The following is a 72,089-nucleotide window of genomic DNA, read 5'->3' as shown; positions in this document are numbered from 1 at the left end:
ACATGAGTTTGAGTAGGCTCCGGGAGTTGGTGATGGACAGGGAGGCTTGGCATGCTGCAGTCCATGGGGTCACAAAGAGTCAGACATGACTGAGTGACTGAACTGATATGGAACAGCTTAATCTGTCCTAGACTTTAGTTCCTCTTGCCCTTGAAAAAATAAATAAATTGGAAGCAATATTCTTGGTTCCTACCTTGTATAGTCTTAGGTACACTAGAGGGAAAAACCAGGCTTTGGGGGTTGCTGCCAAAAGAAGAGCAGAGGTGAGGAGAGGGTCCAAGTGAATGAAATAATGGTGAGATGAGAAAAGGAAAACTGTTCTGGCTCACACTTCTTTTCCGCTGTTGTTCAGTTGCTCAGTCGTGTCCGACTCTTTGCAGCCCTATGGACTGAACCCCGCCAGACTCCTCTGTCCATAGGATTCTCCCTCCAGGGAATCTTCCCGACTCATGGCTCAAACCTGCCTCTCCTGTGTCTCCTGCATTGCAGGCACATTCTTTACCCCTGAGTCACCATTATCTTTTTGGATAAAAGGCTAAATTTTGATGCTTTTTGCTACTTAGTTTGTAAAGCATGTATAAGGGAATTTTATGCCACTCATTTCCATAGTAATGGTAAGTAAATTCTATGGGTCCAGTTTGGGCTATCCCAGCACATACATCACTTTATGTGAGGAGATGTGAGAAATACTCTTTTTTCTCTATGTAAGCCTTCTCCCCTGTTTTCACAGATCCCTTTAGAGAAGAATGACTCCAGGGAATGACTTTCATGACTCAGTCCATTTTAGTGGGATTAACAGACCAATCAGTTCTTCAACTCCCCTGTTTTTCCTGTTTCTAGTAATGTATATGGTCACTGTGATGGGAAATTTGAACTTGATCATCCTAATTGGGCTGAGTTCACACCTGCACATCCCTATGTTCTTTTTCCTCTTTAATTTGTCCTTCATAGATCTCTGCTATTCTTCTGTTTTTACACCTAAATTGCTGATCAACATCATATCAAAAAAGATTATCTCCTACATGGTATACATGACCCAGCTTTGTTTCTTCATTTTTTGGTATTTCTGAATACTATGTGTTGACATCAATGGCCTGTGATGACTATGTGGCCATCTGTAACCCACTGTTGTGTAACATTGCCATGCCCCCTAAAGTGTGTTCCAGGCTTATGCTTGATTCTTACTTGATGGCATTTTCTGGTGCCCTGGTTCACACTGGATACGTGCTGAATCTGATCTTCTGTGATGCAAACACTATCAACCATTATTTGTGTGACACCTGCCCTCTGCTCCAGCTCTCCTACACAAGTACCTGCATCCTCGAGCTGGAAATTATCATCGTGTCAGGAATCAACATCACTGTGTGCAGTCTCACCATCCTGTCTCTTATGGCCTCATTCTCTCCAATATCCTTCACATCAAGTCTGCAGAGGGCAGGTCTAAAGCCTTTAGCACCTGCAGTTCCCACATCTTTGCTGTTTCTTTGTCCTTTGAATCAAGTGCATTTGTGTACCTCAAGCCATCTTCTATGCCCATGAATAAGGGAAAAGTCTCTTCTGTCTTTTACACCAGTGTGGTTCCCATGATGAACCCCTTAATTTATTGTCCCCTTAAGGAACAAAGATGTTAAACTTGCTCTGAGAAAAACCCTGAGGATGGTGAAGTTTTTATCAGAAACATTATCTGTCTGTGCATGTAGTTAGAAGACAAGGAGATTCTGTGTGTTTATTTAAATATTTATAGTTAGAATCTTATTTCTCTCCTTTTTAAAAAAAATGAATTAAGGAATATTTGAGCCTTCCCTCAATAATTTATTTCTGGTTTTTATGTCTGGTGCTTCTTTTCCCCTAATCATTTGCATGAGATCTGCTGCAGATTTCCTTCTTACTAGTAATTTTAAATAAAAAAATGTCGTATCTCTGTTATTTTTATTGTCATTTCACACTTTCAGCTTTTACTGAAAAGGAAAATGGTCCCCAAGTGATCAAATTTGAGAGGTGTCATATAATGACAGACCAATGATGAAAATCAGCTAGACAAGACTAAAGTATCATTGTTTCACTGGAGTTGTGCTTATCTGCCACCTGCTGTTAGGAGCATGCATCAGATATTCTGTTTCTACACCCATCTTTCCATTCTCTGACCTGGAAGACTGTCTCCTTTAAATGTCAGAGATTTAAGTTTCCATAAAGGCTGTGACTGTATTTTATTTTGTATCTGGTAAGTATTTTACATCAAACTTTGAGCCAGAGTGTTCTCTTTATGTTTGTACAATGAACTCAGCAAATGACAGATCATCTAAATATATTTTTTCATCGAAAGTAAAGTGAAACTCAGAGTGGTTGATGATTACATGTCACAGGTTCATAAAGAAAAAAATCTAGACTAAACAGTTAGCCTTCTAATTTCAAGTCTGCTACTTCTGTAGTCTACTTACATCTTCTTTGTTCTATTCTATTTGTTTCGTTATGATTATTAATGAGAAAATATTTTTAATCTGAAGCTTCAGTTCAGTTCAGTTCAGTCTCTCAGTTGTGTCCGACTCTTTGCGACCCTATGAATCACAGCACGCCAGGCCTCCCTGTCCATCACCAACTCCCGGAATATCTGAAGCTTAACTGTTGTTTATTCCAGGGGATGTAAGAATTTCTCTCATGGTGCATGCTGCTTTTTTGTTGTTTGTTTGCTTATTTAGGGAAAGTGTTTCATGGTTTTCTTTGGGTGGAAAACGAAGGTTTTTGAAAGAGTATTTTGGTGAGATGGGTTTTCCCAGGTGGCCCTATGATGAGGAAACTGCCTGCCAATGCAGGAGACATAAGAGATGTGGGTTTGATCTCTGGGTCTGGAAGATCCCCTGGGGGAGAGCAAGACAACCCACTCCAGTATTCTTACCTGGAGAATCCCATGGACAGAGGAGCCTGGAAGTCTACAGTCCATAGGGTCGCAAAGTCAGACGCAACTAAACGACTTAGCACTCACATTGATGAAATGATTGACTCAAATAGGAGGGCGTTTTGTGTGGGTCTAAAATTAAGAAAATTGAATTGCAGGTGTTTGAATTTTTTTTTTTTTAAGAGAACAGGATGTGGTAAAGAAAGGAGTCCAGAATCACATCATGAAGACGGACTTCTACAAGACACATGGCCAGGAAATGAGGTCGCTGTGTGGGAAGTGGTCATAAGGCTTAGGAAACAGATTTTATTCTGATATTGTATTCTTCGATGCTGGACTGTATATGTATTTCACAGTGTATAAACCTTTGATAAAGTTATAATGTACATGACTGTAAAGTAGTAGGGAACTGGGAAATGATGGTGAAAAAGCTGTGGCCACATTTGGAACCAGGGAGAAAGAGGGCAGCTACAGGTGATAAAATAGTTAAGAGCATTTGAAATTCACATTAGGAAGAAGGAATTTAGAGAGTAAATTGATGGATTTCAAGGCCCCTACCTACGACTCTGCTCTCCTTTCAATAAGGCCCTAGAAATATTATTGAGCTCACAGTGTTTCTCTGAATAGGCTATCAGCTTAAGTTATTTGATTTTTGACAGTTTTTTTTTTGTGGCACTTCATATGCTACTTCCATACAGATTTTAAATTACTCAACCTCAAAATGCAACTGGCAGTTTAATGACATCTTGAAAGAAATACTTGGTGGATACACATAATTTTGCACTGTGTATACTGGAAAAGATGTTGCATTTTTAATTTTTTAAAGGCAAAAATGCAACCTATAAAAGCCTCAATATGATGTGTCAAGGGTTAATGTAAATATTTTCCATGGATGTCAGGCATGCACATGTCCGGGAGAGGCTTCTACAAAGCTTATGGAACTGAAGGTCAGATAGTAGGACATTTCCCCTTCAATATCCAGTGTCTATACTCTGATTACTGATTGTTGCTTCTAAACCAGACCTGTAGACACAGGGGGAGCAGCCACTGTTGGTGCATCTCCCCACCTTGGCTATAATCCCCTCCTGATCCAGTTGAAGTGACTTCCAGGGAATTTAAAGGCCTGTACCCTTTTTCCCTCCCATCCTGTTTTTCTTTTTGGAGCCAGACATTAAAGACTAGGACTTTTGTAAAGTAAGAAGCATATACAGAGATAATGAGAAGATCTTCATATATGTATCTGGAATGACACAGGCTCAAAAAGACCAGAGAATTTAATTTTTTTACCTAAACCTGATCCTCTGCACAGAGATGGCCTATAACAATCTAAACTACAAAAATGAGAAGGGCGTTCTAGATAGCAGGTTGGTAGAATGCTAAGCTCACCCCTCCTCAGGAACTCATCACAATATGGAGAAACTCTTGCTGAAATCCATGTGGGCAAGAGCAGAACAGCTGTTCTACAACCAAGGTTGTAAAGAATGATCCTATGGAGTCTGCCAGGAAGGGGAGAGAAATGATATGGTTGGGACCTATACTTCTCACCTGGGATAGAGAAGAGGAAGGGATATCACAGGCTGGGGAATCCTCCTGCAGGAGTAAGGATTTGGGGCTAGATTATAGGCACACCAGCCCTGGGGTTTAACAACAGGAAATAAGCACCCTTTCTGGCTTGAAAACCAGTGGAGATTTACTTGAATGCTGCAAGTAACTGAGATCCTGCTTTTGAAGAGCATGTGCCAGACCTGCTCACTCCCAGTCACAGCAGGGAGGCAGCAGATTGAAAACTGCCTGGGACTCCATCCAGCTGGCCAGGACCACCGCAGCATCCCCTCTACCCAGCCCTAATGAGCTCCTGCCCCAGCCTCTCATGCTCCTGTGGGTGCTTCCCACTAAAGGGGAGGATGGATACCATTGCTAATAAAAGTGTACACACTTGGAGGAATGGGAGGTGACTTGGGCACTGAGCCTGCAACTGAACCACTGTCAACTCATATGTCTCTGCAGGCACTCCAGGAGGAGTGAAGTTGGGTCCAGGGAAGAGAACACTATCACCAGAGTGCACATCCTTGTCAATTTTGGCGGGGGGCAGGGTCAGCTCTGTGCTGTGGCACCCTCACCACTATCCAAACACTAACTGAGGTGAGGTTGTTGATATTAGTTGTTAAGTTGTGTCCGACTCTTTTGTGACCCCATGGACTGTAGCCCACAAGGCTCCTCTATTCATGGGACTTCCCAGGCAAGAGTACTGGAGCAGGTTGCCATTTCCTGCTTCAGAGAACCTTCCTGACCCAGGAGCCAAACCTGGGTCTCCTGCCCCTGGTACATTTTTTTTTTTTTTTTTTTTTTTTACCACTGAGCCACCAAGAAAGCCGTTAGCACACAAAACCAGCTGAGAAGTGCAACCCCAAGCTCTGATACCTTGATCATGGCTTAGAATAATTCAGAAATTGCCATCACATACAGGAGAAATCCACTTTGTCAAGGCTCTTATTCCAGCTCCTCAGGCCACACACCTACCCCTGGTAAGGTGGTGAAAGCCACTGGGAACAGGGAAGCCCTTGCTCACACCTGGCTCTGGCTCTGGTCCCATCAACTCCAGCCCTACATCCCACCAATGCAGTGGCTGCCATCACATCCCAGGAGAAGACACGGTCCATGCTCACTTCAGATCCAGTTCTCCCACCAAAGCCATTGGACATACATAGACTTCATAGGGACACTCCCATACAAGAAACCACTTTCAAGACTGGAATATGTAATTGCTTTACCTAATGTCAGACAGACAGAAAACGTTAAGAAAAATCAGAAGTTATAAGAATTTGTTTCAGACCAAAGAATGAGAACAAGTAAAATCTTGATTAAAACCCTAATGAAAAGTAGATAACTAATTTACCTGATAAAGAATTCAAAGCAATACTGTATTGTAAAGTAAAATAAAGTAAAAAAAAAAAAGAATTCAAAGCAATAGTAGTAAGAATGCTAATGAAACCAGGGGAAATAATAGATGAACACCATGAGTATTTTAACAAGGAACTGGAAAAAAAGTTATAGCTCAAGTATACAATAACTGTAGTGAAAAATACACTAGCAGGAATTAGCAGCATTTTAGTGATAAAGAAGAATGCTTAAGTGATACAGATGACAGAGTCATGGAAATCATGCAATGAGAATAGCAAAAAAGAAAAACAAATTTTAAAAATATGAGTAGTTTAATGGACTTCTGTGACAACATCAAGCTTATTAACATTCATGTTTTAGTGGAAACAGCAGGAAAAAAGAGAAAATGTAAAAGATGTATTTAATGAAATTTTGGCTAAACACTTGAAGGAAACAGCTATCCAGGTTTGGGAATTATGGAGGGTCTCAAACAAGATGAACCCAAAGTGAAATACACTATGGTATATCATAATTAAAGTGGCAAAAGTTAAAGATCAAAATAGAATTTTAAAGGCAGCAATAGGAAAACAAATAATCTCATTTGAGGTAACCCACATAAATTTATTATAAGTTGATTTTTCCGAAGGGCTTCTGCAGGGCAGAAGGGAGTAGCACAATATATAAAGTGCTGAAGGGAAAAACAAAACAAAAAGAAACCAAAAAATCCTGCAGCCTAGAATACTCTTCCAAGCCAAGACTATCATTTAGAATTGAAGTAAAAATAAAAAGCATCTCCAATAGCAAACACTAAAAGGGTTCACCAATACTAAGCCAACTATAGAAGAAATACTGGAGAGTATATAACTTCATTGCTAACACTAACAAGCGGGTACTCTTTCTACCCCCTTCTGATGCCTATGTCAGAAGCTTTCTCTATCTCCTTTATACTTTAATAAAACTTTATTGCACAAAAAAAGTCTTCATTGTTGAAAAAGACTACAAGAAGAATAAGAAATTAGAGGAAGGGAAAATTCTAAGGGTAAAGGCAAGTATATAGTAAAGACTGTGGACCAACCACTTTAAGCTAATATAGTGGTTAAAAATGAAAATTGTAAAATCATCCAAGATATGGAAGAAACCTAATGTCCATGAAGGGCCAAATAAATAAAGATGTGGTTAATACACACAATAGAATACTGCTCAGCTGTTTGTTAAAAAGAATGAAGTTTTGCCATTAGCAATAAATGAATGGACTTGGAGGATATTATACTAAATGAAATAAGTCACTGAGAAAGACAGACACTACATAATATCATTTATATTTGAATCTAAAAAATACAATAAACTAGTAAATATAAAAATGAATTAGACTCACAGACATAGCAAACAAACTAATGGTTATCAATGAGGAATTAAGAGAGAGGGGCAAGAAAAGGGTAGGAACTAAGAGATATAGTTCAGTTCAGTCGTTCAGTCATATCTGACTCTTTGCAACCCCATCAGTCTCAGCATGTCGGGCCTCTCTGTCCATCACCAACTCCAGGAGTTTACCCAAACTTATGTCCATTGATCCATGATGCCATCCAGCCATCTCATCCTCTGTCATCCTCTCCTTCTCCTGCCCCCAATCCCTCCCAGCATCAGGGTCTTTTCCAATGAGTCAGCTCTCCGCATGAGGTGGCCAAAATATTGGAGTTTCAGCTTCGGCATCAGTCCTTCCAATGAACACCCAGGACTGATCTCCTTTAGGGTGGACTAGTTGGATCTCCTTGCAGTCCAAGGGACTCTCAAGAGTCTTCTCCAACATCACAGTTCAAAAGCATCAATTCTTCAGCGCTCAGCTTTCTTCACAGTCCAACTCTCACATCCATACATGACCACTGGAACAACCATAGCCTTGACTAGACGGACCTTTGTTGGCAAAGTAATGTCTCTGGTTTGTAATATGCTATCTAGGTTGGTCATAACTTTTCCTCCAAGGAGTAAGCATCTTTTAATTTCATGGCTGCAATCACCATCTGCAGCGATTTTGGAGGCCCCCCCACCCAAATAAGTCTGACACTGTTTCCACTGTTTCCCCATCTATTTCCCATGAAGTGATGGGACCAGATGCAATGATCTTCATTTTCTGAACGTTGAGCTTGAAGCCAACTTTTTCACTCTCCTCTTTCACTTTCATCAAGAGGCTTTTTAGTTCCTCTTCACTTTCTGCCATAAGGGTGGTGTCATCTGCATATCTGAGGTTATTGATATTTCTCCTGGCAATCTTGATTCTAGCTTGTGCTTCTTCCAGCCCAGCATTTCTCATGATGTACTCTGCATATAAGTTAAATAAGCAGGGTGACAATATACAGCCTAGACGTACTCCTTTTCCTATTTGGAACCAGTCTGTTGTTCCATGTCCAGTTCTAACTGTTGCTTCCTGACCTGCATATAGGTTTCTCAAGAGGCAAGTCAGGTGGTCTGGTATTCCCATCTCTCTCAGAATTTTCCACAGTTTATTGTGATCCACACAGTCAAAGGCTTTGGCATAGTCAATAAAGCAGAAATAGATGTTTTTTCTGGAACTCTCTTGTTTTTTGATGACCCAGCGGATGTTGGCAATTTGATCTCTGGTTGCTCTGCCTTTTCTAAAACCAGCTTGAAACATCTGGAAGTTCATGGTTCACATATTGTTGAAGCCTGGGCTTGGAGAATTTTGAGCATTACTTTACTAGCATGTGAGATGAGTGCAATTGTGTGGTAGTTTGAGCATTCTTTGGCATTGCCTTTCTTTGGGATTGGAATGAAAATTGACCTTTTCCAGTCCTGTGACCACTGCTGATTTTTCCAAATTTGCTGGCATATTGAGTGCAGCACTTTCACAGCATCAACTCTTAGGATTTGAAATAGCTCAACTGGAATTCCATCATCTCCACTAGTTTTGTTCATAGTGATACTTTCTGAGGCCCACTTGACTTCACATTCTGGGATGTCTGGCTCTAGGTAATTGATCACACCATCATGATTATCTTGGTTATGAAAATCTTTTTTGTACAGTTCTTCTGTGTATTCTTGCCACCTCTTCTTAATATCTTCTGCTTCTGTAAGGTCCATACCATTTCTGTCCTTTATTGAGCCCATCTTTGCATGAAATGTTCCTTTGGTATCTCTAATTTTTTTTGAAGAAATCTCTAGTCTTTCCCATTCTGTTGTTTTCCTCTATTTCTTTGCATTGATCACTGAGGAAAGCTTTCTTATCTCTAAGAGATATAGCTTCTATGTATAAAGTAAACAAGCTATAAGACTATCCTGTACACACAGGGACAATAACAATGTTGTATAATAAATATAAAAAAATATAATCTTTAAAATTTGAATCACTCTGTAGTATACCTGAAACTGATATAATATTGTAGATATACTTGAAACTTATATAATATTGTAGATAGATATCAACCTCCATATAAAGGTGAAAATTATAAATTCAGTCATAACTACAACAAATGCGATGGACATGAAAATTTAAAATACAACATCTAAAACCCAAAATGTGGGAGAAGCAAGTAAAAATGTAAATATACTAGAATTTGTTTGAACTTAAATTACTAGCATTTAAAATGAGTGTCTATAGATATAGGTGGTAATCCTAATAAACAACCTTTAGTAGATATTATAAAACCTAGAGAGAAAGAAGCACAAGCATAACACTACAGAAATCATCAAACCACAATGGAAGAGATCGGTAGGAAAAAAAAAACAGAGAAGACACTCAGAAACATCCAGAAAACAAATAACAAAAGATAGTAAATAGATACATATTTAAGTGTCAGTAGACTAAATGCTCCAATAGGAGGACATAAGGTGGCTAAATGGATTAAAAAAACCAAATCAAAAAAACAAAAAAAGAGCCTTCTCTGCCTACAAGAGATTCACTTCAGATCTAAAGAGACACACAGACTAAAATGAGGGACAGTAAAAGATATTTAAGTCAAGTGGAAAAAAAGAAATCGGGGAATTCAATACCCATATCACACAAAGAAGTCATTACAACAAAGTCAATAGTAAAAGACAAAGAAGGACATTAAAAGGATCAATGCAAGAAGAGAATATAACGTTCAGAAACGTATATGGACCTAATATGCTTATGTGCTAAGTTGCTTCAGTTGTGTCCGACCATTGCGACCTTATAGACTGTAGCCAGCCAGGATCCTCTGTCTCTGGGATTCTCCAGGCAAGAATACTGGTGTGGGTAGCCATTCCCTTCTCCAGGGGATCTTCTTGAACCAGGGATTGAACCCAGGTCTCCTGCGTTACGGGTAGATTCTTTACCTTCTGAGCCCCCAGGGAAGCCCTTGGAAAAAGGTACAGAGGTTCATCACAAAACTAAAAATAAAACTGCTTTATGATCTAACAATCAGTATATATCTGAAGAAAACAAAACCAGTAATGTGAAAAAATACACGTGACCAGTGTTCACAGCAGCATTATTTTCGATAGCAAAGATGTGAAAGCCACCTAAATGTGTATCAATAGATTAATTATATATATATATATGGATATATATACATACATCATACACATACATTTAATGGCTCAGTTATATATATATATATATAAAATATTTGTCATGAAAAAGGATGAAATTTTGCCATTTGCAGTCATGTATCTGGTCCTAGAGAATAGTATATTCAGGGAACTAACACAAAGATCAGTATGGTATGTTATTAGTCATATGTGTAATATACAAAAATACAACAAAAAATGAATATGACAGAACAGAAGCATTCTCACAGATATAGAGACCAAACTGGTGGCTAGCAATGAGGAGAGGGAAGGGGTAAATGAAAATATAGGAGGAGGGCATTAAGATATATAGACCTATATATAAAATATATAAACAAGAAGGATATACAATGAAGAATATAGCCACTATTTTTGTATAGCTTTAAGTGAACTATAAGCTATAAAAATATTGAATCACTACGTTTTACACCTAAAATTGACATAGTATTTTAAATCAAATATACTTCAATAAAAAAATCTTTCTTTGACTTCTGATAACTTATTATAATGTCCCTTATAGTGGATTTCTTTGGGATCATCTTATTTGGAATATTTTTGTTTCCTGGTTCGAGATGTCCAGTTCCTTGCACAGATTTGGGAATTTTTTTTCAGCTAGTTTTTCTTTGGGAAATCTTATAGACTATTACTCACATTTTTCTCTTTTGGTGATCCCTGTAATGTCTGTGTGTCATGTGATACAATACATTCCATAAATCTTTGACTTTTGACATTATTTTTTATTCTTTTATCTATTCACTCCATTTACTGAATTGTTTCAATTGTCCTTTTTTCCAAATTCTATAATCCTTTGCTTTGTCTGTTTAGTCTGTGGTTTTGATCTTTTACTGAATTTTTCAGTTCAATTATCATGGTTTTGACTTCATGACTTCTGTTTGGTACTCTTTGAAGAAAAAAGTCACACTTTGCTCATGTATTGTTCAGTGACTACATCAAACATCTTTATGACAGTTAAAGGAATTCTCTGTCACTTAAGTAATATATCTCCATTTCTTTAGGTCCAATTTGTATGCTCATTTTCTTGGAATGTTTCTTTTTTTTTAAATGTAATTGAACTTTTCTTTATTTTCCCTTGACTTTCTGCACTCATGTCTGCACACAGACAAAAATAGCAAACTATTTTAATCCTCATGAACTGGCCTTGTACTGGAGCTGACCCTATTAATAAGCCTGGTTAGGAAAGGCAGACCTCTCAAACTTGTGATAGTGCAGTCCACTTTTCTAGTTTTTAATAGCTCCCAGGAGTCAGGAGAATGTCAGGATCCCATTAGACTCTTAACATGGGAGATTCAAGTCAATTCCTCTGGCAGCCCCTAGGTAAATTGCGTTAATGGCTGCACAGTGCACCTTTTCCTTTATAAGGAGAAGCTGTAGGAAAAGTATTTTCTACTTCTAGCTGTGTTAAACCAAAGTGAGGTGGGTGGCTACAGAGAATTTTAGCATAAACTGCTGTCTCTCTTCTCTCTCATCTCAGCCAGCTAGATTATGCCGTATCCTGTGCCTGTCCTGCTTTCTGACACAGACTAAACAGAAGCCAGCCTTCTGGATGGCCCCTAGAAAAACTGGAGCTTTGGATGTATTGTGCATCTCTTTCTCTTCCCAGGGAGAACCTGGGAAATGGCGATTTTGTACCAGTCACGTGGTTTTGGACTTCCATAGGTATATGGAGAAGGCAATGGCACCCCACTCCAGTACTCTTGCCTGGAAAATCCCATGGACGAAGGAGCCTGGTGGGCTGCAGTCCATGGGGTCGCTAAGAGTCGGGCACGACTGAGCGACTTTACTTTCACTTTCATGCATTGGAGCAGGAAATGGCAACCCAGTCCAGTGTTCTTGCCTGGAGAATCCCAGGGACGCAGGAGCCTGGTGGGCTGCCGTCTATGGGGTCGCACAGAGTCGGATACGACTGAAACGACTTAGCAGTAGCAGCAGGTATATGGAAGACGTATCTTGAATTTTCTTAACAGCTTCAGTGTAATTAGTATCATGATTGAACTGTGTTCAGGATCCTTTTAACTAAGTTTTGTACATAAATTGTTTTTGAGTCAGTGTGTTCATGCAGGGAAAGAGATTCTAGGGCTTGCTCTACTGCAATCTTGTTGATGGGAAATTGTTAATTTTGGCTGTCCCTTGGGTGATGCACTATCCCGACAGTGAAGGATAAAATTGTGTTAAATATTGAAGCTATAAGGGACTAAAGAAAGATTGTAAAGACAAACCCCTTAGTTCCCTATTATATGTAGAAACTGTTCCCTAGGGAAGAGACTGAACAAGCTACTTCCATGTTGTATCATTACATGCACACTAAAATCCTCTGTGACTTAGCATGCACCAAAAATGATTTTAGAGTCCATTTATTGTTTTCTGCCACTGGATAGGACAAAAATCATAATCAAAATTATGATCTATAATTCTGAAAGATTTCTAAGGTATAACAGAAATTGTTTACAGGTGACATTTTCTTAGAAAAAATAAAACCAAAGCCCGAGAACCTGAAATTGCCCTTCCAGGACCATGGGGTAAAATCACTAAGAAGAAAGGCCTGGGATATTCTGGCTTCAGAGAGTGAGTTTCCGAATTACATTTATATTCATGTTTTCTTTGTCCAAGGTGCAGACTGAGATATGATACGATTGAGACTCAGATATGACAGTTCATTTCCTATTTGTGCAGTCCTGAGATTCAACTGAATCTTGCAGAGAAAACTGTTTGAAGGGAGAGCAGAGAATGTTCAGAAATATTAAAGGATACAGGTGGTACAGTTTCTTAGTAAGTTCCCTCTCCATGGATAGAACACTCTTTCTTCTACTTTTATAGCTTTTACTCTGTGATAGATGGAGTAACTTAACCTTTCCTAGACTTTGGGTTGCTCTTGTGTTTCTTTCTCTCTTTTTTTTTTTTTCATTTTTCCCCTAAACCATGTATTTATTTATTTATTTTAATTAGAAGCAATATTCTTGGTTCCTACCCTGTAAATTCCTATCTGCGCTAGAGACAAAAGCCAGGCTTTGGGGGTTGCTGCCAAAAGAAGAGGAGAAGTAGGAAGAGGGTCCAAGTGAATGAAATAATGGTGAGATGAGAGAATGAAAATTCTGTCTTGGTTCAAACTTCTTTTCCATTATCTTTTTGGGTAAAAGGCTAAATTTTGATGCTTTTTGCTACTTAGTTTATAAAGCATTTATAAAGGAAATTCTTGTCACTCATTTCCATGGTAATGGTAAGTAAATACTATGGGTTTAGTTTGGGCTACCCACAGTCATTCCTAGTACATATGTCACTTATGTGAGAAGATGTGAGAAACACGTTTTCCTCTATGTAAGCCTTCTCCTTGTTTTCACAGATCCCCTTAGAGAAGAATGGCTCCACGGAATGACTCTTTCACGACTCAGTTCATTTTAGCGGGATTAACAGACCAATCAATTCTTCAACTCCCCCTGTTTTTCCTGTTTCTAGTAATGTATATGGTCACTGTGATGGGAAATTTGAGCTTGATCATCCTAATTGGGTTGAGTTCACACCTGCACACACCTATGTATTTTTTCCTCTTTAATTTGTCCTTCATAGATCTCTGTTATTCTTCTGTTTTTACACCTAAAATGCTGATCAACATCATATCAGAGAAGAAGACTATCTCCTACATGGGGTGCATGACCCAGCTTTACTTTTTGTGTTTTTTTGGTATTTCTGAAAGTTATGTGCTGACATCAATGGCCTATGATCGCTATGTGGCCATCTGTAACCCACTGTTGTATAACATTGCCATGTCCCCTAAAGTGTGTTTCAGTCTTATGTTTGGTTCCTACCTGATGGCATTTTTTGAGGCAACAACCCTCATTGGATGCATGCTGAGACTGACCTTCTGTGATGCAAACACCATCAACCATTATTTGTGTGACATCTACCCTCTTCTCCAGCTCTCCTGCACAAATACCTACATCATTGAGCTAGAAGTTATCATTGTGTCAGGCATCAATATCACTGTGCCGAGTCTCACCATCTTTGTCTCTTATGGTCTCATCCTCTCCAACATCCTCCACATCAAGTCCACAGAGGGCAGGTCCAAAGCCTTCAGCACCTGCAGTTCCCACATCATTGCTGTTTCTCTGTTCTTTGGATCAAGTGCATTTGTGTATCTCAAACCATCTTCTGTGTCTGTGGATGATGGGAAAATATCCTCTGTCTTTTACACGAATGTGATTCCCATGATGAATCCCTTAATTTACAGCTTGAGGAACAAAGATGTTAAACTTGCTTTGGGAAAAACCCTATGTGTGGCAGAGTTTTGATTAGAGACATTATCTGTCTGTGGATATAGTTACAGGACAAGGAGATTCTGTGTGTTCAATTAAATATTTTTAGTCATGGCCTTATTTTTCTATTTTTTAAAATAAGAGGCCTAAGAAAATTTAAGCCTTCTCAAAATAATGTATTTCCAATTTTTCTGTCTGTACTTCTTTTTTCCCTAAATGATTTGCGAAATATCTCCTCTGGTTTTCCGTTTAGCTAATAGTAATAAATTATAAATGTAACTCTTATTTTTTAGCTTCATTTCAAAGTTTTAATTTTTACTGAAGAAAAATGGCCTCCAAGTGATCAAATTTGAGATACCTTTGATATAGAGACAGAAATGATGAAAATCAGCTAGACACCACTGCTGCTGCTGCTGCTGCTAAGTCACTTCAGTCGTGTCCGACTCTATGCGACCCCATAGATGACAGCCCACCAGGCTCCCGTCCCAGGGATTCTCCAGGCAAGAGTACTGGAGTGGGTTGCCATTGCCTTCTCCAATGCATGAAAGTGAAAAATGAAAGTGAAGTTGCTCAGTCATGTCTGACTCTTTGTGACCCCATGGACTGCAGCCTACCAGGCTCTTCCGTCCATGGGATTTTCCAAGCAAGAGTACTGGAGTGGGTTGCCATTGCTTTCTCCAAGTGATCAAATTTGAGATACCTTTGATATAATGAGACAGCAATGATGAAAATCAGCTAGACAGCACTAGAGTAGCATCATTTTATTGGAGTTGTAACTTCCACATGCTTTAGAAGCATGTATCAGATGTTTTTCACTGTTTTATTCCCATCTTTCTATTATCTGACTAGGAAGACTATGTCTCCTTTAAATGTCAGAGATTGAAGCCTTCATTAAGATGTTGACTATACACTTTTTTGCATCTCTAAATATTTTACACCAAGCTTCTTTGGGCAAGTGTTTTCTTTTTGCTTTTGTTCAATGAAACCAGCAAGTGACAGATCATACAAATATACTTATTTCATAGATGGTGAAATGAAGCTCAAAATGGTTAATGATTTGATGTCACAGTTTCATAAAGAAAAAATCTAGACTAAACTGTTAGCCTTCTAATTTCAAGTCTGCTACTTTTGTAGTCTGCATACATCCACTTCATTCTACTCTATTTCCTTCAGTATGATCATTAATGGGAAAACATTTTAAATTTGAAGCTTAACTTTTGTTTATTCCAGGGAAATACATGAATTTCTCTCCTGCTGTTTGTTGCTTTTTTATTGTTGGCTTGTTTAGGCAAAGAGTTTCATGGGTTTATTTGGGTGGGTAAAGAAGGCCTTTTGGGCTAGTGTATTGGTAAGATGATTGACTCAAATACGGAGCTATTTTTTTTTTTTTGGCAAAATTAAGAAAACTGAATTTGAGTTGTTTTATTAAGAGAATATGGCATGGGTGAGAAAAGGGTCCAGAATCATGTCATTATGACTGACCTCAACAAGACACATGTTCAACAAATAAAAGAGGCCTTGTGTGGGAAGTATTCATGCACATTAGGAGACAAATAGTGTGAATCTGTATGCTTTCTGTACAGGACTGTAAATGTATTTCACTGTCTATAGATCTTCGATAAAGCTATGATGCACATGACTGTAAATTAATAGTGCTTTGGGAAATGAAGGTGAAAAAGCTGTGGTCATGTTTGGCACCAGGAAAGAAGAAGGCAGCAGGTACAAGTAATAAAATTGTTAAGAGCATTTGAAACTCAGTTAGGAAGTAGGAATTTATAGAAGTAAAATGATGGATAAAAAAAGTCCATACCTATGACTTGCCTCTCCTTCCTGGAAGGGCCTAGATATATTATGGAGCTCACAGGGTTTCTCTGGATAGGATGAAAGCTCAAGTTATTGGACTTTTTTGAAACAGTTAAATCAACAGAACTGGAGAGCCTGAGAACAACTAAATCACTCCTATTTCTGTGGACTTCCCAATGCTACTTCTATATGCATTTTTATGGTGCTAACACTCAAAGTCCGGCTGGTAGTATAATGATAACTTGAAAAAAACTTTGGCGAATACACTAAATTTTGGCACGGACTTTACTGTTGGATTTTTTTTTTTTTAAGGAAAAATACTACCTTAAAACTCCTCAATATGATATGTGAAGATATAATGAAAATAATTTTCAAGATGCTTTAACAATATTATTAAATATCATTTTCCTAATCTCCACTCAATATTTGGGTGTTGTGAAATTTAGCATAGCTGATATGTTGAATTTTTTTTTTAATTTTTAGTTGTTCAGCATGGCTAAATCCCTGTCTTACGGTTAAAATGACCACTCATCTCCCATCTCCTGACCTCTAATATCAATATGCTTCTTTTTCACTGAAAAGATCATGTTTATTTAAAATAGTTGATCTTGGTTGGAGTTTCCTTTTTTTTTTTTTTTTACTTTCTGTTTCTAGTTTGTTTCCCCTATAATAACAAATGTGTGTCTAAGCAAGTTCATGTGTCAAGCCATTTGGAAACATTTCATAACTCCATCTACTCACTCTGTTAGGTATTTTATAAATATTTGAGATTTTCCAAGGTATGACTTCCCTGGTGGCTCAGTATAAAGAATCCATCTGACAATGCAGCAGACTCGGGTTGAATCCCTGGGTCAGGAAGATACCCTGAAGGAAGAAATGGCACCCCTTTCCAGTATTCTTGCCTGAAGAATGTCATGGACAGAGGAGCCTGGCAGGCTACAGTCTGTGTGGTTGCAAAACAGTTGGCACAACTTAGCAACTGAGAAACAACAAAATCAAAGGGTGGGTTAGTGTGGTCACTAATGTTTAATTTCATGAGCCTAAAAATTCAGATAAAATGTGTTCATTTTCAGAGAAGATAAACTGTCTTCACAGTTAATTTTATATTTTACTTATTTGAAAAAAAAATATATTTAAAATACAGTTTGTAATAGCTAAGGGTGGCAATTTAAATTTAAGAGAGGCAAGTTTGCTGATAGCTTATTAATTTAAGCACTTTTTATTTAACAATAAGCCTGTCTATCATTTGGATTTCCTTCAAAAGGAGGGAAATCAAGTCAGAGTATTTTACATGCACAGCATAGTTTTACATTTTTGCTTTTGTGACACAGTATATGAATGACACTGACATCTTTTGAAGGAAAGAATTGAAAGGTTGCTGCTGAGCCATGAAAGATGCTGGAATTCTTGGCCTCCAGAGGAGAAGAATTGAATCCAGGGCTAGTGATTAGGCTAGATGACTCAGAGCATTTATTTAATAAAGTTTTATTAAAGTATAAAAGATATAGAGAAAGCTTCTGACATAGACATCAGAAGGGGGCAGAAAGAGTGCCCCCCTGCTAGTCTTTAGCCAGATGTTATATAGCTACTAGCAGTCAGCTAATTGGAGAAAGGAAATGTCTCAAAACTCAGAGACTAGCACCAGGCCCCTCATCCACAACATGCACTTTGAGGTAACATTGGCACAAGGTGAGTTGTCCTGGGCCATAAAATGATTGACATGAATCTTGAAAAAAGGCAGGTTTCCAAGCAAATACAGTCTCATTAACATAGCTTAAGAGAACATTTGTATGAGTAAAACATACTGGTTTGTCAAGTAGGTTTTGAGTCTTAGGTGAACTGACTTGAAGACAGAGTCTAGGGTAAATACATAGTTCATTAACATAGATTAAGACAAACATTTCCATAGAAAAACGCCTTGGTTAAGTAAAGGTCTAAGAAAAGTTCAGGTGGAACCAGGTGTCATCATGGCAACATAGAACTTTAAAAGAAACCTCTTTTTAAATTTGTATAGATAAGGGGAAAAAAATCTAACATTTATAGTTTGTTTCCTCCTGCTGCTTAAGAGTGGAGAAGGAAATGGCAACCCACTCCAATATTCTTGCCTGGAGAATCCCAGCGAAGGAGGAGCCTGGTGGGCTGGCGTCTATTGGGTCGCACAGAGTTGGAAACGACTGACGTGACGCAGCAGCAGCAGCAGCAGCAGCAGCAGCAACTGCATAAGAGAGGGAGAAAAAAATGTCTGACACTTGCACCCTATACCCTCCATTTGGAGACACCTGGCCTTCCTGCCTGTTACCCTCTCAGAATGGTTCCATTGATGTTACAACAGCTGAGAATCAATTGGGTAAGCCATGGGATTCCCTTGTGCTGCTATAAAAGGACAGAGCTGTGTCTGAGTCAGTGTGAAAACTTCATGTTTGTAAGTTTAACAGAAAATGGTCCTCCAAGTTAAAGAGCAGAAAGAAACTTCCCTGGTTACATCCCAAATTTGTTCAAGAGAGAGCTTATATTATTAATTACTCAAGATCAGGTTTGGAATGAGCATGATAAGGGTCACTGCGGTTGAGGGTTGATGGAAATGAGAAGTAAAAGGAATTTTGAGTTGTTTATTGGTTTATTTCCTGAAACTGCACTGTACTGAATTTCATCCTCTATTTTTCCTTTACAGGGATTACACACACACACACACACACACACACACGCACACACACACACACACACACAGAGTATCTTCAAGTCTTGTATTTGATGAGATCTCTGTCTATTATTGCACGGTGTGGAGCCCAGTTTAATCTTTTCAAGCACCTTCAGGTAGATGGTTCCTGCTCCAGCTCCCAGACTGAGAAGTACTTGCTGAATCTAACCAGAAGGTATAGTTATTGCTTCAGACATTAATTTGCTTAGATAAAAACCCAACAACAGCAACTTTTTTTTTTTTTTTTTTTTTTACACCCTGAGTCCTGGGTAATGTGTTGCAATATGCTGTATTTGACAGACATTGGTGATTGCAGCCATGAAATTAAAAGACGCTTACTCCTTGGAAGAAAAGTTATGAGCAACCTAGATAGCATATTCAAAAGCAGAGACATTACTTTGCTGACTAAGGTCCGTCTAGTCAAGGCTATGGTTTTTCCAGTGGTCATGTATGGATGTGAGAGTTGGACTGTGAAGAAGGCTGAGCGCCGAAGAATTGATGTTTTTGAAGTGTGGTGTTGGAGAAGACTCTTGAGAGTCCCTTGGACTGCAAGGAGATCCAACTAGTCCATTCTGAAGGAGATCAACCCTGGGTGTTCTTTGGAAGGAACGATGTTAAAGCTGAAACTCTAGTACTTTGGCTACCTCATGAGAAGAGTTGACTCATTGGAAAATACTCTGATGCTGGGAGGGATTGAGGGCAGGAGAAGAAGGGGACGACAGAGGATGAGATGGCTGAATGGCATTACTGACTTGATGGACGTGAGTCTGAGTGAAATCTGGGAGTTGGTGATGGAGGCCTGGCATGCTGCAATTCATGGGGTCACAAAGAGTCGGACACGACTGAGCGACTGAACTGAACTGAACTGAACTGAAAGTGACCACGTAAGAGACGGATAAATGACAGATTTTGCTAATGCAACACAATAGGACAATATCTTGCACAGAAATGAATTGTAAAATTCACCTTATATAACCAGAATTGCTCCTGATATTTGATTATCTGTTTTATGACCAGAGTCCCTTGGACAGCAAGATCAAACCAGTCAATTTTAAAGGAAATCAACCCTGAATATTCCTTGGAAGGACTGACTGATCCTGAACCTGAAGTTCAAATAATTCGGCCACCTGATGTGAAGAGCTAACTCACTGAAAAACCCCTGATCCTGAGAAAGATTAAGGGCAGGTGGAGAGGGCGCAAGAGACAATGAGATTGTTGGACGGTATCACCCACTCAATGAACATGAGTTTGAGCAAGCTCGGGGATCTAGTGAAGGACAGGGAAGCCTGATGTGCTACAGTCTGTGGGGTTGCAAAGAGTCGGATATTACTGAGGGGCTGAACAACAAAAATGACCATACATTTTCTTTAAATTTCAAAAGAAAAATATGTCATTAATTTAAAAAGGAATTATTAAAGGAATTATTAATTAACTAATTATTAGGACTTGTTAAAGGTTGTTAGAAAAATTTGTCATTATTTTAAAAAGGAATTATTAAAGGCTGTTAAAGGAATTATTCTACTAGAATATTTTCACTCACTTCAGAATATTTTAAAGATAGTCAAATTAACCTTTCATTTTAAGAGATCCTCACAGTAACCCCACCCTGCTTAGGTGATGTGTAAGAAGGAAAACTTATCCAAATATACCACAATCCCTAGATCACAAAATGTGTTAAAGATCAATGATACAAAGATAAATTAGACATAAATCCTGTCTCATTGAGAAAGTGATGTTTAAAATGGATACTTGCAAAAATAGTTTTGGGGCGATTAATGGCCAATACAAAACTCCTAAGGTGATGCTTCTAATGTGTTTGAGAAATAATAAGGGCTACTGTACTGAATGATGGAGTAAAGGAGAGTTAAAACAGATGAGGACAAGGATGTAACAAGAGGAAGATCAGCTTGGATCTTACGGGTTATGGTGAAAATCGGACTTTTTGTTTGAGTGAAATAAGAGTCCAGAAAAGTAACAATAAATTGATTAAAGATTTTAAAGCATGATTCTAATGGGAGGAATAAACTGTAGAAGGCAGTGAATAAATGAAAGATCTACTATGGAGAGGTTTGTAGAGCACTAGTAACAGTAACAGACTATGGTTCTCAGATCAAGGTGGTGGTGTCATAGATGTGATATACAGGATGTTGTTGTTGTGTAAATGTTGTGTTTGTTGTACATTCGTGTCTGACTCTCTTCAACTCCATGGACTGTAGCCAGCCAAGTGCCTCTGTCCATGGAATTCTCCAGGCAAAAATACTGGCGTGGTTAGCCATTTCCTTCTCCAGGGGATCTTCCTGACCCAGGGACAGAACCTGGGTCTCCCACATTGTAGGCAGATTCTTTACTGTCTGAGGCAAATTTTATGTATACATATATAATAAATATAAATGTAGTCATGTTTTACTGAGTTAATTTTAAAGTTTTTTTTTTTTTGTCAAAATATGTCCTAAGTAAATCAGTGGGCAATAGTAGATTAGGAAGAAATTTAATTTAACTGCAAGTAACAAGTACAGCCAAAGCCTTTGACTGTGTGGTTCACAATAAACTGTGGAAAATTCTGAAAGAGGTGGGAATACCAGACCAACTGACCTGCCTCTTGAGAAATCTGTATGCAGGTCAGGAAGCAACAGTTAGAACTGGACATGGAACAACAGACTGGTTCCAAATAGGAAAAGGAGCATGTCAAGGCTGTATATTGTACCCTGCTTATTTAACTTATATGCAGAGTACCTCATGAGAAACACTGGGCTAGAGGAAGCACAAGTTGGAATCAAGATTGCTGGGAACAATATCAATCACCTGAGATATGCAGATGACACCACCCTTATGGCAGAAAGTGAAGAACTAAAAATCCTCTTGATGAAAGTGAAACAGGAGAGTGAAAAAGTTGGCTTAAAGCTCAACATTCAGAAAACAAAGATTGTGGCATCCAGCCCCATTACTTCATGGGAAATAGATGGGGAAACAGTGGAAACCGTGTCGGACTTTATTTTTCTGGGCTTCAAAATCACTGCAGATGGTGACTGCAGCATGATTTTAAAAGACGCTTACTCCTTGGAAGGAAAGTTATGACCAACCTAGATAGCATATTCAAAAGCAGAGACATTACTTTGCCAACAAAGGTCCGTCTAGTCAAGGCTATGGTTTTTCCAGTGGTCATGTATGGACATGAGAGTTGGACTGTGAAGAAAGCTGAGTACCGAAGAATTGATGTTTTTGAAGTGTGGTGTTGGAGAAGACTCTTGAGAGTCCTTTGGACTGCAAGGAGATCCAATCAGTCCATCCTAAAGGACGTCAGTCCTGGGTGTTCATCGGAAGGACTGATGTTGAAGCTGAAACTGCAATACTTTGACCACCTCATGCGAAGAGCTGACTCAATGGAAAAGACCCTGATGCTGGGAAAGACTGAGGGCAGGAGGAGAAGGGGACGACAGAGGATTAGATGGCTGGATGGCATCACCGACTTGATGGACATGGGTTTGGGTGGACTCCGCGTGTTGGTGATGGACAGGGAGGCCTGGCGTGTTGAGATTCACGGGGTCGCAAAGAGTTGGACACGACTGAGCGACCGGACTGAACTGAACTGAATGACATAGCAAACCATAGTGGAATCTTCATTCCTGACCAGAGATCAAGCCCTGAGCCTTTGAAGTGGGAGCACTGACTCCAAGACCCTAGACTACCAGAGAAATAACCCTAGGGAGTATCAAGTATTGAGAACTCACAGAAAGGGAACCAGTTAAGTACAAGACGTGGCATTACCCAACCACCAGTAGCACCATATGCTGGATGCCTCATCTAAACACTAAACAAAACAATAATAAAACCCAATCATCAGCAGGCAGGATTACCACCTCACTCAGCCTTGGCTGTCAGAGGGGGGGAAAAAAACTCAGCAGAAATCTCACCCTATACAAAGCTTACACAAACCACTAGACCAACCTTAGTAGGGCAGAAACCAAAAGAAAGAAAGAATTCAGCCTTGAAGCTTGGGGAAAGGAGACCTCAAACACAATAAGTTAAAAAAAATAGAGAAAAGGCAGAGAAATACAACACAAATGAAGGAACAAACTAGAAACACAGAAGTCCAAATAGATGAAGAGGAATTGGCAAACTACTTGAAAAATAATTGAGAATAATGATAGTAAAGATGATCAAAACCTTGGAAACAGAATGGAGAAAAATGTAAGAATCAATTAACAAAGACCTAGAAGAATTAAAGAATAAACATACAGAGACAAACAAGACAATTACTGAAAATAAAAATACTCTAGAGGAATCAATAGCAGAATATCTGGCAGAAGAATGAATCAGTGAGCTAGAAGATAAAATGGTGGAAATAATTTCTGAAGAGCAGAATAAAGTAAAAAGAATGAAAAGAACTGAGGATAGTCTCAGAGATCTCTGCAACAATATCAAATGCACCAACATTCGAATTATAGGGGTCCTGGAAGATGAGAAAGAGAAAGGGTATGAGAAAATTTTTGAAGAGACTGTAGTTGAAAATTTCACCAATATGGAAAAGGAAATAGTCAATCAAGTCCAAGAGGTACAAAGGATCCCATAGAGGATAAACCCAAGGAAAAACTTGCCAAGACACATACACAAACTGAAAAGACTAAACAGAAAGAAAGAATATTAAAAACAGCAAAGGAAAAGAAACAACATACAGGATAAACCCCATAGGTTTAACAGCTGATCTTTCAGCAGAAACTCTGCAGGCCAGAAGGGAATGGCAAGATATAAAGTATTGAAAGCGAAAAATCTACAACCAAGATTACTGCACCTGGAAAGGATCTCATTCAAAATTGATGGAGAAATAAAAAACTTTCAGATAAGCAAAAGTTAAGAGAATTCAGTACTACCAAACCAGCTTCACTACAAATGCTAAAGGAACTTATATAGTCAAGAAATACAAGAGAAGAAAAAGATCTACAAAATCAACCCCAAACAATTAAGGAAATGGCAATAGGAACATACATATCAGTAATTATTTTAAATGTAAATGAATTAAATGCTCCAACCAAAAGACACAGACTGGCTGAATGGATATAAAAATAAGACCCATATATATGCCGTCTACAAGAAACCCACTTCAGACCTAAAGCTGCATGTAGACTAAAAGTGAGAGGATAGAAACATTTATTCTATGCAAATGGGAAGCAAAAGAAAGCTGGGGTAGCAACACTAATGTCAGACAAAATAGACCTTACAATAAAGAATATTACAAGAGACAAGAAGGGCTTCATAATGATCAAGGGCTCAATCAAAGAGGAAGACATAACAATTGTAACTATCTATGCACCCAACATAGGAGCACCTCAATACATAAGACAAACACTAAAAGACGTAAAAGGAGTAATTGGCAGTAACACAATAATAGTAGGAGATTTTAACACCCCACTCACACCAATGGATAGATCATCAAAACAGAACATTAATAAGGAAACACAAGTTTAAATGATACATTAGATGAGATGGATCTCATTGATACTGCATTGATACCTTCAGGACATCATCCAAATGCAGAAGAATACACTTTCTTCTCAAGTGCACATGGAACATTCTCCAGGATGGATCACATCTTGGGTCACAAATCATACCTCAGTAAATTTAAGAAAATTGAAATTGTGTCAAGCATCTTCTCTAACCACAATGCTATGAGACTAGATATCAATTACAAGAAAAATTCTGTAAGAAACACAAACACATGGAGATTAAGCAACACATTTCTAAATAACCAACAGGTCACTGAAGAAATACAAAGGGAAATCAAAAAGTTTCTAGAAACAAATGACAATGAAACACGACAATGCAAAACCTATGGGATGCAACAAAAGCAGATCTAAAAGTTTATAGCAATGTAATCATACCTCAAAAAACAAGAAAAACATAAAACAGACAACCTAAATTTACACCTGGAAAAAGAAGAACAAAGAACCCCCAAAATTAGTAGATGGAAAGTATTCGTAAAGATCAGAGGAGAAATAATTGAAAAATAAATGAAAGAAACAATAGTAAAGATTAATAAAACTAAAACCTGATTCTTTGAGAAGATAAACAAATTAACAAACATTTAGCCAGACTCATCAAGAAAAAAAGAGAAAAGAGTCAAATCAACAAAATTAGAAATGAAAAAGGAGAGGTTACAAGAGGCAATGAAGAAATACAAAGAATTATAAGAGACTACTATGAACAACAATATGGCAATAAAATGTATAGCCTGGAAGAAATGGACAGATTCTTAGAAAAGTTCAATCTTTCAAGACTGAATCAGGAAGAAATATAAATTATGAACAACCCAATTATAGGAAGTGAAATTGAAGCTGTGATAAAATGTTCCAAAAAAAAAAAAAAAAAAAAGCCCAGGACCAGAGGGCTTCACAGTAGAATTCTATCAAACATTTAGAGAAGATCTAATGCCTATCCTTCTTGGAAAAAGATAAATATATTTAAACAAATTTAAAGATTTTATTCTCTATTAAAATGACTAGCACTAAAAAAAAAAAAAAAAAAAATTGCAGAGAAAGGAACTCTTCAAAACTAATTTTACGAGTCCACCATCATCCTGATTCCTAAACCGGACAAAGACAATACAGAAAAAGAAAACTACAGGCCAATATAACTTTTGAACATTGATGCAAAAATCCTCAACAAAATTTTAGCAAACAAAATTCAGCAGTACATCACAAAGCTCATACGCGATGATCGTTTGTTTTTTTCCAGGCAAGCAAGCATTCTTCAATATACACATGTCAATCAATGTGATACACCACATTAACACACTGAAAGATAAAAACCATATGATAATCTCAATAGATGCAGAAAAAAACCTTTGACAATATTCAGCACCCATTTATGGTTAAAATTTCAAAAACAGTCATAGAAGGAACCTACCTCAACATAGTAAAGGCCATATATGATAAGCCTACAGCAAACATTATTCTCAATGGTGAAAAAGTGAAAGCATTCCCCCTAAGATCAGGAAAAAGACAAGGGTGCCCACTTTCACCGCTATCATTCAACACAATTCTGGAAGTCCTAGCTACAGCAATCAGAGAAGAAAAAGAAATGAAAGGAATCCAGATAGGAAAAGAAGACATAAAGCTCTCAGCATTTGCAGATGACATGATACTGTCCATAGAAATCCCTAAGGATAGTATCAGAAAATTATTAGAGCTAATCAGTAAATTTGACAACTTTGCAGGGTATAAAATCAATACACAGAAATCACCTGCATTTCTATATACTAACAATGAAAAATCAGAAAGAGAAATTAAGAAATCAATCCCATTCACCACTGCAACAAAAAGAATAAACTATCCAGGAAGAAACTTACCTAAGAGGACAAAAGAACTGTACACAGAAAATTATAAGACACTAATGAAAGAAATCAAAGACGACATAAACGGTTGGAGAGATATTCCATATTCCTGGGTAGGAAGAATCAATATTGTGAAAATGACTATTATACCAATCTGCAGATTCAATGCAATCCCTATCAAATTACCAATGGCATTTTCACAGAACTAGAACAAAATTTTCACAATTCATATGGAAGCACAAAACCCCCGAATAGCCAAAGGAATCTTGAGAAAGAACAATGGATGGATCAACCTTCCTGACTTCAGATTATACTACAAAGCCACAGTCATCAAGGCAGGATGGTACTGGCACAAAAACAGAAATATAGATCAATGGAACAAGATAGAAAGCCCAGAAATAAACCCATGCACCTATGGGTACCTTATTTTAGACAAAGAGGCAAGTATATAAAACAGGGCAAAGACAGCCTCTTCAATAAATGATGCTGGGAAAATTGGACAGCTACATGTAAAAGAATGAAATTAGAAAAATTCCCAACACCATACACAAAGATAAACTCAAAATGGACTACAGACAGAAATGTAAGACCAGAGCTATAAAACTCTTAGAGGAAAACTTAGGCAGAACACTTCATGACATAAATCAAACGAAGATCCTCTATAACCCACCTCCTAGAGTAACAGAAATAAAAACAAAAGTAAACAAGTGGGACCTGATTAAACATAAATGCTTTTGCACAGAAAAGGAAACTATATGCAAGGTGAAAAGACAATGCTCAGAATGGGAGAAAATAAATAATAGCAAATGAAACAACTGACAAAGGATTGACTTCCAAAATATACAAGCAGCTCATACAACTCAACACCAGAAAAACAAACAACCCAATCAAAAAATAGGGGAAAGACCTAAACAGACATTTCTCCAAAGAAGACATGGAGATGGCTAACAAACACATGAAAAGATTCTCAACATCTCTCATTATTAGAGAAATGCAAAGCAAAACTACAATGAGATATCACCTGACACTAGTCAGAATGACCATCATCAAAAAGTCTACAAGCAATAAATGCTGGAGAGGGTGTGGAGAAAAGGGAATGCTCTTGCACTGTTGGTGGGAATGTAAACTGATACAGCTACTATGGAAGATGGTATGGAGATTCTTTTAAAAACTAGGAATAAAACCACCTTATGACCAAGCTCCTAAGCATATATCCTGAAGAAACCAAAATTGAAAAAGACACATGTATCCCATTGTTCATTACAGCCCTATTTACAATAGCTAGAACATGGAAGCAACCTAGATGTTCATCAACAGGTGAATGGGTAAAGAAGTATGGTACATATGCACAATGGAATATTACTCAGCCATAAAAAGGAACATATTTGAGTCAGTTCTAATGAGGTGGATGAACCTAGAGCCTATTATACAGAGTGAAGTAAGTCAGAGAGAGAAAGATAAATATTGTATTCTAACACATATATACAAAATCTAGAAAAAATGGTACTGAAGAATTTATTTACAGGGCAGCAATGGAAAAACAGACATAGAGAATAGACTTATGGACATAGGGAGAGGGGAGGAGAGGGTGAGATGTATGGAAACAGTAACATGGAAACATATTACCATATATAAAATAGATAGCCAATGGTAATTTGGCTCAGGAAGCTAAAACAGGGGCTCTGAATCAACCTAGAGGGTTGGGATGAGGAGGGAGATGGGAGGGAGTTTCAGAAGGGAGGGGATATATGTATACCTATGACTTCCCTGGTGGCTCAGATGGTGAAGCATCTGCCTACAATGTGGGAGATCCGGGTTCAGTTCCTGGGTTGGGAAGATCTCCTGGAGAAGGAAATGGCAACCCACTCCAGTATTCTTGCCTGGAAAATCCCATGGACAGAAGAGCCTGGTAGGCTACAGTCCATGGGGTTGCAAAGAGTAGGACACGACTGAGCGACTTTCTTTCTTTTCTTTCTTATGGCTGATCCATGTTGAGGTTTGACAGAAAACAACAAAAATCTGTAAAGCAATTATCCTTCAATTGAATATAAATTAAAAACAAAAAGAACACCTCAACATTCAGAAAGCTAAGATCATGACATCCGGTCCCATCAGTTCATGGCAAATATGCAAGAGACACTGGAAACAGTGATAGACTTTATTTTGGGGGGCTTCAAAGTCACTGAAGCTGGTGTCTGCAGCCATGAAATTAAAGGACACTTGCTCCTTGGAAGAAAAGCTATGACCAACCTTGACAGCATATTAAAATGCAGAGACATTACTTTGCCGACAAATGTCTGTCTAGTTGAAGCTATAAGTTTTCCAGTGGTCATGTATGGATGTGAGAGTTGGACCATAAAAAAAGCTGTGTGCTGAAAAACTGATACTTTTGAATTGTGGTGTTAGAGAAGACATTTGAGAGTCCCTCGGACTGCAAGGAGATCCAACCAGTCAATCCTAAAGGAAATCAGTCTTGAATATTCATTGGAAAGACCTGACACTGAAGTGAGACTCCAATACTCTGGCCACCTGATGTGAAGGACTGACTCATTAGAAAAGACCTTGATGCTGGGGAAGATTGAAGGCAGGAGGAAAAGGAGACACAGAGGATGAAATGGTTCGATGGCATCACTGACTGTATGCACATGAGTTTGAGCAAACTCAGGGAGTTAGTGATGGACAGGGAAGCCTGGTGTGCTGCCATCCATGGGGTTCCAAAGAGTCACACAAGGCTTGGCAACTGAACTGACTGACTCACTCACTTCAGAGAAATATTTGATTTATATAACATACAGAAAGACAACCTTCTGGGATGTTATTGAAGTAAAAGTACTGTCATAAAATGATGTATGTATACTGGTGTTTATTTTGTCATTGCTTTTGATGATAAAGACTGGAAGTATATAAAATCTCTGTCTATGTGAGATGGTTGGATAAATTATGTTTATAGCATAGAACACTGAAGAGGTTTTGATGAAGTTGTTTTAAATGGTCAGAAATGTTCTTCAAAAACAAGAAGTCAGATGCTCTTTTGAATACTATAGAACAGTCTTTTGGACTCTGTGGGAGAGGGACAGGGTGGGATGATTTGGGAGAATGGCATTGAAACATGTATAATATCATATAAGAAATGAATCGCCAGTCTAGTTTCAATGCAGGATGCAGGATACTAGGGGCTGGTGCACTGGGATGACCCGGAGTGATGGTGTAGGGGGGGAGGTGTGAGGGGGGATCGGAATTGGGAACACGTGTACACCCTTGGCAGATTCATGTTGATGTGTTGCAAAACCAATACAATATTGTAAAGTAAAATAATAATAATAATAATAAATAAGTAATTAAAAAATAAAAAATATTTCTTTTAAATCAAGGACATAGCCCCTCTAAATGTATTTGAGTATATCAAACAAGTAAGAGAATATGAGAGTGTATGTTAGGTTTAAACATGTATAATTGGGTTGATGAGTTGGAGGGTAGCTGTGAAAGGAAACAGATTGCTATGTAAAAGGGGAAGGAGAAGGATCCTGGAAAGAGGGCAAATAGGAAGCCCTGAAAATATTTCCCCACTTAAAAAAAATTGCACTGCCAGAATCTATCTTATATAACTATTTTGGAGCTGTGTAGTCTATTAAAGCCTCACAACTTCCAGGACATTTGGACAGTTATTGTGGTTGATTTCAGTCATTATCACTGTAGTGCAGTTACCCACACTCCCACACAACTCTATGGCTAACCCATCTACGTAAGTTCCAGTTGAACTTTGCAAGAACGCTTATGGGAGCCAGGTGGTAAATAGGACATTTTCCTCCAAATATCCAGTGCTGTTCTCTGATTATTGATTGTTGCTTCTGAATCAGAGGTGCAGAGAGGAGAGCAGCCATAATTGGTGCATCTCCCCACCATGGCTTTGCCCCTCCCCAACTTCTCCCCAGCCCAGCTGAAGTGAGTTTCAGGGAATTCAAAGACCAGTACCTTGTATCCCTCCCACTTCTTCTTCTTCTTCTTCTTCTTCTTCTTTTTTTTTTTTTGGTGTTTTGGAAGCCCAACATTAAAGACTAAGACTTTTAAGAAGCATACACACAAAAAATTAGAAAGTCTTCATGCATGTGCAGTGAGAGGTGCAGACTCAAACAGACCAGAGAAGAACTTGTTTTGCCCAAGACTGACCCTCAGCAAAGAGATTGCCTATAACAATCAAAACTACAAATATGAAAAGGGAGATCAAGATAGCAGAGTAGGAAGACAGTGGGTTCACCTTCCCTGAAGAACATATCAGACTACAACCACATATAGAGCAACTCTTGCTGAAATCAGCCTGGGGACTGGCAGAATAGCTGTTCACAACCAAGGCTGTAAAGAGAGATCCACATGGAGTCTGGATGGAATGTAAACTGATACAATCATTATGTGAAGCATTATGGAGTTTCCTCAGAAAAGTAAAAACGAAATCACTGTACGATCCAGCAACTCCTACTCTGGGTATATATCTGAAGAAAATGAAAACGCTAATTCCAACCCCAGTGTTCATAGTAGCATTATTTATAACTGCCAAGATGTGGAAGCAACCTAAGTGTCCCTTAGTAAATGAATGGGATGAAGCAGATTTGGAATATATATGCAGTAGGTACTAATCAGTCAAAAAAAAACTTTGCTATTTGGAAGACTCGTGGACTTGGGAAGTTATTATGCTTAGTGAAATAAGTCATATAGAGAAAGATAAAATGTACATTTTTCATTTATAAAGGAAATATAAAAATTTAAATGAATGAATAACTATGCTGTTAATATAACTAATGTGAGACTAATATAACAATGTAAATAAACTATGCTTTCATTAAAATTAATTAATTAAAAAACATTTCTAGGATTGATGTTAGGGAGGTTACCACCTGTGTTTTCTTCTAGAAATTTTATAGTTTCAGGTCTTTCACTTAATTCTTCAATCCATTTTGAATTAACTTTATGTTTGGTGTAAGACAATGGTCTAATTTTACTCTTTTGCTTGCCACAGATCTTTACTTGATTCATTTTTGGTAGGTTGTGTGTTTCTAGGAAAATCTCATGTGTACTCTTGGTATATTTCTTACAGCAATTTTTTTTTTCTGTTAAGTTAGTTCCAATATTATTTAAGACAGAAGTCCCCATCAGAGGGAGCTGTTTACTTAGATTATTTTTGAAACAATTTCCAATTGAGACTAATTCTCTTCACTGATAGGGACTGTTTCATACCTCATAACCCTATTCCTTAATACACAGGGACAATTAACACATTATTTTTTTTTCACACAAGGTTGTAGTTCTGATACAGAAGAAAAGCTTATTTTAAGATACTTGAAATTTTAAGAAATCTGTCCCCTAAAACCTAGTGTTCTTTTTTTCCTTTGCCAAGAGATATGTTTTAGACTATGTAGATAATTTGTCTATATGAACTAGTAAATCTAAGAGAAAACCTTTTTCCTGCAAGTCATTGTTAGGACTGTTGATATGCATGGTAGGGTAAACCCCAGATAACTGCGCTTCTCTTATAATAATACATGTACTGTAACATTGTAGGATTTGCTAGGACACATTTCTAAGTTCTGTTGCCCAGAAATGCAATTATCCATTGCCTGTGCACCCAGGATTTCTATTTTTATTGTCTGTTTAAAAATTAAAGATATGACAAGATTTGACTAAAAGAATATCCCTCAATCATGACTACTTGCTTTGAAATGGGGAGTTTTGGTTGCTAAAATGATTCTTGTGAAGAGAGCTTGCTGTCTCTTTATAATATCATAAACATTTCTGGAGTTTCCTAGCAGGATATCTAGTCGCAATTCACATAATTAATAACTGTCTATTTATTTGGATTCTTTTCCAAAATACTACATTATGAATTTCCCCATTCTATCTAATTGTGTGAGTATAGCATTTTCAAAATCCAATATGATATACTGGAATGATCCTAAACATAGATCTTAGGTTGTAGATACAAAGAATGAAGGAAAACATTCAAAGTGAAACCTAAAATTAAAATGTAAAAATGTGTAATCTTTGATTACTATAGACTGAATGTTTGTGTCCTCTTGAAATTCATATGTTGAAACCTAATCCTCAATATGATGGCCTTAGGAGGTGAGAACTGTGGTAGTTGATTACATCATAAGGATAGAGCTCTCATGAATGGGATCAGTGCTTTTGTAAAAGAGACAGCAGAGAGGTCTCCTTTCTCTTTGTTCCTGAGAGGATATAGCAAGAAATGGTAAGCTGTGAACCAGGAAGAGGAACTTCACCAGACACTGAATCTTCCAGTGCCTTGATCTTGGACTTCCTTGGATCCAGAACTTTGAGAAATAAACTTTACTTTTTTTATAAAGCCCCCCAATCTGTAGATTTCACTGTGTGTGTGTGTGTGTGTGTGCGCACACGCATGCATGTGTGTGTTTGTTTTCAGTCATCTCTGACTCTTTGCCACCCTTTGGGCTGTAACCCACCAGGTTTCTCTGTCCTGAACTCCCTTGGAATTCTCCAGGCAAGAATGCTGGAGTGGGTTGCCATTCCCTTCTCCAGGGGCTCTTCCCAACCCAGGGATTGAACCTAGGTTTCCTGCATTGTAGGCAGATACTTTAACATCTGAGCCACCAGAGAAGCCCCAGATTTTATTGTAGCAGCCAAAATGGAATCATACAATGTCTTTTAATCTTTTTAATATTTCTCCCTTTAGAGCTGCCTTGCAAAATATATCCCGTATTTGTGGTAGCATAGGTCATTGTTCTGGGTTTTGAATTGTGACCACTTCTTATTCTGTGCAGTTTGACAAAATCCAGAGAGTCTGGTATTTTCTTTCACTACTAAGGGGACCCTGCTATATAAGTAAAAATGATACTGTTTTCCCCTACTAAGTGTTGTTTATTTGCTAGGTTGTGTCTGACTCTTCTGTGACTCCATGCATTCTAGACCAACAGACTCCTCTGTCCATGGGATTTCCCAGGAAAAAATGCTGGAGTGGGTTGCCAGTTTCTTCTCCAGTGTGTCTTCCTGACCCAGGGATTGAACCCACGTCTCCTTTGCAGGTGGATTCTTTACCACTGAGCCACTAGGGAAGCCCTACTAAATATGTGTGTGTGTGCAAATAAATACATATGTATGTGCTCTCTAGGCTTCCCTGGTGGCTCAGGCGGTAAAGAATCCTCCTGCAGTGAAAGAGGTGTGGGTTCAATAGGTTGGTAAGACACTCTGGAGAAGGAGCAACCTGTTCCAGTATTCTTGCCTGGAGAATTCCACGGGCAGAGGAGCCTAGCGGACTACAGTCAATGGGATCACAAAGAGTTGGACATGACTGAGTGACATTCTCTATTCTCTGTTCTATTCTTCAGCTCCATGATTTCCCCTTAGTATTTTAGTTTTATGTATCTTTGTGAAATTCTCACTTTGTTTATGTATTATTCTCTGATTACAGTAAGCGTGATACTTTTTTGAATTCTATGTCAGGTACTTTACATATCCATTCCATTAAAGTCAGTTTGGAGTACTTTATCTTAATCTCTTTTGGAAAATATTTCAACTAGTTTTCATCTTCATTGACTCTGCTTTGGTGTCTACATGTTACACCAAACACTCACCTGTCCTAATAATTCATGAGCTAGCCTTGTGCTGGAGAAAGCACTAATAAGCCTGGCCAGTGTGGACCACTCAACCTTTGTGTTAGTTCAGCCTTCTCTCTTTGTTCTTAGTGGGCTTCCAGGTATTCCAAGCGCTTGGTCCCCTCAGTGGTCTAAACAAGCAAGACTGAAGCCAAGTCCACATGCAGCCCCCAAATATGCTGTGTCCTGAGATGTGTGGTGTGCTTCCTTCCTCTCCAGGGAAAGCTGTAAGAGAGGGGTTTTCAGTACTTTGTTCTCTGCTGATCTGGTGAGGGGGAGCTATAGTGACTTCCAACCCTGGGTGGTTCTCTCTCACCCAGGATAGCTACTAATTCTGTATCCTGGGTCCCCTATGCTTTCTGACACAGGCAGTCTTGAAGCCAGTCTCCTGGGCAGCCCTAATAAAAGTTGGGGCATTGGCCACATAGTGCATACCTTTCCTTCCCCAGGGAGAAGCTAGAGCTGGGGAGTTGGTCCCAACCTGAAGGTTCTTTGGAAGAATAAGAACTGTGAAAAGAGGATTTCCTGAATTTCCCTAACAGTTTCTGTATAACTGGTTTCATACATTACTAGGAGCTGGACCTTTTTAACGACTCTCTGGATTTCTTACAAAGGAAATCTGTACTTGAAATGTTTCTGAATCAGTGTGTTCATGGGGGGTAGATAGTTCTAGGGCTTGCTTTTCTATCATCTTGCTGAATAGGTAACAGGAATTTATATTCGGCTTTTCCTTGGGGGATGTATATCTCTATGAAAGTGAAAGTCACTCAGCTGTGTCTGACTCTTTTCAACTCCATGAACTATACAGTCCATGGAATTCTCCAGGGCAGAATACTGGAATGGATAGCCATTCTCTTCTCCAGGGGATCTTCCCAACTCAGGGATCAAATCCAGGTTTCCAGCACTGCAGGCAAATTCTTTACCAGCTGAGCCACCAGGGAAGCCCAAAATGTATTTTGTCTATACCATGTGGCATGTGGGATCTTAGTTCCCTGAGCAGGTATTGAACTTGGCCTCCTGCATTGGAAGCTCAGAGTCTTAACCACTGGACTGCCAGGGAAGATAATAATCCCTATAGTGAAGGGAAAACTTGAGTAAACATATGAATCCCTAAGCGATGAAAAACGCATAATGGTCATATTTGCAAATAAAATCCCCTCAGGTCCCTATTACACCTAGAATGTTTTCCTGAGGAAGTGTCTGAGCAAGCTTCTGCCCTGGGATAACTGAGTGTATGACATCATTACACTCACGTTAAATCGTCTGTGGCTTATCAAGTGGCAAAGATGATAATAATAAAAACTTAATTTGCTCAAAAATTGTGAGCTGTAGTTATGAAAGATTTATGGTGCATATCAGAAATTAAGCGTACGTTGCATCCTCTTAGAAACAAAGGAAACAAAGCCTCAGAGCCTGAAGTTGCTCTTCCAAGACATGGGGTAAGAAATCAGATTAAGGAAATAGCAAGGTTGATGGCCTAAGAAAGGTGAGTTTCTGAATTCCACTTACATTAATACCCTCCTTTTGTGATGAGTGTTCAGGGAGCTAAGATAGATGACTTTCTTTTTCATTTTTGTAGTCCTGGGATTCAGCAAAACTGGCAGAAGAATACGTTAAAGGAAGGGTGCCGGGAAAGTTTAGACATTATTTTGCTCAGAGAATGCATTATCTCAATCAGTTCCATCAAAGAACATCTTGCTCTTCTATATTTATGGTTTTTACCTTGTGACATGGAGCAGTAACTTAATCCCTCCTAGATTCTGGTCCCTTAGTTTTGGTTTAAAAAATCCTCTTGATTCCCCCTCCACTAAGTCGAATATGTGTTTGAGACAAGTATCAGGTTAGTGGGGTTGCTGTTTCCAGTTTTACTGTGAAGAGATGTGTCATGTGAAGGAAGAATTTATGAAAGAGAGAAGGGTGACTCTGTCCTGGCCCAAACTTCTCCACAATCCTGTGGTTTTTACAGCAGTCATGTTTACATCTGGAAGCAAAGTGCTTCATGCTGTAGGCTACGTCTTGATACTTTTTGCTCATATAGCTTATAAAGACTAACAAGGGAATGCCCATGTCACTCAGTTTCATGATAATGATAAAATAGGCAATGGTCCACATTGGCCAGGTCTCAGATCTTGCCAGTGCATGCAGCATTCTTTTGAGAACAGATGTTGTGGGAAAGTTGAATTTTTCTCTGTGTAATTCTTTCTCTTCTGTCCACAGATTCTCTTAGAGAAGAATGGGTTCTGGAAATGGTTCATTTGTGACTGAATTCCTTCTACTTGGATTAACAGACCAACCAGATCTCCAACTCCCCTTGTTCTTCCTCTTCCTAGTAACATAAAACAGTCACTGTGTTGGGAAACCTGGGCATGGCAACTTTAATTGGGATGAATTCACATCTGCACACCCCCATGTGTTTTTTCCTCTTTAACTTGTCCTTCATAGATCTCAGTTATTCTTCTGTGTTTACACCAAAAATGCTGGTTATCTTCATATCAAAGAATAACATTATTTCTTACATGGGATTCATGACTCAACTTAACTTTTTTTTTTTTTTGCTCTTTCTGAAATCTATGTGCTGACATCAATGGCCTATGACTGCTATGTGGCCATCTGTAATCCATTTTTGTATAATGCTGCCATGTCCCCTAAAGTGTATTCCAGCCTTGTCCTTGGTTCCTACTTGATGGCAATTTCTGGTGCCGTGGCTCACACTCTGTGTTGACACTGACTTTCTGTAATGGAAACATTATCAGCCATTTTTTCTGTGACATGCTCCCTTTTCTTCAGCTCTTCTGCACAGGTACCAATGTCAATGAGCTGGTACTTTTCATTGCGGTGGGCATCAATAGCATTGTGCCCAGTCTCACCATCTTTATCTCTTATGGTCTCATCTTCTCCAGCATCCTCCATATCAAGTCTATGGAAGGAAGAGCCAAAGCCCTCAGCACCTGCAGTTCCCACATAATTGCTGTTTCCTTGTTCTTTGGATCAGGTGCATTTGTGCACCTCAAACCATCTTCTGCTGGGTCCAAGGATGAGGGAAAAAATCTCTTCTGTCTTTTATACCAACACCGTTCCCTTGCCTTGCTGTGCCCTTTAATTTATAGCTTGAGGAATGAAGACATTATACTTGCTCTGAAAAATACCCTGAGTATGAGATAGTGATGATCAAAGAGTATCTGTCTGTGCAGTTGGTTATATGACAGGGAGATTCTGTGCTGTGATTATATATTATTTATGGCAGCCTTTTAATCCTATTTTTTCCCTTAACCTGATAAAGGAAATTTGAGTCTTTTTTCATAAGTAATTTCTAGTTTTTTTGGAGTGGGTCTTTTTTTTTCACGATTACCAAAATATCTTCTCTACCATTTTTTTTTCTTATTTAGTAATAGCATTAATTAAATCATAACATTATCTCCATCTTTTTATTTCATTGTCACTTTTGAACTCTTTTTTTTTCCTTTGGAACATTATGCATGGTCTTCAAATAATGGCATTCTACAATAATAGAGTGACATTATATCATCGCTGGTGTTTTTATCTGCCACTTGCTATTAAAAGCATGAATTAAGTATTTCTACTTTTTTCATGCTCTTTTCAAGAATGGCAGAGTTTAAAAGTTCTATGATGACTATCAAGGATAATCCATTTTACACATATAATATAAATGATATTATTCAAGCTTCTTTTGGCAAAGTTTTTTTTTTTAACCTTTGTACAGTCAAGCATAGACATAACAGTTCATCAAACTATATTTATTGTATGAATGCAAAAGTTAAGGCTAGAGTGGTTCAGTTCAGTTCAGTTCAGTCCCTCAGTCGTGTCCGACTCTTTGCAACCCCATGAATCGCAGCACACCAGGCCTTCCTGTCCATCACCAACTCCCAGAGTTCACTCAACTCACGTCCATTGAGTCAGTGATGCCATCCAGCCATCTCATCCTTGGTCGTCCCCTTCTCCTCCTGCCCCCAATCCCTCCCAGCATCAGAGTCTTTTCTGATGAGTCAACTCTTTGCATGAGGTGGCCGAAGTACTGGAGTTTCAGCTTTAATATCATTCCTTCCAAAGAACACCCAGGCCTGATCTCCTTTATTTTTTTAATTTAAATTTATTTATTTTAATTGGAGGCTAATTTCTTTACAATATTGTATTGGTTTTGCCATACATAATCTCTTTAGAATGGACTGGTTGGATTTCCTTGCAGTCCAAGGGACTCTCAAGAGTCTTCTCCAACATCACAGTTCAAAAGCATCAATTCTTTGGCGCTCAGCTTTCTTCACAGTCCAACTCTCACATCCATACATGACCACTGGAGAAACCATAGCCTTGACTAGACGGACCTTGGTTGGCAAAGTAATGTCTCTGCTTTTGAATATACTATCTATGTTGGTCATAACTTTTCTTCCAAGGAGTAAGGGTCTTTTAATTCCATGGCTGCAGTCACCATCTTCAGTGATTTTGGAGCCCCCAAAATACAGTCTGACACTGTTTCCACTGTTTCCCCATCTATTTCCCATGAAGCAATGGGACCAGATGCCATGATCTTCATTTTCTGAATGTTGAGCTTGAAGCCAACTTTTCACTCTCCTCTTTCACTTTCATCAAGAGGCTTTTTAGTTCCTCTTCACTTTCTGCCATAAGGGTGGTGTCATCTGCATATCTAAGGTTATTGATATTTCTCCCAGCAATCTTGATTCTAGTTTGTGCTTCTTCCAGCCCACCATTTCTCATGATGTACTCTGCATAGAAGTTAAATAAGCAGGGTGACAATATACAGCCTTGACGTACTCCTTTTCCTATTTGGAACCAGTCTGTTGGAGGGGGGTTCATGTTTGGGAACGCATGTACAATGTTACTACAGGTAATTATTACAAATTGTATTTTAAGTTACTTACATTTTTTCAAATTAGCCAAAGATATAAATTACTCATTTTAAAGAGTAGTTCTTTTATGTAAATAAACAGATTTCATTCTAATTTTGAGGGTCATGAAATGAAAGATTAGTGCCAGGCTTAATCCACTCCTAGGGATACTCAAATTGTTATAAAATATATAATAGAGAACATGCAGCTATATTCTATAGGTTTCTAAATGACCCAGTTAATTTCACTTGTTTAGATGCAATTCTTTCCAATCAAAAAAAAAAAGTTTATAGAGGGAAACATGAGTTTAAACAAAAAAACAAATTTCTAACCAAGATCAACAATATTATGTAAATAGAACTTGTTAAGGAAAAATCCATCATGTTCATATTGCAATCGGGAGATGAAATATGAGTGGTCACCTAAAAATATCAGCCAAGGTTTAAGTTATGCTGAACATCTCAAACAAAAACAAGTCAAAAATCAGTTTTGCCAAATTTCAAAATACATAAATACTGACTGGAGATTATGACATGTTAACTAATGAATATTGTTCAACATATCTTAGAAAATGATTATGATGTCACTAATACAGCCTACTGAGGATTTTTAAAGTAGCACATTTTTGCTTTCAAAAAATAATCCAACATTCAAGTCATAACTTGCTTTATTCTCCAAATATTTCTTTCACTTTGTCATTATTCTTCCAGCTGCAATTTGATGTTTCTGTACCTAAAACTCCATATGAATGTAGCACACAGAGCCAACAAAACCAGAAATAATCTACTTTTCCAAAAGTCATCTAGTCCTGTTGGTTTAACATTTTAAATCATAAATAACTTAAGCTTTCATCTTATATAGAGAAATTCTGTGATCTCAGTAGTATCTAGGGTCCTGCACAAGGAGTGAGTCCATGGGTAAAAGTTTTTCTACTCAAACAGAATAACATAATCAAGAGTGTATAGAGTATACTGAAGAATAATTTACTTGACTTGAAGTCAATGTGTTAAGAATTTAGTCTACAATTTTTCTTTCTAAAGCTGTGTGACTTTAAGTAAATCATTATCCACTCTTGGCTTCACTCATGTATTTTGATGACTGGTTATGTGTCAGTTTTACTTGCTGCTGCTACTGCTGCTGCTAAATCGGTTCAGTCGTGTCCGACTCTGTGAGACCCTGTAGATGGCAGCCCACCAGGCTCCGCCGCCCCTGGGATTCTCCAGGCAAGAACACTGGATTGGGTTGCCATTTCCTTCTCCAATGCATGAAAGTGGAAAGTGAAAAGTGAAAGTCCCCGACTTTCATCCCCGACTCTGAGTGACCCCATGGACTGCAACCTACCAGGCTCTTCCATGCATATGATTTTCCAGACAAGAGTACTGGAGTGGGTTGCATTGCCTTCTCTGTCACTTACAAAGGTGAAAAATAAAGCTCTTTGCTAAAAGAAGCTTACCACTAAAGGGTTACATATGGAAAAGGGATTATCCTTGATACTCTTAGAACCAGCAATCTCTGGTGTCTCAAGAAGGTATATTATTGCCAAGTGAAATATGGAAAGATAAGAGTAGAAACAGGGTATCTTATTTATCCTTTTTATTGCAATTTGATAGATTAAAAATAACCCATGTGGTATGTTTCAGTCTAATGTTATGTAATTCATTATTTGGAGGTCATTCTTCTTTTCCCACTGGAAAAATAATTTCAAAATGATAATGAAAAAAGATAATATATTCACTATTTAATGTTATTACTAAATGAGAAAAAGAGATATGTATTTTGAAAACACTAAGAAAAATATATAAAAATGGAAATAAATTATTCAAACAAGACAAATTTAAGATACTAGGTTAAAAAAAGGTAATAAAAATATGGTAAGAAGGTTGCCATTAAAATTAAAAACTCAACATCTCATGGTACAAGTTACTTGTGCACACAGACAGTTCTAATTAAAACTGTCTCCTACTCAGAGTTCTTCTCAGAGCAAGTTTAACATCTTTGTTCCTCAAGCTATAGATTAATGGGTTAATCATAGGAACCATATTGGTGTAAAAGACAGAAGAGATTTTCCCCTCATCCATAGACACAGCAGAAGGTGGTTTGAGATACATGAATGCCCCTGATCCAAAGAAGAGAGAAACAGCAATGATGTGCGAACTGCAGGTGTTGAAGGCTTTGGACCTGCCCTCTGTGGAGCTGATGTGGAGGATGTTGGTGAGGATGAGACCATAAGAGACAAAGATGGTGAGACTGGGCACAATGATATTGATGCCCACCACGATGAACATTTCCAATTCATTGATATAGGTACTTGTGCAGGAGAGCTCAAGCAGAGGGAGGATGTCACAGAAATAATGGTTGATGGTGTTTGCATCACAGAAGGTCAGTCTCAGCATGCATCCAGTGTGAGCCATGGCACCAGAAAATGCCATCAAGTAGGAACCAAGCATAAGGCTGGAACACACTTTAGGGGACATGGCTGTGTTATATAAGAGTGGCTTACAGATGGCCACATAGCGGTCATAGGCCATTGATGTCAGCACATAGCATTCAGAAATGATAAAAAAACAGAAGAAGTAGAGTTGGGTCATGCACCTCATGTAGGAAATAATATTCTTCTTTGATAAGAAGTTAATCAGCATCTTGGGTGTAAATACAGAAGAATAACAGAGGTCTATGAGAGACAAGTTAAAAAGGAAAAAGTACATGGGGGTGTGTAGGTGTGAATTCAGTGCAATTAGGATTATCAATCCCAAATTTCCCAGCACAGTGACCATGTACACTCCTAGGAACAGGAGGAATAGAGGGAGCTGGAGATCTGGCTGGTTGGTTAATCCCAACAGAATGAATTTTGTCACAAAAGAGCCATTTCCAGGAGCCATTCTCTAAGGTGATCTGTGAGCACAGAAGAAAAAGGTTACATAGAGAACAATGACTCAATTTTCACACAGTATCTCCTCTCACAAGTGTGGTGTTTGGGCTGGGGATATCTGAGAGTAACCCAGCCTGGACTCATGGAATTGTCTTACCTACTCTCTCATGGATTGTATTACCATCATCCTGAAACTAAGTGACAGGGAATTTCACTTTTTTGGGTCTTTATAAAATAAGTAAGAAAGAGTATCAAAACTTAGCCTACAGAAGAAAGAAACCACTGCCCTGGGCAGACTTGACTGCTTGGGGAAAAAACAAAGAGTTGATAAAGGAGAGGTTTAGATGAGGATTGACTCATTCTTCCCACATCTCAACATTTCTCCTTTCACTTGGAGTCTCCCCTCACCAGTAAGACTATAGGCAGAGTCTGTAGCAATTAGGTGCTGGCCTTTTTAAAGCAGATTAGACCTGGTGGGGTGAGAACAAAGAAAATTGCTTCTTAACTAAAACTAAATGGCCAGAGTCTATGAGAGGTTAACTCTTCACCCCACATTACAGAGTAAAAGCTGTAACTGTAGATGAGTGAGACTTCCGTCCATGGAGAGGGAACTTACTGACTGATCTAAGGCACTCTTTTAGACCCCTAGTGTTTGAGCATTCACTGATCCATGTCTTAAATAGACATTTTTCTAAGTTTTATGTGAGTCTCAAGGTGCTAAGTTGGAAATAAGCTGTGGTATCTTAGATCTTTGAACTTCCATTTCAAACAAGAAGGACATGAATAAATGGAATTCAGAAACTCACCTTCCTTTCTCCAGAAAACCCCAGGGCTTTCTTATCATTGGTTTTACCCTCTGGTCTTAGTAGGGCAATTTCAGGTTCTGAAGCTTTGGTTCCTTTGATTCTTAAGAGAATGCAGCTCACATATATTTTCTGATTTGACTTCAAAATCTTTTAAAAATATAGATCATAATTTCTGTTTATGACTTTCAGTCCACTCAAGCAGCAGAGAAAAATAAACATTCTTCGTATTATTTTTGCCCCTTGGTAAGTCACAGATTTAGTGTGAGTGTAATGCTATAATGCACTCACTTATAAATGTGGCAGAAATTTGTTCAGTCTCTTCCCCAGGGAAACACTCTATGTATAATAGGGACCTGGGGGGATTGCCTTTGCATCCTGCACCTTAATCTGTCCTTTGTCCCTTAGAGATTCAATAGTTTACTCAAGTTTTCCTTTCACTTAAGGGTTGTCCATTCTCCAAAGAAGAGCCAAATCTCCCATTTTCTGTTCATTTAGATTACAGAAGTAAAGAGGAAGCCCTCGTCTCTTTTTTCCTACAAAAGCAGCTGATTCAAAAACAATTTATGTACCGAATATGTAAGATTCAGAAACTTGTTAAGAGAGTCTTTCACCCAGTTCATGGAAAAAGATATACCAGACCAACAGAGACCAAAAGAAAGCAGGAGTAGCAATACTCATATCAGATAAAATAGACTTTAAAACAAAGGCTGTGAAAAGAGACAAAGAAGACCACTACATAATGATCAAAGGATCAATCCAAGAAGAAGATACAACAATTATAAATATATATGCACTCAACATAGGACCTACTGCAATATGTAAGACAAATGCTAACAAGTATGAAAGGGGAAATTAACAATAACACAATAATAGTGGGAGACTTTAATAACCCACTCACACCTTTGGATAGATCAACTAAACAGAAAGTTAACAAGGAAACACAAACTTTAAATGATACAATAGACCAGTTAAGCCTAATTGATATCTATAGGACATTTCACCCCAAAATAAGTTCCCACGGGGAACTTCTTATTTTCTGCCCATGTGTCTACAGTATTGTAAAGTAAAATAAAGTAAAAATAAAAATTAAAAAAATTATTATTATTTTTTACTTTAAAATATTGTATTGGTTTTGCCACACATCAACATGAATCCTCCACGGGTGTGTGGGGGTGGGGAGGAGGTGGGAGGGGGGGTTCAGGATTCAGAACATATCCAGTTCTAACTGTTGCTTCCTGAGCTGTATATAGGTTTCACAAGAGGCAGGTCAAATGGTCTGGTATTCCCATCTCTTTCAGAATTTTCCACAGTTTATTGTGATCCACACAGTCTTACTTAAGTCACCCAACTTTACAAAGAAAACCTGGTTTCAAGTTTGCTACTTTGTAATCTATTTTGCTGTTACTTTTTTCTATTACTTTTATTTCAGTAATGGTGGAATATGAGAAAACACTGCTAATTTCAAAGGTGACTCTGCCTTGTCCCAAGATGATAAAAGAATTTCCCTCAGTGTGGTTATCACTTTTTAAAATTAGTTTGTTGAAAAATAGTTTGATTTTTCTTTTTGTTGGGACCTAGGAACACTTTGGGGTTAATATATTGGGGAGCAGATTGGTCAAACAAGGAAGTTACTTTTTCTGGAAAAAAAAAAAAGTAAAGACTTGAAAAAAAGTTTGCAACTATCTGAAATTCAGGAACAGTACATGTGGGAAAAAAGGAGCCTAAATCATGCAATATGTCAAGACTCAGAGAGACACATGGGCAGAAAATAAGAAGTTCCCCGTGGGAGTGTTCATGATACAGTTTCAGTCTGAATTTATATCCCATTGAGTATCATAAATACATTCCAGTGTCCATAAAGCCTTGGTAAAATTATAATGTACAATGTCCATACATTGGTAGTGTTTGGAAATGAAGATGGAAAAATTATAGTCATGTTTGGGGAAGCAGGTAGAGAGAGAACAGCTCTTCAAGAGATAAAATTGTTGTTTAGTAGCTTAAGTCACATTCAACTCTCTGAGCTGATGGACTCTAGCCTGCCAGGCACCTCTGTCCATGGGATTTTCCAGAAATGAAAGAGACACGTGTACTCCAATGTTCATCGCAGCACTCTTTATCATAGCCAAGACATAGAAGCAACCTAGATGTCCATCAGCAGATGAATGGATAAGAAAGCTGTGGTACATATACACTATGGACTATTACTCAGCCATTAAAAAGAATACATTTGAATCCGTTCTAATGAGGTGGATGAAACTGGAGCCAATTATACAGAGTGAAGTAAGCCAGAAAGAAAAACACCAATACAGTACACTAACACATATATATGGAATTTAGAAAGATGGTAACGATAACCCTGTATGTGAGACAGCAAAAGAGACACAGATGTATAGAACAGTCTTTTGGACTCTGTGGGAGAGGGCGAGGGTGGGATGATTTGGGAGAATGGCATTGAAACATGTATAATATCATATAAGAAATGAATTGCCAGTCTAGGTTCGATGCAGGATACAGGATGCTTGGGGCTGGTGCATTGGGATGACCCAGAGAGATGGTATGAGAGGGAGGGGGGAGGGAGGTTCAGGATTGGGAACATGTGTACATCCTTGGTGGATTCATGTTGATGTATGGCAAAACCAATACAGTATTGTAAAATGAAATAAAGTAAAAAAAAAAAATACTGGTGTGGGTAGCCACTTCCTTCTTCAGGGGATCTTCCAACCTGGGGATTGAGCCTTTGTCTCCTGCATTGACAGGCAGATTCTTTACCACTGAGCCACCTGGGAAGCCCCAGGAGATAAAATAGCTAGGGATAACTGGAACTCAATTTAAGAAAAATGAATTTAGAAGAAAGAATGGTAGATAATGGAAGCCCTTACTTATTGCTTTCTCCATTCTGGGAGGCCCTAGATATTTTGTAGAGGTCACATAATCTATTTGGATGATAAAAGCATAATTTACTTGAATTAAAATAAAAAATAAACTAAACCCACAGGACTAGAGAACTGGAAATTACTAAATAACACCCCTTGTTGGCTCCCTTATGCTATTTCCATTTGGATATTCAGGTATGAAAACCTTGAACTGCAGTTGGTATGGCAATGAGAAATTAAAGAAATTTTAAAAAATATATTGTATGAATGAACCAAGTTGTGACCATGACTTCTGGAAAGGATCCTGAATTATTATCATTATGGAGAAGAAAGGTTTAAAAAAGCAACTCTAAAAACCCTCAACTCAATGTATCAAGTGAGAATTTAAATATTTTCTAAGATACCTTTGATGATATTCACCATTTGCCACATTCCTAGTCTCCATTCACTATTCAGTTATTTTAAAATTCAGCATAACTGGTTAGTTTGTCTGTCAGTTTTTTTTTTTTTTTTGCTTTGTCTTTTTTTAAAAAAAATAGTCTATGGTAAATTTTTTTTTTTTTTAGTATGAGATCACTTTTTATTTTTTTTAATTTTAATTTTTTATTTTAGTTTATTTTTTAAATTTTAAAACCTTTAATTCTTACATGCGTTCCCAAACATGAACCCCCCTCCCACCTCCCGCCCCATAACATCTCACTGGGTCATCCCCATGCACCAGCCCCAAGCATGCTGTATCCTGCGTCAGACATAGACTGGCGATTCAATTCTTACATGATAGTATAACAAGTTAGAATGCCATTCTCCCAAATCATCCCACCCTCTCCCTCTCCCTCTGAGTCCAAAAGTCCGTTATACACATCTGTGATTTTTTTCCTGTCTTGCATACAGGGTCATCATTGCCATCTTCCTAAATTCCATATATATGTGTTAGTATACTGTATTGGTGTTTTACTTTCTGGCTTACTTCACTCTGTATAATTGGCTCCAGTTTCATCCATCTCATCAGAACTGATTCAAATGAATTCTTTTTAATGGCTGAGTAATAGTCCATAGTGTATATGTACCACAGCTTTCTTATCCATTCATCTGCTGATGGACATCTAGGTTGTTTCCATGTCCTGGCTATTATAAACAGTGCTGCGATGAACATTGGGGTACAAGTGTCTCTTTCAATTCTGGTTTCCTCGGTGTGTATGCCCAGCAATGGGATTGCTGGGTCATAAGGTAGTTCTATTTGCAATTTTTTAAGGAATCTCCACACTGTTCTCCATAGTGGCTGTACTAGTTTGCATTCCCACCAACAGTGTAGGAGGGTTCCCTTTTCTCCACACCCGCTCCAGCATTTATTGCTTGCAGACTTTTGGATCGCAGCCATTCTGACTGGTGTGAAGTGGTACCTCATTGTGGTTTTGATTTGCATTTCTCTAATAATGAGTGATGTTGAGCATCTTTTCATGTGCTTGTTAGCCATCCGTATGTCTTCTTTGGAGAAATGTCTATTTAGTTCTTTGGCCCATTTTTTGATTGGGTCGTTTATTTTTCTGGAATTGAGCTGCATAAGTTGCTTGTATATTTTTGAGATTAGTTGTTTGTCAGTTGCTTCATTTGCTATTATTTTCTCCCATTCAGAAGGCTGTCTTTTTACCTTGCTTATATTTTCCTTTGTTGTGCAGAAGCTTTTAATTTTAACTAGATCCCATTTGTTTATTTTTGCTTTTATTTCCAGCATTCTGGGAGGTGGATCATAGAGGATCCTGCTGTGATTCATGTCTGAGAGTGTTTTGCCTATGTTCTCCTCTAGGAGTTTTATAGTTTCTGGTCTTACATTTAGATCTTTGATCCATTTTGAGTTTATTTTTGTGTGTGATGTTAGAAAGTGATCTAGTTTCATTCTTTTACAAGTGGTTGACCAGTTTTCCCAGCACCACTTGTTAAAGAGATTGTCTTTACTCCATTGTATATTCTTGCCTCCTTTGTCAAAGATAAGGTGTCCATATGTGTGTGGATTTATCTCTGGGCTTTCTATTTTGTTCCATTGATCTATATGTCTGTCTTTGTGCCAGTACCATACTGTCTTGATGACTGTGGCTTTGTAGCAGAGCCTGAAGTCAGGCAAGTTGATTCCTCCAGTTCCATTCTTCTTTCTCAAGATTGCTTTGGCTATTCGAGGTTTTTTGTATTTCCATACAAATCTTGAAATTATTTGTTCTAGTTCTGTGAAAAATGTGGCTGGTAGCTTGATAGGGATTGCATTGAATTTGTAAATTGCTTTGGGTAGTATACTCATTTTCACTATATTGATTCTTCCGATCCATGAACATGGTATATTTCTCCACCTATTAGTGTCCTCTTTGATTTCTTTCATCAGTGTTTTATAGTTTTCTATATATAGGTCTTTAGTTTCTTTAGGTAGATATATTCCTAAGTATTTTATTCTTTTCGTTGCAATGGTGAATGGAATTGTTTCCTTAATTTCTTTTTCTACTTTCTCATTATTCGTGTATAGGAATGCAAGGGATTTCTGTGTGTTGATTTTATATCCTGCAACTTTACTATATTCATTGATGAGCTCTAGTAATTTTCTGGTGGAGTCTTTAGGGTTTTCCATGTAGAGGATCATGTCATCTGCAAACAGTGAGAGTTTTACTTCTTCTTTTCCAGTTTGGATTCCTTTTATTTCTTTTTCTGCTCTGATTGCTGTGGCCAAAACTTCCAGAACTATGTTGAATAGTAGCGGTGAAAGTGGACACCCTTGTCTTGTTCCTGACTTTAGGGGAAATGCTTTCAGTTTTTCACCATTGAGGATAATGTTTGCTGTGGGTTTGTCATTTATAGCTTTTATTATGTTGAGGTATGTTCCTTCTATTCCTGCTTTCTGGAGAGTTTTTGTCATAAATGGATGTTGAATTTTGTCAAAGGCCTTCTCTGCATCTATTGAGATAATCATATGGTTTTTATTTTTCAATTTGTTAATGTGGTGAATTACATTGATTGATTTGCGGATATTGAAGAATCCTTGCATCCCTGGGATAAAGCCCACTTGGTCATGGTGTATGCTCTTTTTAATGTGTTGTTGGATTCTGATTGCTAGAATTTTGTTGAGGATTTTTGCATCTATGTTCATCAGTGATATTGGCCTGTAGTTTTCTTTTTTTGTGACATCTTTGTCAGGTTTTGGAATTAGGGTGATGGTGGCCTCATAGAATGAGTTTGGAAGTTTACTTTCCTCTGCTATTTTCTGGAAGAGTTTGAGTAGGATAGGTGTTAGCTCTTCTCGAAATTCTTGGTAGAATTCAGCTGTGAAGCCGTCTGGACCTGGGGTTTTGTTTGCTGGAAGATTTCTGATTACAGTTTCAATTTCCGTGCTTGTGATGGGCCTGTTAAGATTTTCTATTTCTTCCTGGTTCAGTTTTGGAAAATTGTACTTTTCTAAGAATTTGTCCATTTCTACCACGTTGTCCATTTTATTGGCATACAACTGCTGATAGTAGTCTCTTATGATCCTTTGTATTTGTGTTGTCTGTTGTGATCTCTCATTTTCATTTCTAATTTTATTGATTTGATTTTTCTCTCTTTGCTTCTTGATGAGTCTGGCTAATGGTTTGTCAATTTTATTTATCCTTTCAAAGAACCAGCTTTTGGCTTTGTTGATTTTTGCTATGGTCTCTTTAGTTTCTTTTGCATTTATTTCTGCCCTAATTTTTAAGATTTCTTTCCTTCTACTAACTCTGGGGTTCTCCAACTCTTCCTTTTCTAGTTGCTTTAGTTGTAGAGTTAGGTTATTTATTTGACTTTTTTCTTGTTTCTTGAGGTATGCCTGTATTGCTATGAACTTTCCTCTTAGCACTGCTTTCATAGTGTCCCACAGGTTTTGGGTTGTTGTGTTTTCATTTTCATTAGTTTCTATGCATATTTTGATTTCTTTTTTGATTTCTTCTGTGATTTGTTGGTTATTCAGAAGTGTGTTGTTCAACCTCCATATGTTGGAATTTTTAATAATTTTTCTCCTGTAATTGAGATCTAATCTTAATGCATTATGGTCAGAAAAGATGCTTGGAATGATTTCGATTTTTTTTTATTCAACATAGTTCTCAAAGTTTTGTCCACAGCAATCAGAGCAGAAAAAGAAATAAAAGGAATCCAAATTGGAAAAGAAGAAGTAAAACTCTCACTGTTTGCAGATGACATGATCCTCTACATGGAAAACCCTAAAGACTCCACCAGAAAATTACTAGAGCTCATCAATGAATATAGTAAAGTTGCAGGATATAAAATCAACACGCAGAAATCCCTTGCATTCCTATACACAAATAATGAGAAAGTAGAAAAAGAAATTAAGGAAACAATTCCATTCACCATTGCAATGAAAAGAATAAAATACTTAGGAATATATCTACCTAAAGAAACTAAAGACCTATATATAGAAAGCTATAAAACACTGATGAAAGAAATCAAAGAGGACACTAATAGGTGGAGAAATATACCATGTTCATGGATCGGAAGAATCAATATAGTGAAAATGAGTATACTACCCAAAGCAATTTACAAATTCAATGCAATCCCTATCAAGCTACCAGCCACATTTTTCACAGAACTAGAACAAATAATTTCAAGATTTGTATGGAAATACAAAAAACCTCGAATAGCCAAAGCAATCTTGAGAAAGAAGAATGGAACTGGAGGAATCAACTTGCCTGACTTCAGGCTCTGCTACAAAGCCACAGTCATCAAGACAGTATGGTACTGGCACAAAGACAGACATATAGATCAATGGAACAAAATAGTAAGCCCAGAGATAAATCCACACACATATGGACACCTTATCTTTGACAAAGGAGGCAAGAATATACAATGGAGTAAAGACAATCTCTTTAACAAGTGGTGCTGGGAAAACTGGTCAACCACTTGTAAAAGAATGAAACTAGATCACTTTCTAACACCGCACACAAAAATAAACTCAAAATGGATTAAAGATCTAAATGTAAGATCAGAAACTATAAAACTCCTAGAGGAGAACATAGGCAAAACACTCTCAGACATGAATCACAGCAGGATCCTCTATGATCCACCTCCCAGAATTCTGGAAATAAAAGCAAAAATAAACAAATGGGATCTAGTTAAAATTAAAAGCTTCTGCACAACAAAGGAAAATATAAGCAAGGTGAAAAGACAGCCTTCTGAATGGGAGAAAATAATAGCAAATGAAGCAACTGACAAACAACTAATCTCAAAAATATACAAGCAACTTATGCAGCTCAATTCCAGAAAAATAAACGACCCAATCAAAAAATGGGCCAAAGAACTAAATAGACATTTCTCCAAAGAAGACATACGGATGGCTAACTAGCACATGAAAAGATGCTCAACATCACTCATTATTAGAGAAATGCAAATCAAAACCACAATGAGGTACCAGTTCACACCAGTCAGAATGGCTGCGATCCAAAAGTCTGCAAGCAATAAATGCTGGAGAGGGTGTGGAGAAAAGGGAACCCTCCTACACTGTTGGTGGGAATGCAAACTAGTACAGCCACTATGGAGAACAGTGTGGAGATTCCTTAAAAAATTGCAAATAGAACTACCTTATGACCCAGCAATCCCATTGCTGGGCATACACACCGAGGAAACCAGAATTGAAAGAGACACTTGTACCCCAATGTTCATCGCAGCACTGTTTATAATAGCCAGGACATGGAAACAACCTAGATGTCCATCAGCAGATGAATGGATAAGAAAGCTGTGGTACATATACACTATGGACTATTACTCAGCCATTAAAAAGAATTCATTTGAATCAGTCCTGATGAGATGGATGAAACTGGAGCTGATTATACAGAGTGAAGTAAGCCAGAAAGTAAAACACCAATACAGTATACTAACACATATATATGGAATTTAGGAAGATGGCAATGACGACCTTGTGTGCAAGACAGGGAAAGAGACACAGATGTGTATAACGGACCTTTGGACTCAGAGGGAGAGGGAGAGGGTGGGATGATTTGGGAGAATGACATTCTAACATGTATACTATCATGTAAGATTTGAATCGCCAGTCTATGTCTGATGCAGGATGCAGCATGCTTGGGACTGGTGGATGGGGATGACTCAGAGAGATGTTATGGGGAGGGAGGTGGGAGGGGGGTTCATGTTTGGGAACGCATGTAAGAATTAAAGATATTAAAATTAAAAAAATAAAAAGCTAAAAAAAATAAAAAAATAAAAGAGGGAAATCAAGTCAGGGTATTTTGCTTGCACAGCATAGTTATTCTTAGTTGGTTTTGCTTTTTTAATGTACGTGGATGGAGCCAAAAAGTAACAAGGGAAACTTGAGATTTTCACAACTGAGAGTCCATCAGGCAAACTACAGAATGTGACTAAACTTATGTAATAAACAGAGCTGAAAGCTCTGATTTTCTAGGTTTTTTTTCCCACCTTTTATTATTATTATTTTTTTACTTTACAATATTGTATTGGTTTTGCCACACATCAGCATGAATCCGCCATGGGTGTACACGTGTTCCCAATCCCGAACCCCCTCCCACCTCCCCTCCCCGACACCATCCCTCCAGGTCATCCCAGTATACCAGCCCCAAGCATCCTGCACCCTGCATCGAACCTAGACTGGTGATTCATTTCTTATTTCTCCAAAGAAGACATACACATGGCTAACAAACACATGAAAAGATGCTCAACATCACTCATTATCAGAGAAGTGCAAATCAAAACCACAATGAGGTACCATTTCACACCAGTCAGAATAGCTGTGATCCAAAAGTCTACAAGCAATAAATGCTGGAGAGGGTATGGAGAAAAGGGAACCCTCTTACACTGTTGGTGGGGATGAACACTAGTACAGCCACTATGGAGAACAGCGTGGAGATTCCTTAAAAAACTGGAAATAGAACTGCCTTATGACTCAGCAATCCCACTGCTGAGCATACACACCGAGGAAACCAGAATTGAAAGAGACTCATGGTTTTCTAGTTATAACAAAGATGGTCCTCTGAATCACAGACCAGAAAGTTCCTAAATTACATCCTAAAAAATGGTAGAGATTAACTGAAATTAGTTAAAATGGTAGAGCAGAAATAAAGTCACAGATGTAGAGAACAAACTTATGGGTACTAAGAAGGGAAGAGGCTTCCTTGGTGGTTCAGATAGGTAAGGAATCATCCTATAACATGGAGGACCTGGGTTTGATCCCTGGGTCAGAAAGATCCCCTGGTGAAGGGAGTGGCTACCTACTCCAGTATTCTTGCCTGGAGAATTCCCGTGGACATAGGAGCCTGGTGGGCTATAGTTCATGGGGTTGCAGAGAGTCCCTTGGACAAAAAGGACATGCAACCACTCAATCCTAAAGGAAATTAACCCTGAATACTCATTGGACTTTGCCAACAAAGGTGCGTCTAGTCAGGGCTGTGGTTTTTCCAGTGGTCATATATGGATGTGAGAGTTGGATTGTGAAGAAACCTGAGCACTGAAGAATTGATGCTTTTGAACTGTGGTGTTGGAGAAGACTCTTGAGAGTCCCTTGGGCTGCAAGGAGATCCAACCAGTCCATTCTAAAGGAGACCAGCCCTGGGTGTTCTTTGGAAGGAATGATGCTAAAGCTGAAACTCCAGTACTTTGGCCACCTCATGCGAAGAGTTGACTCATTGGAAAAGACTCTGATGCTGGGAGGGATTGGGGGCAGGAGGAAAAGGGGATGACCGAGGATGAGATGGCTGGATGGCATCACTGACTGGATGGACGTGAGTTGAGTGACCTCCGGGAGTTGGTGATGGATAGGGAGGCCTGGCATTCTGCAGTTCATGGGGTCACAAAGTGTTGGACACGACTGAGTGACTGAACTGCACTGAACTCATTGGAAGGACTGATGCAGAAGCTGAAGCTTCAATACTTTGGCCACCTGATGCAAAGAATGAGCTCATTGGAAAAGACCTGATGTTGGGAAAGATTTGAGGGCATGACAAGGGGATGACAGAGGATGAGATGGTTGGATGGCATCATCGACTCAATGGATATGAGTTTGAGCAAACTCTGGGAGATAGTGAAGTATAGAGAATCCTGGCGTACTGTAGTCCATGGGGTCGCAAAGTGTGAGACAAGCCTGGGAAACTGAGCAACATAAAAAAAAAGAAGAGGTGGCATGAATTAGGACATTGGGACTGACATATAAACACTACTATGTATAGTATAGATAACTGATGAGAACCTCTTGTATAGCACAAAAACCTCTTTTCAGTTCTCTGTAGTGACCTAAATTGGAAGCAAATTAAAAAATAAAAATAAAAAAGAGTGGTTATAGCAATATCCAATTTAAATATACTTCAAGTCCTTTTACATGTGATTTCAAATTTTCTGCTAGCCGAATTACAAAGATAAAAGAGAAAGATGTGACATTAATTACAATACTGTTTCCTGTAACTCAATAGAGCCAAAATATTATCACTTCATCATGCAACCAATATAAAAATTGTTATTTTTACCTTGTATTGTACTAAGCCTTCAAAGTGTTGTCAGAATAGCCCAGATCAATGTGATACTAAATTTTAACAATTAAGAGCACTTGATCTCTGTTTAGACTTCATTAAATTTACAATTGAAGAGATAGAATCCCATACTTAAGTTGTTCCAAACATGTATTTGGGCTATGGCTAGTTGTGGCATGTGGGGGTTACTCTCAAGTTGTGGCTCACAAACTCAGTAATTGCCTCACTTGGACTCTAGAGCATGGGCTTCAGTTGTTGTGGCCCAAGGGCTCAGTAGTTGTGGTGAATGGACTTAGTTGTACCAGGACATGTGGAATCTTCCTGTATCAAGAATTGTACCCCTGTCTCCTGCATTGGCAGGTGGATTCTTTACTACTGGACCACCAGGGAAGTCCAACGGCCATACATTTTCTGTCATTTAAAAATAAAATATCTTATTTAGTAAATTTTTCATACTTTTGCAGTTTTATTGAGAAAAAATTGACTGTATACATTTAGTGAAAGTGAAAGTTGCTCAGTCATGTCCAACTCTTCACAACCCCATGGTCTATACAGCCCATGGAATTCTTCAGGCCAGAATGCTAGACTGGGTAGCCTTTCCTTTCACCAGGGGATCTTCCCAACCCAGGGATCAAACTCAGGTCTCCCGTATTGCAGGTGGATTCTTTACCAGCTGAGCCACAAGGGAAGCCCAAGCATACTGGAGTGGGTAGCTTATCACTTCTCCAGCAGATCTTGTTGACCCAGGAACTGAACCGGGATCTCCTGCGTTGCAGGCAGATTCTTTACCAACTGAGCTATCAGGGAAGCCCAGTTTTAGGGAATGTGGTTCAATATGGTGACACAGGAAAATCCTGAGCTCACCTCCCTCCGTGAATGCAGTGATTCTACAGCTATATATGAAAGAATCACCTCTGAAAGAGACCTGAAAACTTGCTGAACACTTTCTTCACCTTGTAAAGTGAGAAAAAGGCCACACTGAGGTAGATAGAACAGGCTGAGATACAGTCTCACTATAAACTCTACCTTGGTGTAGAAACCAAAAATGGTGAGGGTATTCATGAACCTGAGTTTTTTGCACTGTTCAAGTTCTGATATAGAAGAAAATTGTTATTTCAGAACTGTTTAAATTATAAGAAAGCTTTCACCTGAAGACCCATTGTTCCTTTACTCCTTAATAAGAGTTATTTTCTAGACTGTGTAGAGAATTGGTGGATTAGAAAATCTCAGAGGGAACATTTTTCCTATAAGTGAGTCATTAATAGGCCAGTTAATTGGTATTCCCTGGTAGTCCAGCTGGTAAAGAATCCACCTACAGTGCAGGGGACCCTGGTTCCAGTTAGGTCAAGAGATCCCCTGGAAAAGGGATAAGCTACCCACTCCAGTGTTCTTGGGCTTCCATGGTTTATCAGAAGATAAAGAATCTATCTGCAATGAGGACACATGGGTTCGATCCCTGGGTTGGGAAAATCTCCCGGAGGAGGGCATGGCAACCCCCTCCCATATTCTTGCCTGGAGAATCCCCATGGACATAGGAGCATGGCAGGTTACAGTCCATGGGATCACAAAGAGCTGGACAAGACTGAGCGAGTAAGCACAGCGCCAGCACTGATTTGCTACGACTCATTTCTGGATGAGTCTGGCTAACGGTTTGTCAGTTTTATTTATACTCTCAAAGAACCAGCTTTTGGCTTTGTTGATTTTTGCTATGGTCTCTTTTGTTTCTTTTGCATTTATTTCTGCCCTAATTTTTAAGATTTCTTTCCTTCTACTAACCCTGGGCTTCTTCATTTCTTCCTTTTCTAGTTGCTTTAAGTGTGGAGTTAGGTTATTTGACGTTTTTCTTGTTTCTTGAGGTATGCTTGTATTGCTATGAACCTTCCCCTTAGCACTGCTTTTATAGTGTCCCACAGGTTTTGGGTTGTTGTGTTTTCATTTTCATTTGTTTGCATGCATATTTTGATTTGTTTTTTGATTTCTTCTGTGATGTGTTGGTTATTCAGCAGCGTGTTGTTCAGCTTTCATATGTTGGAATGTTTAATAGTTTTTTTTTTTCCTGTAATTGAGATCTAATCTTACTGCACTGTGGTCAGAAAAGATGCTTGGAATGATCTCAGTTTTTTTTAATTTACCGAGGCTAGATTTATGGCCCAGGATGTCATCTATCCTGGAGAAGTTTCTGTGTGCGCTTGAGACAAAGGTGAAATTCGTTATTTTGGGGTGAAATGTCCTATAGATATCAATTAGGCCTAACTGGTCTATTGTATCATTTAAAGTTTGTGTTTCCTTGTTAACTTTCTGTTTAGTTGATCTATCCAAAGGTGTGAGTGGGTTATTAAAGTCTCCCACTATTATTGTGTTATTGTTAATTTCCCCTTTCATACTTGTTAGCATTTGTCTTACATATTGCAGTGGTCCTATGTTGAGTGCATATATATTTATAATTGTTGTATCTTCTTCTTGGATTGATCCTTTGATCATTATGTAGTGGTCTTCTTTGTCTCTTTTCACAGCCTTTGTTTTAAAGTCTATTTTATCTGATATGAGTATTGCTACTCCTGCTTTCTTTTGGTCTCTGTTGGTCTGGTATATCTTTTTCCATGAACTGGGTGAAAGACTCTCTTAACAAGTTTCTGAATCTTACATATTCGGTACATAAATTGTTTTTGAATCAGCTGCTTTTGTAGGAAAAAAGAGACGAGGGCTTCCTCTTTACTTCTGTAATCTAAATGAACAGAAAATGGGAGATTTGGCTCTTCTTTGGAGAATGGACAACCCTTAAGTGAAAGGAAAACTTGAGTAAACTATTGAATCTCTAAGGGACAAAGGACAGATTAAGGTGCAGGATGCAAATGCAATCCCCCAGGTCCCTATTATACATAGAGTGTTTCCCTGGGGAAGAGACTGAACAAATTTCTGCCACATTTATAAGTGAGTGCATTATAGCATTACACTCACACTAAATCTGTGACTTACCAAGGGGCAAAAATAATACGAAGAATGTTTATTTTTCTCTGCTGCTTGAGTGGACTGAAAGTCATAAACAGAAATTATGATCTATATTTTTAAAAGATTTTGAAGTCAAATCAGAAAATATATGTGAGCTGCATTCTCTTAAGAATCAAAGGAACCAAAGCTTCAGAACCTGAAATTGCCCTACTAAGACCAGAGGGTAAAACCAATGATAAGAAAGCCCTGGGGTTTTCTGGAGAAAGGAAGGTGAGTTTCTGAATTCCATTTATTCATGTCCTTCTTGTTTGAAATGGAAGTCCAAAGATCTAAGATACCACAGCTTATTTCCAACTTAGCACCTTGAGACTCACATAAAACTTAGAAAAATGTCTATTTAAGACATGGATCAGTGAATGTTCAGACACTAGGGGTCTAAAAGGGTGCCTTAGATCAGTCAGTAAGTTCCCTCTCCATGGACGGAAGTCTCACTCATCTACAGTTACAGCTTTTACTCTGTAATGTGGGGTGAAGAGTTAACCTCTCATAGACTCTGGCCATTTAGTTTTAGTTAAGAAGCAATTTTCTTTGTTCTCACCCCACCAGGTCTAATCTGCTTTAAAAAGGCCAGCACCTAATTGCTACAGACTCTGCCTATAGTCTTACTGGTGAGGGGAGACTCCAAGTGAAAGGAGAAATGTTGAGATGTGGGAAGAATGAGTCAATCCTCATCTAAACCTCTCCTTTATCAACTCTTTGTTTTTTCCCCAAGCAGTCAAGTCTGCCCAGGGCAGTGGTTTCTTTCTTCTGTAGGCTAAGTTTTGATACTCTTTCTTACTTATTTTATAAAGACCCAAAAAAGTGAAATTCCCTGTCACTTAGTTTCAGGATGATGGTAATACAATCCATGAGAGAGTAGGTAAGACAATTCCATGAGTCCAGGCTGGGTTACTCTCAGATATCCCCAGCCCAAACACCACACTTGTGAGAGGAGATACTGTGTGAAAATTGAGTCATTGTTCTCTATGTAACCTTTTTCTTCTGTGCTCACAGATCACCTTAGAGAATGGCTCCTGGAAATCGCTCTTTTGTGACAAAATTCATTCTGTTGGGATTAACCAACCAGCCAGATCTCCAGCTCCCTCTATTCCTCCTGTTCCTAGGAGTGTACATGGTCACTGTGCTGGGAAATTTGGGATTGATAATCCTAATTGCACTGAATTCACACCTACACACCCCCATGTACTTTTTCCTTTTTAACTTGTCTCTCATAGACCTCTGTTATTCTTCTGTATTTACACCCAAGATGCTGATTAACTTCTTATCAAAGAAGAATATTATTTCCTACATGAGGTGCATGACCCAACTCTACTTCTTCTGTTTTTTTATCATTTCTGAATGCTATGTGCTGACATCAATGGCCTATGACCGCTATGTGGCCATCTGTAAGCCACTCTTATATAACACAGCCATGTCCCCTAAAGTGTGTTCCAGCCTTATGCTTGGTTCCTACTTGATGGCATTTTCTGGTGCCATGGCTCACACTGGATGCATGCTGAGACTGACCTTCTGTGATGCAAACACCATCAACCATTATTTCTGTGACATCCTCCCTCTGCTTGAGCTCTCCTGCACAAGTACCTACGTCAGTGAGCTGGAAGTGTTCATCGTAGGAGGCATCAATATCATTGTGCCCAGTCTCACCATCTTTGTCTCTTATGGCCTCATCCTCACCAACATCCTCCACATCAGCTCCACAGAGGGCAGGTCCAAAGCCTTCAGCACCTGCAGTTCGCACATCATTGCTGTTTCCCTCTTCTTTGGATCAGGGGCATTCATGTATCTCAAACCACCTTCTGCTGTGTCTATGGATGAGGGGAAAGTCTCTTCTGTCTTTTACACCAATATGGTTCCTATGATTAACCCATTAATCTATAGCTTGAGGAACAAAGATGTTAAACTTGCTCTGAGAAGAACTCTGCGTAGGAGACAGTTTTAATTAGAACTGTCTGTGTGCACAAGTAACTTGTACCATGAGATGTTGAGTTTTTAATTTAATGGCAACCCACTCCAGTATTCTTGCCTGGAGAATCCCAGGTACAGAGGAGCCGGGTGGGCTTCCGTCTACAGGGTCGCACAGAGTTGGACACCACTGATGCGACTTATTCTTACCATATTTTTTATTACCTTTTTTTAACCTAGTATCTTAAAGAAATTTAAGTCCTGTTTGAATAATTTATTTCCATTTTTATATATTTTTTTTAGTGTTTTCAAAATACATATCGTCTCTTTTTCTTGCATAGTAATAACATTAAATAGTGAATATATTATCTTTTTTCATTATCATTTTGAAATTATTTTTCCACTGGGAAAAGAAGAATGACCTCTAAATAATGAATTACATAACATTAGACTGAAACATACCACATGGGTTATTTTTAATCTATCAACTTGCAATAAGAAGGATAAATAAGATACTCAGTTTCTACTCTTGAAAGTGAAGTTGCTCAGTTGTGTCCGACTCTTCGTGACCCCATGGACTGCAGCCTCCCAGGCTCCTCCGTCCATAGGATTTTCCAGGCAAGAGTACTGGAGTGGGGTGCTATTGTTTCTACACTTATCTTTCCATATTTCACTTGGCAATAATATACCTCCTTGAGATACCAGAGATTGATGGTTCTAAGAGTATCAAGGATAATCCCTTTCCCATATGTAAACCTTTAGTGGTAAGCTTCTTTTAGCAAAGAGCTTTATTTTTCACCTTTGTAAGTGACAGAGAAGGCAATGGCAACCCACTTCTGTACTCTTGTCTGGAAAATCCCATGGATGGAGGAGCCTGGTAGGCTGCAGTACATGGGGTCGCTGAGAGTCAGGGATGAAAGTCAGGGACTTTGACTTTTCACTTTCCACTTTCATGCATTGGAGAAGGAAATGGCAACCCAATCCAGTGTTCTTGCCTGGAGAATCCCAGGGGCGGCGGAGCCTAGTGGGCAGCCATCTACGTGGTCGCAGAGTCCGACACAACTGAAGCGATTTAGCAGCAGCAGCAAGTAAAACTGACACATAACCAGTCATCAAAATACATGTTTTGTTTGGGTGGGAAAGTGAAGCCAAGAGTGGATAATGATTTACTTAATTAAAGTCACACAGTTTTAGAAAGAAAAATTGTAGACTAAATTCTTATCATTTTTACTTCAAGTCAAGTAAATTATTCTTCAGTATAGTCTATACACTCTTGATTATCTTATTCTATTTGAGTAGAAAAACTTTACCCATGGACTCACTCCTTGCGCAGGACCCTAGATACTATTGAGATCACAGAATTTCTCTACATAAGATGAAAGCTTAAGTTATTTACGATTTAAAATGTTAAACTAACAGGACTAGATGACTTTTGAACAAATAGATTATTTCTGGTTTTGTTGGCTTCTGTGTGCTACATTCATATGGAGTTTTAGGTACAGAAACATCAAATTGCAGCTGGAAGAATAACGACAATGTGAAAGAAATATTTGGAGAATAAAGCAAATTGTGACATGAATGTTGTATTATTTTTTGAAAGCAAAAATGCGCTACTTAAAAAATCCTCAATATGCTGTATCAGTGACATCGTAATCATTTTCTAAGATATGTTGAATAATGTTCATTAGTTAACACGTCATAGGAGAAGGCAATGGCAACCCACTCCAGTACTCTTGCCTGGAAAATCCCATGGATGGAGGAGCCTGGTGACTGCAGTCCATGGGGTCGCTAAGAGTCGGACACGACTGACCGACTTCACTTTCACTTTTCACTTTCATGCATTGGAGAAGGAAATGGCAATCCACTCCAGTATTCTTGCCTGGAGAATCTCAGGGACAGGGGAGCCTGGCCGGCTGCCGTCTATGGGGTCGCACAGAGTGGGACATGACTGAAGAGACTCAGCAGCAGCAGCAGCAACACGTCATAATCTCCAGTCAGTATTTATGTATTTTGAAATTTGACAAAGCTGATTTTTGACTTGTTTTTGTTTGAGATGTTCAGCATAACTTAAACCTTGGCTGATATTTTTAGGTGACCACTCATATTTCATCTCCCGATTGCAATATGAACATGATGGATTTTTCCTTAACAAGTTCTATTTACATAACATTGTTAATCTTGGTTAGAATTTTTTGTTGTTGTTTAAACTCATGTATTTTTTTTTGAATGGAAAGAAATGCATCTAAACAAGTGAAATTAACTGGGTCATTTAGAAACCTATAGAATAGAGCTGCATGTTCTCTATTATATATTTTATAACAATTTGAGTATCCCTAGGAGTAGATTAAGCCTGGCACTAATCTTTCATTTCATGACCCTCAAAATTAGAATGAAATCTGTTTATTTACATAAAAGAACTACTCTTTAAAATGAGTAATTTATATCTTTGGTTAATTTGAAAAAAAATATAAGTAACTTAAAATACAATTTGTAATAATTACCTGTATTAACATTGTAAAGGAGGCAACTTTGCTGATTGTTCAGCAAATTAATCAGTTAGCAATGGAATTGTTTCAGTTAGCAATGGAACTGTGCATCTCTGTGTTTGGACTTCTTTTGAGTGGAGGGGGTATCAAGCCAGAGTATTTTAAATGTTCAGTTCAGTTGCTCAGTTGTGTCTGACTCTTTGCGACCCCATGGGCTGCAGCACTCCAGGCTTCCCTGTCCATCACCAACTCCTGGAGCATGTTCAAACTCATGTGCATTGATTTGGTGAAGCCATCCAGCCCTCACATCCTCTGTCGTCCCCTTCTGCTCCTGCCTCAGTCTTTCCCAGCATTAGCATCCTTTCTGATGACTCCATTCTTCGCATCAGGTGGCCAAAGTATTGGAGCTTCAGCTTCAACATCAGTCCTCCCAATGAATATAAGACTGAGTTCCTTTAGGACTGACTGGTTTTATCTCTTTGTAGTTCTTCCTTTCTTGAGTTATGTGACTGGCACTGACAGGTTTTGAGGGAAGTTACGGTTCTGCTGAAGGTGTTCAATCTTAGAGTCAACCTTGTAAGTTCTTGGTTTCTCCTGTGCCAATCAACCAGGACAGAACTTATTCTAAATTGGTGTGAAATTGGATTCTTTTCCAAAATGTTGCATCATGAATATATATTTTCTTTCCTAATTTAGCTAACTAGTGATTTCAAATATTATACAGTATATTGGGAAGATTCTAAACAAGACATAGAGAACTAAGAAGATGTTTCAAAGAAGCTTACATTTAAAATCTCACATGGCATGATTTTAATTTTCATTCATCAGAAATTCAGTGCCATCTTGCATACAGGGTTATTGTTACCATCTTTCTAAATTCCATATATATGCGTTAGTATACTGTATTGGTGTTTTTCTTTCTGGCTTACTTCACTCTATAATAGGCTCATGATTTGGGAGAATGGCATTGAAACATGTATAATATCATATATGAAATGAATCACCAGTCCAGCTTTGATGCATAATACTGGATGCTTGAGGCTGGTGCACTGAGATGACCCAGAGGGATGGTATGAAGAGGGGGAAGGGAGGAGGGAGGGGGGTTCAGGATGGGGAACACGTGTATACCTGTGGCAGATACATGTTGATGTATGGCAAAACCAATACAATATTGTAAAGTAATTAACCTCCAATTAAAATAAATAAATTTATATTAAAAAATGTTAGCCATATGTTTCAAGGATCTTAATCTGATTTTTGAAATTTTTCTTAAGAGCCCTCTTTTGGGGAATTAGCTAAAGCAATTTTTAAAATTAATTAAAATCTTATCCAAGTCAAAATTTCCCACCAATGGGAGCTGGCTACTTAGATTATCTTGAAAACATTTTAAAATATTTCCAAGACATTTCCAAATGATAAAATCCCCATTCTCTGACAAGGACCTACTCAGAGACAAATAACATTCTTTCTTAATTCACAGGGAAAGTTATCAGAGGTTGATTTTCCACTCTTTGTTAGTTTTGATTCAGAAGAATATTGTTTTAGGACAGGTGATATTTGTAAAGAAAAGAAGATCTTTAGACCCAATGTTCTTTTTCTTCATCTATCATTTATTATATAGACTGGAGAATTCCACGACTGAGCAACTGAACTGAACTAAACTGAACTGAATGAATCTCATAGGAAAGATATTTTTCCTGTAAGTGGTTCATTGATAGGATAGTTGATACCCTAAATAGAGTGAACCCCAGATTACTGCACTTCTTTTCAAATAATGCATGTACTGTTATACTGCAGGATTTGTTAAGATGCATTTCTGCATACGATTTTTCATTCTTTCATTTGTTCAGAAATTTCTGGCTATGGAATTTTTTGAGGAAATGAAAGGGCACTCAAATATGGCCACTTGGTTCTGAAGAGGACATGAAAACTGAGCACTGATCACATGGATTGGCAGGTCTTTCTGCTTCATTATCTTTACTTAGTGTCTCAGAAGCACAGTCCGCTTAGTCAGCTCTTACTACATCATAACTCCCACTGGAATCTTTATTGTGTATAATCAAACTTTCTTTGAGATGGAGAGTCAGGACTAGTACAAGTATTTCCCTGAAGAGAGTCTAATGTCTCTTATTTAAAATTAATATTATAAGCATTTGTGAAGTTTCCTGGGGGTATTTCTAGCCTCTGTTCATATAATTAGTAATTTTTTCTTTACATTGGATTCTCTTTCAAATTGCTATATCATGTGTCATATTTTCTCTTACCTAATTTAGTTGACTAGTCAATTTAAATATTATACAATATATTAGAGAGATTCTAAACAAGAATTAGGGAGCTATGAAAAATTTCAGAAAACCCCCAAATTTTAAATGCCATACTCTTAATTTTCATCATTAGAAATTCATTTCCTATTAGTCTTTTCCATCTCTCTCTTTAGACTTGTTATGAAAAAAAGGAATCACTTAATTTTGGTAGCACAAGTGACTGTTTTATGTGTGGGGAACTATGGTTTTTGAGAGTTTGATGCTTTCCTACTAATAAGAGAAGCCTCTTATATTGTCAAACGACAATCTTTCCCCTCTTTCCACTAAATGTAAGCAATTTGTGTATAAATATAGACTTATAAATGTTTATTTTTCACATACACACACACATATATAAATTAAAATAAATAAGTTTATATTAAAAAATAAAATAGATCGAACTCCCCAAAGCAATTGCATTGTCTCAGAAAAGTAAACATTCTCTCATTTCCTTTAATATGGTTTTGAGAAGGTTAAATTTTGTACAATAGTTAATTTGTGCAAAAGACTTCATAAATCAAATTGGTCTTTTTATGGCTTCTCATCAAAGATAACTCTGATTCAGTTTCTTATTTAGTTTTAACCAATATTTAATCATAATTTTGAGAAGTATATTTTTATTACATTGCTTGAATTTTCAAGTGGGTAATGAAAAATCGTTGAAGATACTTGAACTAGAGAGAGAGAGAGCAATGATTTCAGACTTCGTTGTATATAGCTAAATAAGAGTGAGCTTAATGACAATGCTTATGGCTAAATAAGAGTGAATATGTTGGAAAATGCCAAAATAATCATTAGAAGCCATTGAAGTTCAGTATTATAGTAGTTCAGTTCAAACGTCAAAAGCCAGAAGTTGTGTGGTGGCTAAAGGACATGGGTGGAGGTCATTGTGGTTGTATATGTTGTGATTTGGTGTAAGAGAAATGTTGAATATGTTCTGATGGATCTTAGAGAAAAATAATATGATTTTCAGAAATATTTATTGAGTTTCTTCTATGTACTCTGCATTGTGTTAGATCTGGGAACCATATAGTAAACAAAAGAGAAGAAATGTTTTTCCTTATAGAATTTACAGTTTCTAGATGAACACAGGTATTCAAGTGGCAAAAAGTTCTAATGAGTGTTATGGTGGAGAACCTAGTGGAATTTATGAACATGGATAATGACAGCTGACATTTACTGACTATTTACCATATTTCAGGTACTTTCTTAACCAGTTCACTTAGGCTTTTTCCATTAAATCAACACAGAAGTCCAATGAAACAGAAACTGTCTCTATCACCACTATTTTACAGGATGGACCAGAAAGAGAAGTCACTTGCCCAAAGAATTATAGTTTGTAAGTAGGAATTTAAGGTTCACAACACTGTCTCTAACTCCATAGCCCCTATTCTTTTCTGTGATGAGAATTTGATAATCTCAGTTATTGAAATATTATAGAAAATGACCCATTGGGAAAATGAGGTAGAAATTTCAAGTAAGTTTTTTAAAGGTATAAACTATAGAAGGAATATATTGTTGAGTTGCTAAGTTGTGTCCGACTCTTTGTGATACCATGGACTATAAACCACCAGGTTCCTCTGTTCATGGGATTTCCAGGTAAGAATACTGGAAGAGGTTGCCATTTCCTTCTCCAGGAGATCTTCCTGATCCAGGGATCAAACCTGTGTCTCTTGCATTGGCAGGCAGTTTCTTTCCCACTGAGCTACTGGGGAAGCCCCATAGAAGGCGTATACAACGTTGCAAATTATTTCAGAGATATTCTAGAGAGATAAGAACTGAAATGAGTTGCTGCAACACTTGAAAATTTTCAGATAAAGATATAAGGAAACCTGGAAATAGGAGCCTTACAGAAAATATGTACATTGGGGAAATGGGAGTAAAGAGAGAATGAAATAATTAAGTTCTTCCTTAGAGGTGAAAGTAATGAGGAGATGAGAATTTACTTCAGATACACTGCTGCTACTGCTAAGTCACTTCAGTCGTGTCTGACTCTGTGCAACCCCACAGACGGCAGCCCACCAGGCTCCCCCATCCCTGGGATTCTCCAGGCAAGAACACTGGACTGGGTTGCCATTTCCTTCTCTAATGCAGGAAGGTGAGAAGTGAAAGTGAAGTCGCTCAGTGGTGTCCGACTCAGCGACCCCATGGACTGCAGCCTACCAGGCTCCTCCGCCCATGGGATTTTCCAGGCAAGAGTACTGGAGTGGAGTGCCATTGCCTTCTCCATCAGATACACTGAGGGATGTACAATACCTAAAATGAAAAGAAGTAAAGTAGTGAGCCCCCAAGAAACAAAAGACAGGTCACAATCCAAGATATATAATTGCCTTATTCCCATGTATACATATAATCTACACCCTGGGGAAAAGACTGAACAAGCTTCTAGCCTATTTTTAACCAAATACATCACATCATTATACACACATTAAATCTTCTGTGTCTAATCAGGTAGCAAGTGTAATAATAAAAAGCCTTTTTTTTCCTCTGCTGCTTGAAAGGACTGAAAATAATTATCAGATATTATATTAGTTAAGAAAAATTTCCAAGGAATATGTCGATTTAAGTCAGGCTGTCTCCCTTAGAATCAAAGGAATTAAGCCTCAAGAATCTGAAAATGTATTTCCAGGATCAACTGGGTAGAGACCACTGGTAAGAGAGCCAGTCCTGAATTTTCTGAACTAAGGAGGGTAAGTTTCTGAATTCAATTTACTACATATAATCCTTGTTTGAGACAAAAGTCCAGGGACCTAAATATGTCCATTCTTTCCCATTTTGTGTAGTTCTGAGACTCAAGTGAAGCTTGTGGGAAAATCTCTTCAAGGGATTGGTCAGAGAATATTCAGAGTCATTCAGGGGCTCAAAGAGTATATCAATCAAGAAGTCTCCTCTAAGTAGGTGGAACTCTCAGTCTTCTACTTTTGTAGCTTTTACTCTCTGGCAGGGGAAGTAACTTAACCGGATGAGGATTCTGGTGCCTTCATTTTGTATTAGAGTGTTCTTAGTTCCTACCAGTGAAGACTAATCTGCATTAGAAGCTAGCGCCAGCTTGCTAGGAACACTGCCTCCGATTTTCCTGGTGAGGGGAGAGTTCAGGTGAATGAGGAAACATCCTGGTCAACAGTTCTTCTCCCTTAGTTTTTCCAGCGTCATCATTGCCTGTGGTCTTCCCACTATAGGCTAAGTTTGTGATGTCTTTGCTATATTAGCTTATAAAAGCTCTGATAAAGTGAAAGTCCATTTCACTCTGTATCAGGATAATGGTAAAGGTAAATTCCACACGTCTAGGTAAGATCTAAGTTCATGCATTGCCAGTGTATACACTCCATTGTAGGGTGAAATATTATGGCAAGAACTGAGATGTTTTCTCATGTTACTATTTTCTCCTAAGTCCACAGATTCCCTTAGAGAAGAATGGCTCCTGGAAATGACTCTTTTGTGACTGAATTCATTCTGTTGGGATTAACAGACCAACCAGATCTCCAACTCCCCCTGTTTCTCCTGTTTCTAGTAATGTATCTGGTCACTCTGATGGGGAATTTGGGATTGATAATTCTAATTGGGGTAAACTCACACCTACACACCCCCATGTACTTTTTCCTCTTTAACTTGTCCTTCATAGATCTCTGTTATTCTTCTGTGTTTACACCCAAAATGCTGATTAATTTCACATCAGAGAAGAATATTATTTCTTACTTGGGGTGCATGACTCAGCTTTACTTTTTCTGTTTTTTCTGTATTTCTGAAATCTATGTGCTGACGTCAATGGCCTATGATCGCTATGTGGCCATCTGCAACCCACTTTTGTATAATGTTGTTATGTCTCCTAAAGTGTGTTCCAGCCTTATGCTTGGTTCCTACTTGGTGGCATTTTCTCGTGCCATGGCTCACACTGGATGCATGCTGAGACTGACCTTCTGTGATGCAAACACCATCAACCATTATTTCTGTGACATCCTCCCTCTGTTCCAGCTCTCCTGCACAAATACCTATATCAACGAGCTAGAACTTTTCATTGTGGCAGGTATTAACATCATTGTACCTAATCTCACCATCATTGTCTCTTATGGCCTCATCCTCACCAACATCCTCCGCATACACTCCACACAGGGCAGGTCCAAAGCCTTCAATACCTGCAGTTCCCACATCATTGCTGTTTCTCTGTTCTTTGGATCATGTATATTTATGTATCTCAAACCATCTTCCGCTGGGTCTATGAATGAGAGAAAGATCTCTTCTCTCTTTTACACCAATGTGGTTGCCATGATGAATCCTTTAATCTACAGCTTGAGAAATAAAGATGTGAAAACTGCTCTGAGAAAAACTCTGAGTAGAAGACAAATTTAATTAGAAACTATCGCTCTGTGCAATTAGTCACAGAGCAGAAATTTTCTGTGTTTAAAATAATTTTATTGACAATCTTTTTTCTTTCTCACCATGTTGAAGAAAATTTGAATCTTTTCTTATTTTCAGTTTTTTGGAGAGTAGGTCTTCTCTTTCCTCACTGTTTGCACAATTCCCTTTCCTCTTTTCCCACTTATTAATACTAGTAAGAAGAAAAGTATTATCTCTGTTTTTTTTTCTTTATCATTTTGAATGTTTTTCTGTCTGGAAATAGAAGACTGTTCTATAGATGATGAAAGCAGGGAACATTAGACTGACAATGTCATTGGAGATGTCTTATCTGCCTCTTGCCATTGGAAGCATGAATCAGACAATGTTTGATTTTCCTGTCTTTCTAGCCTTCACTTTATTTCTCCTTTAATGCCTGAGGTGGAAGATTCTATAATGATTGTTTAGTATATCCCATTTTGCATCTGTAAACACTTTACATTATGCTTCATTTAGAAGAAGGTTTTCTTACCTTTGCACCCCCAGTTCTGTACATAATGGATTGTCAATATATATTTATTGCCTGTTTGGGAGAATGAAGTTTAATGTCATTATTGCCCTATGTGCAGTTATATATCTTTTCAATGAAAAAGTCTAGACCAAATTTAGCTTTCGGATTTTAAGTTCACTAATCTTAGTATGCAAAAGAATGCTCAAACAACCACACAATTGCACTTATCTCACGTGCTAGTAAAGTAATGCTCAAAATTCTCCAAGCCAGGCTTCAACAATTTGTGAACTGTGAACTCTCTGACGTTCAAGCTGGTTATAGAAAAAGCAGAGGAATGAGAGATCAAATTGCCAACACCTGCTGGATCAAGGAAAAAGCAAGTGAGTTCCAGAAAAACATCTATTTCTGCATTATTGACTATGCCAAAGCCTTTGACTGTTTGGATCACAATAAGCTGTGGAAAATTCTGAAAGAGATGGGAATACCAGACCACCTAACCTGCCTCTTGAGAAATCTGTATGCAGGTCAGGAAGCAACAGTTAGAACTGGACATGGAACAACAGACTGGTTCCAAATAGGAAAGGGAGTACATCAAGGCTATATATTGTCACCTTGCTTATTTAACTTCTATGCAGAGTACATCATGAGAAACGCTGGACTGGAAGAAACACAAGCTGGAATCAAGATTGCCGGGAGAAATATCAATAACCTCAGATATGCAGATGACACCACCCTTATGGCAGAAAGTGAAGAGGAACTAAAAAGCCTCTTGATGAAAGTGAAAGAGGAGAGTGAAAAAGTTGGCTTAAAGCTCAACATTCAGAAAACTAAGATCATGGCATCCGGTCCCATCACTTCATGGGAAATAGATGGGGAAACAGTGGAAACAGTGTCAGACTTTATTTTTTTGGGCTCCCAAATCACTGCAGATGGTGACTGCAGCCAGGAAATTAAAAGACGCTTACTCCTTGGAAGAAAAGTTATGACCAACCTAGATAGTATATTCAAAAGCAGAGACATTACTATGCTGACTAAGGTCCATCTAGTCAAGGCTATGGTTTTTCCTGTGGTCATGTATGGATGTGAGAGTTGGACTGTGAAGAAGGCTAAGTGCTGAAGAATTGATGCTTTTGAACTGTGGTGTTGGAGAAGACTCTTGAGAGTCCCTTGGACTGCAAGGAGATCCAACCAGTCCATTCTGAAGGAGATCAACCGTGGGATTTCTTTGGAAGGAATGATGCTAAAGCTGAAACTCCAGTACTTTGGCCACCTCATGCAAAGAGTTGACTCATTGGAAAAGACGCTGATGCTGGGAGGGATTGGGGGCAGGAGGAGAAGGGGATGACCGAGGATGAGATGGGTGGATGGCATCATGGACTCGATGGACATGAGTCTGAGTGAACTCCGGGAGATGGTGATGAACAGGGAGGCCTGGCGTGCTGTGATTCATGGGGTCGCAAAGGGACAGGACTGAGTGACTGAACTGAATTGAATCTTAGTGTACTTCTGCCTCTAAATTATATCTAAATAAGCAGATAATAATTACACAATTTGGGAATGTTTGCAGGCATTGCAGAGGCCCATCTATTCCATTATATATTTTATCACTTTTTGAGGTGCCAAAATTGTGTTAAAAGTTGGTCAAAAATCTTTCATATGAGAAGCCTCAAAATAAAGATCGAATATTTCATTTTTAGAAACAATAAGCTTTCTTTAATATTAGGTTTCATTCTTTCAGATTATTTAAGGAAAAAGTAATTTTAAAATTGGCATACCATTGTAAACATTGTGTTTGGCAAAGTTTTAGAAGAAATAACCTAGTTCTCACTTTAATTATCAACTCAAGATCTATGTGTTTCTTCATGTTAGTCACTTAGTCATGTCTGACTCTTTCTGATCCCATGGACTATACCCTGCCAGGCTCCTCTGTCCATGGGATTCTCCAGGCAAGAATACTGGAGTGGGTTATCATGCCCTCCTCTGGAGATCTTCCCAATTTAAGGATCGAACCTACATCTCCTGCATTGCAGGAGATTCTTTACCATTTGCCACCAAGTGTCTGTTTCAGTTCAGTTCAGTTAAATTGCTCAGTCGTGTCAGACTCTTTGCGACCCCATGAATTGCAGCATGCCAGGCCTCCCTGTCCATCACTAACTCTTGGAGTTCACTCAAACTCATGTCCATTGAGTCAGTGATGCCATCCAGCCATCTCATCCTCTGTCGTCCCCTTCTTCTCCTGCCCCCGATCTCTCCCAGCATCAGAGTCTTTTCCAATGAGTCAGCTCTTCACATGAGGTGGCCAAAGTATTGGAGTTTCAGCTTTAGCATCAGTCCTTCCAAAGAACACCCAGGAGTGATCTCCTTCAGAATGGATTGGTTGGATCTCCTTGTAGTCCAAGGAACTCTCAAGAAGCTTCTCCAACACCACAGCTCAAAAGCTTCAATTCTTCGGTGCTCGGCTTTCTTCACTGTCCAACTCTCACATCCATACATGACCACTGGAAAAACCATAGCCTTGATGAGACGGACATTTGTTGGCAAAATAATGTCTCTGGTTTTTAATATGCTATCTAGGTTGGTCATAACTTTCCTGTCTTTTAATTTCATGGTTGTAGTCACTGTTTGGCCCTTACTAAAAAGGAAGGGAATCAAGTTAGGATGCTTACGTGTATAATATGGAACATATTGTTGTAAAACTTGAAAATTACAACATTTGAAAAATTTCAGATAAAGAAATAAACAGATCTGGAAGTAAGACCTTTACAGAAATATGTTCATTTAGGAAATGGGCATAGAGAGGGAGTGAAGCAGTGTCCTAGATTTCCCTTCAGAGGTGAAGATAATGAAGAGGTGGGAATTCACTTTGGATCTACCTGAGGGAGGCACAGGCCCCAGAGTAAAGCAAAAATTATTAAAACAGTAGGTCCATAAGAATTAAAGACAGATAACACAAAGGGATCTTAAGTTCCTTATTCCATATATATATATATATATATATATATATATATATATATATATATAATCTACACTTCAGGGAAGAGACTTAGAAAGCTTCTACCTAGTTTTTAACCAACAGCATTATGTCATTATACTCACATTAAATCTTTCTGTGTCTAATTACTAGCAAGTGTGATAATTAAAGGCTTTGACTTTTTCTACTGCTTGAAAGGACAATATAATCAGAAATTACACTAGATCATAAACATTTCCTCAGCATATTTCTAGGTTGTCTCCTCTTAGAGTCAAGGAAATCAAGCCTCAAGAACCTGAAATTACATTTCCAATATCAACAGAGTGACAATCAATGATAAAGGAACCAGCTCTGTAGTTTTCTGAACTAAGAAGTGTGAGTTTCTGAATTCAACTGACATACCTAATTCAATGTACAATACTCATTCCTTGTTTTGAGATGAAAATTGGGGAACCTAATGTATGCCTAGTCTTTCTCATTTTGTGTAGTTCTGAAACTCAAGTGATCCCAGGGGATCTGTTGGACAGGGATCAGAGAATGTTCCAAAACATGAGTGGGCTCAAATCATATCAGTCAGGAAGTTTCCTCTAAGAGGATAAAGCTCTCACTCTTTTACATTTATGGCTTTTGCTTT

The 72,089-nt window shown here is 38.2% G+C and overlaps 4 protein-coding genes and 1 pseudogene across 5 annotated transcripts; 4 read left to right on the top strand and 1 right to left on the bottom strand.

Moving 5' to 3' along the window:
- The first annotated feature begins 759 nt into the window (after positions 1-759).
- On the top strand, positions 760-1,704 carry LOC138427250 (olfactory receptor 8B3-like; annotated as a pseudogene).
- Positions 1,705-13,692: 11,988 nt separating this feature from the next.
- Positions 13,693-14,622, top strand: LOC138426440 (olfactory receptor 8B3-like). The gene has a single exon (XM_069565001.1). The coding sequence runs from the start codon at positions 13,693-13,695 to the stop codon at positions 14,620-14,622; it is 930 nt and encodes a 309-aa protein (XP_069421102.1).
- A 26,222-nt stretch (positions 14,623-40,844) lies between these two features.
- LOC138427219 (olfactory receptor 8B8-like) lies at positions 40,845-41,777 on the bottom strand. The gene has a single exon (XM_069566591.1). The coding sequence runs from the start codon at positions 41,775-41,777 to the stop codon at positions 40,845-40,847; it is 933 nt and encodes a 310-aa protein (XP_069422692.1).
- A 6,876-nt stretch (positions 41,778-48,653) lies between these two features.
- LOC138427216 (olfactory receptor 8B8-like) lies at positions 48,654-58,889 on the top strand. Its single transcript, XM_069566587.1, has 2 exons — positions 48,654-48,665; positions 57,954-58,889. The coding sequence occupies exons 1-2, from the start codon at positions 48,654-48,656 to the stop codon at positions 58,887-58,889; spliced, it is 948 nt and encodes a 315-aa protein (XP_069422688.1).
- A 5,210-nt stretch (positions 58,890-64,099) lies between these two features.
- Positions 64,100-67,988, top strand: LOC138427306 (olfactory receptor 8B3-like). 2 transcript variants are annotated; one of them, XM_069566651.1, is made up of 2 exons: positions 64,100-64,113; positions 67,055-67,988. In XM_069566651.1, exons 1-2 carry the CDS (start codon positions 64,100-64,102, stop codon positions 67,986-67,988), a joined length of 948 nt encoding a protein of 315 aa, XP_069422752.1. The 2 variants fall into 2 exon arrangements, with proteins under 2 accessions (XP_069422752.1, XP_069422751.1); XM_069566650.1 differs by lacking the exon at positions 64,100-64,113 and adding an exon at positions 66,604-66,615 and having other exon boundaries at positions 67,050-67,988.
- Positions 67,989-72,089: the final 4,101 nt, after the last annotated feature.

This window comes from Ovis canadensis, chromosome 21, assembly GCF_042477335.2.
Source record: "Ovis canadensis isolate MfBH-ARS-UI-01 breed Bighorn chromosome 21, ARS-UI_OviCan_v2, whole genome shotgun sequence".
Lineage (NCBI taxonomy): Eukaryota > Metazoa > Chordata > Mammalia > Artiodactyla > Bovidae > Ovis > Ovis canadensis.
This window is presented reverse-complemented; position numbering and strand designations above follow the sequence as displayed.

Excerpts from the sequence above, each read along its gene's own strand:
- LOC138426440 (XM_069565001.1), top strand. The coding sequence starts at position 13,693 with ATGGCTCCACGGAATGACTCTTTCACGACTCAGTTCATTTTAGCGGGA.
- LOC138427219 (XM_069566591.1), bottom strand. The coding sequence starts at position 41,777 with ATGGCTCCTGGAAATGGCTCTTTTGTGACAAAATTCATTCTGTTGGGA.